The 72,089-nt window shown below is 44.0% G+C and overlaps 1 protein-coding gene across 1 annotated transcript; it reads right to left on the bottom strand.

Annotated features, from left to right (window-relative positions):
* Positions 1-27,971: 27,971 nt before the first annotated feature.
* LOC144683312 (T-box transcription factor TBX22-like) lies at positions 27,972-55,895 on the bottom strand. Its single transcript, XM_078546251.1, has 8 exons — positions 55,831-55,895; positions 54,991-55,147; positions 54,100-54,201; positions 52,649-52,823; positions 43,307-43,471; positions 29,368-29,432; positions 28,961-29,055; positions 27,972-28,748 (listed from the first exon to the last, which is right to left on the bottom strand). Coding segments are annotated over exons 1-8 (1,419 nt in total). The 5' UTR covers positions 55,832-55,895; the 3' UTR covers positions 27,972-28,089.
* Between the last annotated feature and the right edge of the window lie 16,194 nt (positions 55,896-72,089).

The following is a 72,089-nucleotide window of genomic DNA, read 5'->3' as shown; positions in this document are numbered from 1 at the left end:
TGGATGAAACCTAACATGGATAATGTATATACTTGCTAATATCCAAAGAATGGTCTCCTTGCACAAGTTAATGCCCTCAGGAGGGAAAGGGGGGAAAACTAGTCAACAAAGATTGGATCTGTACCCCTTCTAAAAACCTGCCCTGTATAATCAGCAGCCGATGTTAATAAAGCACTTTCAATGGGATAGAAGGAAGCAGAGCACCTCCCTGTGCAGTGACTAGTAATGTTGGCAGCTGGTGACTGACATAAGGTTTGATATCAAGAGGTTTTCTGAAAAATGAAGAACTCTGTGGAGAGCAGGAAGTGCTTTGTGACCCTGTTAGAATATATTGTAGGCCAGATGCAGCATTGAACACCCAAGGAGCAGCTAAATTCTGACTCCGGATATGAACTTAATCCAAGTATAATTAGCTAATTGCTTCTATATCATAACCTGTTATCTCTGTTTTCCAGATGAAGCATTACTTTGTAATTCATGAGAAGATTTAGTACGTTATTTATAACAATGGCTTTGACCACTGCTAAAAGAATTTCTTAAGCACGTGGAAAATGTAAGGTTTACTTTTAAACATTTTACTTTCCAATTGTTTAATAGCGAAGAGATTAATGCATATTGCTCTTAAAATGCAGAGGGAAGATCACATTCCAAGGTCTTTGCAGGTGGCCCTGTACTACAACCAGATGAACTAATTTAATAAAACATAAACAAAGCAAAATGAAAGCATACACACCGCTATTCTTTTGGATGGGGAATAAGGCCCAGATGTGGCCTTAACACCTCCCTGAAATATACAGGAAGTTTCTCTATACTACTAATATAGCCAGTCCCCTAGCACAAATTACACCTGGTTTTAACAGCATAATTTGAAATCCTAACTTTGGCCAACAGAATTATACCATACCTACCTACATGCAATCCAGTTGAGATGATGTTAAATGCAATGTATAGATTAATGGATGGCTTCGAACAGGTCACATTGTGAACCAAAGGAGGATATGAAATGATATCGGGCAGCATGGGAGCAATGCTGAAGTAATTTACAACCTACTATGCAATCTGGGATTTGCACATCCTTCAATGCACCCACTGCTATCTGTTACCTTATGTAATGCATATGAACCATTGACAATTTTAATTTACAACTTCCAGTCTGTGTTTCTTATTGTTTTGGAGAGGTTCAATCTGTTTTCTTAGGCTTTTAGTATTCTCAAAGAGGTGCTAAGCTCTATTTTAAGAACTTTATTTCAGTATCTGCTGAATTATTTGAAAGGATTACAGGAATATCCTTTATTTCTTCAGCACTATTACTTATATTGAAACCTGGAATAGAGAGATAGCAGGCTTCAATGCGTTGTTTTTCACCTGAAGTCTGGTGTGCATTGAAATTTGGTGAACTGAGTTTCATGGTTCATAATTAGACCAGATTTGAACTCAGCCTTCTCAAGTTCAAAGGTACCATACAGCCCCTCATTTACTTAACCTTGTATGCTCAATCTCATGACCTTGCACTTTTTTAAATCAAGAAATTGCTTCGATTTTCCTCAAAACATCTTCAAAGCCCAGAGCCTGAGCACAATTGGCCAGAGGGTGTTCATTTAACTTATGTTAAAGTCACTGAAACAATTAATTCTAATGACTGTTTGGATCAAATCCAGACCAACTGAAACCTAACATTTATTCTGTGGGTCATGCAGCAAATCCGTTATAGGCTAAAAAACTAGAATTTCATGTGCATTAAAAAGCAGGAAAGTAAGTTGTTAACACAAAATGAAATGCAGTGCTTAACAGTTTTCAGATGTTCGTGAGCAACAATACAGGCACCTTCCATTTACTGAAGAGAAACTTTGGGAAAAGTACGGATACTGATCGGAAAGTGCGAACACAATGCTGCTGACAGATGGTAGCTACCCCTGAGGTAACAGCATTAAAATGGTCAATTCAATTCTGCCAAATTTGGCTCCGTACTTTCCTGAATAAATGTATGCATGGTCACTCCAGTCTGATTTGTAAGACTGTGTACAGCCATAATTACAGCGGTGATGTATTTGCACCGTGAAGCCAGAACCTGTATTAAGCACAACTGTGATCTTTCAGGTCCTTGGAAAATGATTTGCACAAGATTGGATACAACTCACGACATATTTGGGTTTAGTTTCTTCGGTTACATAGAGGTAGACCATTCAGTCCCTCAGGCCTGTTACATCATTCAATTATATCATGGCTGATCTTAATTCGGAAAACATCTAAAATTGTTAAAAGTAAGTGAAGCCACAGCTGCCAACCTATCATTATGGAGGGGGCATCTAAATGAGTCATCGATGGCACCTCCCTCCCTCCCCCGCCACCACACCCCCCCCGCCCACCCCCCCCACCGACCCAACCACACAAACCTCCCAGTTTGCTACTGAGAGACCGCCTCCAGATAGCTGGTGGACTCCGCACACAGGATGGAGGGGAGGGAGGCATGCTCCAAAGGTGGGATGGTCCAATCCTCATCCCCATTGGAAGGTGGTCCCTAATTGGCATATTTGGGCCCTTAAGTGGCATAAATGGTTGCCTTCCCTGTTGGAGCAAGCTCATTCCCCACCTACCCCAAGGAAGTTCTCCCGGAGGTACAAATATATTGGAAGCCCAAAGTGGCTTCCCCCTAATTTCCTGGCACTCCTGCCTCCATGCCCGTCGCAGCGAAGGAGGATATTCAGCCTAATGTTTTAGGCCGATGACCTTTCAGCAGAATTGGTTAGTTGGACAGTCCCTCCATAGGAAGATGGGCAAATTGAAGGATTCCAGATGAACCATGTGAAATTGCAAAGAGAGAGGTTGACAATGGCAAATGGGTGCCATGAGAGTTAATTGATTGAAGGCATAGTCCTGATGGTTATTGCTCCTATAGTCCTATCTCTTCTCAAGCACTGGAATCATTTCCAAATCTTAAATACCAGTCCCAGCTGTGCGGGTTTTGTGCATAGCACCTGACATGGAAAGATACTTGTATAGGAATGGGTAAGATGGTCACCAACAGAAGGCGACCTTGGATGGGTGGTGGGTTTGGTCCACTCCCTAAGCAGAAGCATCTTACCAGTGCACCCCACCATCTGTCACTTGGCTAGCGTGCTGGCTTTTCACATGAAATAAACAGCAACTTGAAGAGAAGGTTTATCGTGTGCAATGCACGAAAGTCTCTCAAACCCTGAGTGAAAACACCAAAAAGGACACTCAAAACCAGAAATGGTGCAACTGAATTCAGGATCGCTTGTTGTAATATTCCAAAAAGTTCATGAAACCAAGTTCAGTGCAGTCCTTTTAAGCGCGCCTGGGAACTGAGTGATATATTGGTGCCAGATTGTGTGATGTTTGTTCGAGGACTGGTTAGTTTCACGTTGGTTCTACAGTGAGCTAATGATACAGTGCAGGAATTCATTTCTCGATGTGTTCTACCTTGCATTCACTAAACTTGGTCAAATGTTCAATGATTAGGGTGTTGGTGACACTAAATTTTTGCCTGTATCCAAAAACTCTCCCCACAGCTGCTGCCAGAACTGCTGAATATTTCCAGTTCAGTTCTGACCTAACAGGAAGGATGTCATTGCACTAGAGGGGTTACAGAGGAAATTATGAGGATGTTGTTGATGGAGAATCTTAGCAAAGATTAGATAGACTGGGATTGTTTTCTTTAGATCAGAGGAGGCTGAGGGGAGATTTAATTGAGGTGTGTAAAATTAAGAAGGGCCAAAATAGAGTGGATAGGAAGGACCTATTTCTGAACAGAGAGGCCAAACCAGTGGGTTTAAAATAATTGGTAGATGGATTAGAGGAGAGCTGAGGAACAACCTTTTGACCCAGAGGATGGTGGGATCTGGAATTCAATGCCTGAATAGATGGTAGAGGTAGAAATTCTCATTGCATTTAAAAAAATCTCACATGTGCAGTTGAGATGCCATATCCTACAGAGGAATTAAATTCAGTCTACATGATATCAAGAAATGGCAGAGCAGTCTGGACACAGCAAAGACTGTGAGCCCTGACAACGCCCCAGCTATAGTGCTGTGCCTTTTTCATTGTGTGGTCAGGGTCTAGATTAGGATTTTGAGGGTTGTCTACTCTCCCAAAGTATTCTGCTCGAGACTGTGGTTTCTTAAAACCATTACTCTTTATTTACAGCAAGTATTTACACATTTGGGCCTGTACACAAGATTGGAGCTTCTCCTCCTTTCAGATCTCTCTTACTTCTCAGTCATGTGATCTGACATCACTATTACATCAGCATCATGTATGCTTCCGATGTTAACCCTTTACAGTGCCTCTAGCCAAGTTGTTCCAGTGCAGCGACATTACTGGCATCTATTGCCCAACAATGCGAAATTTTGCCCAGGTATGTCCTGCCCACAAAAACCAAGAATGATCCAACCCAGCCTGTTGCTGCCCCATCAGTCGATTCTCAGGCATCATAAAAGTGATGGTAGGAGTCATCAAAAGTGCTATCAACTGACACTTACCGCTAATATGTTCACAATGTGCAGTTCAGGTTCTGCCAGGATAACACAGCTCACAGCCTTGCTCCAAATATGGGCAAAGCTGAAGTTCAGAGGTGAGTTCAGCATGAACTGAAGGACATTAGAAACAGAAGTTGGTCATTCTGCCACTCGGGCCTGCTCCACCATTCAATAAGATCACAGCTGAACTCAACCATTTACCCATCATAGCTCCCTTACTTAACAAAAATCTGTTCAACTGTGAGGCAAAGCCAGTGCTTTATTGTATCTTTTACTTCTGAAATCTGAAATTAGAAATTCAAATGATGAACTCGGCGATAACCCGGCTGAATAAAAACACTTACTTCTAACAGTGAGCCATTTTCAGCTATTAACATCTACTGAAAGACACACCTATATTAACAGATTTCAGACATCATAACCATATTGTAATTTGTAACAATAATGTTCCAGACACTGAATTGGTGACAAAGCATTTTACCTCCGAAACTCCAATTAGTATAAACTGGGCACAAGAACCTTCTGTCTATTACAGTTTATATAGTTTGCATAGTTTATTTTATGATATAGGGAGCATCATAGATTCATAACAACAACAAATAATTAAACTGTCATATTGATGAGCTGATTACCATAACCAGCAAAGGGAATCCGGTGTAACCAGCAGAATTTCTGCTCCCAAAAATTGGAGCTCTGATGTTACATAGGCAAATTATTATTAGATCACATTGTCTCTATGATTCTCTATTGAGAGGTACTTCTCCTCAATATCCATTTTGATCTCTTCAGCTGCAAAACCTCTCTGCTGCCCCTGATCCCTCAGAGTTGCAATCAGGCTGGATTGCAAGTGCAAAGACTGTAAAAGAGCCTTGTTGGGCCAGTTTTCCTAGCATGGTGCAGGTGACCTGTTGAGTATTTTTATGATGTCAATTGAGATCATATGTGCCAGCTGTGGTAGTTCATGGAGGACTGCCTCCTCACTTTGCCCCCTGCTTGATGTGGAGTAGTGTCCCTCAAGCTAAATAACCAATTGTCTCTTTCTCTAATGGACAGAGATGCCTGTGGTCCTATGTGGACTATGCCTAATTACCCACTGAACCATGTGAAGTACACAACAGCATAAAACCAGTGGTGTAATAAAAGATACATTTCCAGACTAATAAAACCCTGGCACTTTTCATGTCAAAGACACCATTTAAATGCAAATTGCTGTTCTGTGCTAAAGGAAAAAGATTACCTCCTAGAAAATAATCTCACAATACTTGGGCTTTGCAGCAGGCAACTAACAATATTATACCTCTACTTGCCTTTGTATTTAACACAAAACTGTTGCATCTCTACTTTCTTCAGTTTTGATTGTTTGAAAATTTGACCTGAAACAGTAACTGTTAGTGGGAGTTTAATTCCCACCTTAAGTGAACGGACCTTTTGCACGTCCGTCAAATTTTCCATCCCACCTGCGACGATTCCTGTGGCGGGCGGGACCAGAAAATTTAGGCCTGTGTTTCTTTCTCCACAGTTGGGCCTGTTGAGTGTTTCCAACATTTTCTATTGTTTTTTTTTATTGCAGTATTATTATAGTATATGGGCTTCCTTGGAAGCCTTGAAAAGCCCATGCTCCCATTGGCTCCTTCCTAATGAATATTAGCCAATCAGCCAGTCAGCAGTGTCACTGGGTGGGACTCGCATCAGCTGTACATTGCACTGTACAGGTTACTGTATTTGGCTTTTACCCTCAGACAGGAAGGATTCACAAGTTGATGAACAGTCTAATGTGAATTCTCCTTCCAAGGCCTTAACCATCTTTACACCAGTAAATAGGGTAGCAGGGTTTTAAGGACTCCCACAACCCTTAAGAAGTGGGAGATACCCATACCCATCAGACATGAGTATTCTTCTGGATATTGAGGAAAGCTTTGGTCTCCATTCACCAGGTCTTTCTAGAGCAGGGTTTGAACACTGCACTTTCTGGCTTAGACATGGCAATTCTACTACAAAGTCCATAGCTCATTTTTACTCCACAGGCAACGGTGTCAGACTGTCAAGATAATAACGGATTGCCAACCTTCCAGGATTGGCCTGGAGTCTTCAGGAGTTGAATGTCAATCTCCAGGACACTGCTGTGTGTAACCGTGGAGAAAAATCATCAGAGCGAAAAGATTTTAAAAAATTTTTCTTTGAACATTTCTCACAAAAATATTGAAAAGGAGGGGTATGGGGTAAAAAAGGCTGTTTGGCTAACAGTCAACCATCATCCAATTGGATAATGAGACTTTTTGCTTTCCAATTGGCACAGGAAGGCAGTGTGTCACAAGGATGGACGTGCTGGCTGGAGCACAGGGTCAAGTCACGAGATTAAACCTCCAGAAATACATTTAATCACAGTTGGCAACCCCAAAAATAACAGCACTCTTATTTGGTTGTATATGTTTGCATGTTGGGGATATATCAATGCGGCAAAAGTATTTCACCCTGAAGATCAGTGTCAATAAGTGCACAAGACTCTTTAATGGTACCATGCTGGATCTTGTTTGCATTTCAAAAGTGAAGGGTCTTTCCCTGACAGATTCTTTATGCATCACTTCCATATGGGAAAGAAACAAACAAAAACTGAAACTAGACACCCAACAAACCATTGACCTTGGGAGACTGGGTGAGCTGCAACATCTTAGAACACAGAATTCCATTTGTTGTGGATTTTTTTTTTTTTGCCTTTTGTGACATGGTCTGACAGACAAAATTAACTTCCTCAATTTAGATGCCATTTCAATGTAATGCTGCATATTTTTCATTTGTATAAACACGCACCTCAGCACAGTCTCGTGTGTGTGATGTTAGTAAACTCAGAGGTGATGCAAAGCATGATTGCAGACTTAAAGCAAGAGTTGCTCCCCAGGCCACCCATCATGTTAACTTGCAGCTAATGTTTATAGAAAGTAAATCGAAGCAGAGACGTCTTGTATCAACAAACATGTTATCACAGCTTGAGGACAGAATAGTCAGGTTCTAGCAGTTCCCAAATTGGCCAACTGCATTGTAGACATGAGCAGGGATTGAAGTTTATTGAGTACAGTAGAAAGCCTAACATTTTTTGTTTCAGTACAATTTATTTCCTCATTAATAATGACCCTAATGGGAGACAATGAAACAACATTGTACTGTGGTTCACCATTATTGCCTCAAAATATGCAAAAATCCAGCTTAGCCCCTGTTCCAAACACAGATTTAATAATAATCATCACTTGGCCTTAACAATGGCTCCACAGTTATACTTTCGCACCTTCCTAAATTTTGAAAAATGCGGCTGAGACCAAATAACCTGATTTTCTACAAGATGGAGAAAGAATAGGTACAAGGACAGGAGTAGGTTATTCAGCACTTCAGGCCTGTTCTACATTCAATTCGATCAATCTATGCCTGAACTCTGCCTGCTCTAGATTATTATCCTTTGATATCCTTACCAGCAAAAAATTACCAATCCCAGTTTTGAAAGCAATATTTATGCTGCACCACTGTCTTCAGCTACCTGTAGAACAGCTGCTTTTCTCTTGAACTGTGGTGAAGTTTCCAGTCAATGAAAGCTTTGCGCCTATGCTTGATTAGGTCCTGTATCTTTTGGTCATTTTCTTCAAATTGGTCATGATGTTCTCTGATAGAGACCCAGGACTTCTCCAGAGGTGCTTGTTATGGTCGACTTTAGGGTAAAGCAGGCACTATGGGCATACTGTAGCTCCTAATGCCTGGAGGTTGAGAGGTTGGCAGTGGGGCATTGACTGAGAAGAGTGTGATCTTTGAGGCTGTTGATGTTAATTTTCTTGCTCATTGCTTCTGTTGTCTCTACTGTTTGGGAGCTAGGCTGATGGTGATAGTAGATTGGATAAGGTGGTGGTCAGTCCAGCAGTCATAAATATCTGCCATGGTGCCTCCAATATGCCAGCTCAGCCTTCAGCCGACTATGGAAAAGAGTATTTGAGGATCAGGATCTCAAACTTGAGACTAAAGTCATGGTTTACTGGGCAACAGTGATCCCCATGCTTCAGAGACTTGGACAACCTACAGCAGGCGCCTCAAAGCACTGGAGAAGTATCACCAGTGGTGTCTTCACAAGATCTTCCAAATCCAGTGGCAAGAAAGGCGGTCCAATAGCAGCATCCTCACCCAAACCAACTTGCCCAGCATTGAGACTCTAATCACTAATCCACCCTGGATGGGACATGTCGTTCATATGCCTGACACCGGACTCCTGAAGCCTCAGCTCTACTCGGAACTCGGTCATAGCAGGAGGCTCCCAGGAGGACAGAGGAAATGGGATGTCTTCAAAGCATCCCTGAAGAGGTTAAACAACCCTGCTGAGTCCCAGGCTTGCGACCAACCAAAGTGGAGAAGGCTCATCCGGGAAGGCGTCAAACACATTGAGAGACTTTGTCAAGGAAGTGCAGAGGTGAAGTGGAGGCATCGGAGGGAGCGCACAAACCTGCAAACAACCTATCTACCCAAACCTTCGAGCACAACCTGCCCCACATGTGGCAGAGTCTGCACTGGGCTTATCTGCCATCCCCGAGCCCATGGAACCAGAGTAGATTCTGAGAGACTGCCTAAGAAGAAGGGAAGCAATTGCATCATTATTTACCAGTGCAATCTGAGCAAAATCTTGTAGCCTGTGCTGACACAAAACTCCCATACATCATAAATGTGAGTCATATTCATCTGTTCTGCTTAATTGGCACACTGACTACTGGGCATTGCCCATGAGATTCCATTTCAGTGGCATCTAATCTTCTGCTCTTCCAATGCAATAATTGGTCAGACTGCCTGTCAATGGTCTGGATTTTGCTCTCAGTTGTGAAGGAATGGCACTCGTCAGTCACTTCCCTGATAGTTGCGCACTGCGTTTTTGTGGCTTTATTAATGGAAATGTCCTATAATCCAGTGAAGCACCCTCTCCAGGGGATCTGTGGTTTGTGTGAGCGGGGCAAACAGCAAGGCTTTTCAAACAATCAGATTGAAGAATCCTCTCTGAAATACGCAAAGTTGATTCATCCTGCCTTCATTTTTAAAGGTGAGGTGTGATTATTTCCAGGCCCACAACCTGGAGGTGAGTCGAGTTCCAGTTCAATGTTCTGAAAGGCATCCAATAATGAGGTTGATGAGGGTGAATCGAAGCAGTTATTTTAACGGTGACCAACAGCCTACACTGTGTCTGCAGTGTCTGCTGAAGAGACAGGCACAAAAGGTGGTGCAGAAAAATGAAAGTGACATGGGACTGGCTGCATGATGCTCCACAGTCACTATGTTGGACATGGTGAGGACATGGAGGCATGTTCTGTTTACGGGCATGGTTCAAGGTCATGCAGGAGGTCAGCAGCTGGAGTGTGATCAGAGGATGACCAACACTCAAATGCCAGCCATGAATTTGTCACATCCTCCACAGTCCTCTGCAAGGAGCAGCTGAAAGTCACTCTATTTGCAGCAACACAGAGGAATGTGTGCCCAGGTCCCTTCCTCATCTGCCAGAAGTGCTCACATCACTGTTGTTCATAGAAGAGAGCACACAAAACCCAGAAGAAGAGTCACACAAAGGGATGCAGCCCCCTTGCTGGCAAGTTTGATGCCAACGAAGGAGCTAGGCCTAGAGGTTGTCAAGATGGCAGCAGGCCAGGTGTGAAAATGGATGTTATCTTATTTAACATTTTTGGGGAATATTGTGTAAAGAAAGGTGTGTGCGTGTGTGTGTGTGCGTGATTTAATTAAGCTGGGCAGAGATTAATAGGAGTCAAGTTACCTAGGGGGTGGGGTGTGGTGGCGTTGAAACATGAAAAGGATAGAGGTGCTAAGTTTGAGGCACAAGTAAATAGGTTAGATCTAACATTTGCATTTTTAGATAAGTTGAGAGTTTGTTTGAACATAAAGGAAAGTTAGAAATATGTTTGCATCTTGCAGGAGTTGCACAGGTAAATAGTACTGGGGATATTATCTTTTATTGACCCAAAATCAAAGACAAGATAGAGACATAATAGATCTTATATTTGGAAGGATTTGAGTTTCAAAGAGGTGTGAGTAAAATGGAACTGAGATGAAAGGTAAAAGGTATTTTAGAGTTACTGTGGAGAGCTTAGCTAGAGAAAGCTGAGCTGGGTGCTATTAGTTCTGGGCTGGGAGGAGGTGCAGTTTGAATCAATCATTCAGTCAAGCCAGCAAAGCCTTGGGCTGCAAAAAGCAGTTTTATTCTGCAGTGGATTCTACTGCAGAGCAGATGAGGGTGGAAGTCATGTAGTATGCCTTTGTTGAAGCTACAGCAGTTTGCCCTGTGCAATATTACTGAATTTCTTTTATAGTTAACATCTATAAGGGATTGTTGACTGGAGGTGTTTACTTGTGAGTCTGATCAAGTGGTGAGTCTCTTTTGGGGGATATTTTGTAAGACTAACTTTAATTGTGTAACTGTAATCTTGTGTGCCTAAGTTTTCTTTTATTCTTGTTAATAAAACTTTTACTTTTAATTTTTTTAATCCCCAAGTATTACTGAACCTCTTACTGCTGAGATTAGTACATTGTCTTCTCAGTTTCAGAATATTTAAAAAAGGGCAAGTTTTCCTCTGGGTTTCGGTTTGCACAGCAATTAACATTGGCTGTGATCATGTCAAATTTGGGGACTCTTTGCGGGATTGTTAAAATTCCTTGATTGGGTTGGAGTTGTGAATCCAAGGGATATGAGTACAAGAAGAACATTGAACTCAGGAGTTTTGTGTTGAAGGGTTTTAAAGTGGTTAGACTGCAAAATGGCATTGTTAATTGCTATGACTTTTCTGGGAGTGAAACATGTAACTGTGGAGTATTTGAAATATCTGACTAAAACTCAGTCGAAAGAACGAGCAGAGAAAGGGCAGGTGGAAATGAAAGTGGAATTTTGTAAGGCTGGTATGGTTAAAGTATTAACCCAGCATTTAAAGTTGGAGGAAGGGATACCTGAAACTAATGTCAACACTGGAGGTAGTGAGAGTTCAGTTGCAAATGAAGCAGCTTAATATAGAAAGAGATAGAGAAAGACAAAAGCTTGAACTGGAAGAAAGAGAAAAAGAAAGAGAAATTAAAAATCTTGAATTAGAAAGAAAATAGAAGGGAAAAAAAGGACAGGTTAAAAGAACTAAAAGTAAAAAATCTTCCATGGGAAAAGGAGGAGCAGGAAAAGGAGAAGAAAAGATTACAAGACATAGAAATGCAAAAGTTTGAACTTGAACTTCAGAAAGAGAAGTTAGCAATTGAAGAAAGAGAGAGGGAAAGAGAGAGCTTCAGAGGGAGAAGGAAGCCAGGCAGTGTGAATTGTTTAAAGTGAAACTTAGAATTAAGGAAGAAAGGAGAGATAATGATTCAGATGGTGACTTTGATTCCTTCAAGGAATTTGATTTAACTAAAAATCTTCAGTTAGTGCCTAAATTTACAGAGGATGGAGTTGAAAGATATGTTATCTCATTTGAAAAGATAGCGATGAAATTGAATTGGACAAGAACTGCTTGGACTATCATGTTACATAATGTTTTGTCAGGTACAGCAATGAGTGTGTATGCAAGCTTACCAGAGGAACAGTCTGCAGATTGAGATAGTAAAGAAGGCAATATTAAATTCAGTACCTTGCTCGTCCTGCTTTCTACCCTTAATTAGCACATTAATTAGAAAATATCACCACCTTCAACACCTCTTTGTCCTTTTGTCTGTGACATCTTTTGGTTATCTCTACCTATCACTGGCCCTCTATCCAGCTCTTCTTGTCCCACCCCTCCCCTTAAACCAGCTTATATTTCACCTCTTTTCTATTTTTCCTTAGTTCTGTTGAAGGGTCATGTGGACTCGAAATGTTAACTGTGCTCCTCTCCACAGATGCTGCCAGACCTGCTGAGTTTTTCCAGGTATTTTTGTTTTTGTTATGGATTTCCAGCATCCGCAGTTTTTTGCTTTTATCTTAATATTAAATTCTTATAAGTTTGTCCATGAAGCTTATCAGTTGAAGTTTAGAACTCTAAGGAAAGACTTAGTCAGAAATTTGTGGAGTTTGCAAGAGAAAAAGAAATAATCTGAGATCAGTGGTTCAGGGAATTAAAATTTGACAAGACTTTTGAAAATGTAAGAGAGGTTATGATCATGGAAGAATTTAGAAATAGCATTCCAGTAAACATTAAGACATATTTAGATGAAAGACAAAGCAAAAAGATCAGGGGAGCTGTGATTTTAGCCGATACATATGATATTTCACACAAACAGTCAAGTGTAGGGAAAGGGTCATATAAAAATCGGCAAGTAAGTTGGAGATATAGAAAACCTAGCGATCGTAAAAATGTTAGTAATAATGATCAAGCTGAAGGAGCCAGTCCATTAAAGATGGGAAGGTGGAAAGCAGAGTTGAAGGAAGGAAGCTGATATGTAACCATTGTAATAAGGCTGGACACATGAGATCAGGTTGTTGGGGGTTAAACAGGAAACCGTTTGCTGTGATTGGGACTCAGAAAAGTTCTGTAGGAGTACTCTGGACTTTGAGACACAGAGGCCAGGTAAACCCCCAGTGGTTTTGTACAGGTGGAGCAGGAAGAATCAGCGGTAGCTGAGAAGTGGGAATGTGTTCACAACTTACCGAAGGGAGTTCTGAAGGGCAGGTTGCAGAAATGTTTAAGGATGTTCTTTGTGAAGGGCGAGTATATCCATGTGTACAGGGAAGTGTAGGAAAGGATGTCAAAATTTTAAGGGATGCTGGGGCTAGCCAGCCCTTAATGTTATGGGATAGTGCTATCTGTTGTCCAGAAGAGTTATTGCATGACAAATTATTAATTAAGGGAATCCATGGCGAAGTCAAATCTATTTCATTGTGTAAGGTAAATTTAAAAAGTAATTTGGAAATAGGAGAGTTGATTGTTGGGGTAGTAGAGAAATTGCCCATTGTAGGGGTTCAATTCATTCTAGGGAATGAGATAGCTGGATCACAGATATTGACTATGCCTATTGTAGTAGAGCAGCCTGTTGAGACACGATTAACAGAAGTGTTACTGAAAGAGCATCCTGGGTTGCTTCCAGATTGTGTGGTGATGAGATCACAAACGCACAAATTTAAACAGGAAGAAGAGGAATCTAAAAGACAAGGGGAGGATGCTGAAATTCATTTGGCTGGGTCAATCTTTGAAAAGATTACTCAGGAGGAGAAGATTAAAGAGGATGAGGTTGAGGTGTTTAGTTCAATGAAGTTAGTGGAGTTGCAGCAGAAGGAACCAGGTTTGAAGCAATTATATCAGATAGCTTATTCTGAAACAGAAGCAGAATACACTCCAAAGCGTTATTACATTAAGAACAATGTGTTAATGAGGAAATGAAGACCGCCTTATGTTCTGGCAAATGAAAAGTGGGCGATAGTGAACCAAGTTGCGATACCATCTGGGTACCGGAATGAGATTTTGAGGCTGGATCATGAATTTTCAATGGCCGGTCATTTGGGAATTAGGAAAACTCAGGTTAAGATACAAAAACGTTTCTATTGGCCTGGAATACATAAAGATGTAGTCAAATTCTGTCAAACATGTCGCACATGTCAGGTGATAGGAAAACCTCAAGCAGTGATTAAGCCTGCACCTTTAACTCCAATTCCAACATTTGAAGAACCTTTTAACAGGGTCCTGATTGATTGTGTAGGACCTCTCCCTAAGACTAAAAGTGGAAATCAGTACTTACTGTCAATCATAGATGTGTCCACAAGATTTCCAGAAGCAATGCCTTTAAGGAAAATTACAGCAAAGGTGACTGTAGAGGAGTTAACCAAATTCTTTACAAGATATGGATTACCAAAAGAAACACGGTCAGATCAGGGATCAAATTTCATATCACGACTGTTTAAAGTAGTAATGAACAGCCTAGGAATAAAGCAATTTAGATCATCAGCCTATCACCCTGAATCACAAAGTGTCTCAAAAAGGTGGCACCAGACTTTAAAGACTATCATTAGAGCATATAGTCAAGGCTACCCACATGATTGAGATTGATGGATTCCACTCTTGTTGTTTGCTATTCAGGACACCCCTAATGAATCAACAGGGTTCAGTCCTTTTGAGTTTATTTATGGTCATGAAGTAAGGGGACTACTCACACGGATTCAGGAGAAATTAGAGAATCAAAGTTCTGAAACTACTCTCCTGGATTGTGTGATGAAATTCAGAGAGAGATTGAGAAAGCCACCTGAACTAATTAGAAAACATTTTAAAAATCTCAAAAAGTGATGGAGGCAAAGGCAGACAAAAGGGCAATCACTTGTAGTCTTGTGACTGGGGAAAAAGTGTTAGTATTGTTGCCAGAGTCAGGCGAACTATTAAAGGCAGGGTTTAGTGGACCTTAGCAGAGTGAAAAGAGACTAAGGTAAACTATGTAGTAAATACCCCAGATAGAAGGAAGAATCAATGAGAGTGCCATGTAAATATGCTCAAAAGATACTTCAACGGGGAGGATAAACAGGTGGAGGTACTGGTAGCTGCAAGTTAGGAAATGGGGGCAGAAATTAAGGATTCTGAAATTGATCTTCCTCTGATTAAACTGAACAATGAGGAAGTGCTTAAGAATCTAAATGTTATTGGATTACCTTCCAGAAAAGTGTCGGAGTGATTTAAACAAGCTTTTGCGGTCACACAAAGCAATTTGTGGAAATAAACTGGGGGAAACAGATTAGCTCTACATGATGTTGATGTGGGGAATTCAGGTTCAATAAGGCAACACCCATACATATTAAATCCAGTAAAATTAGCTCAAATGTGGAAAGAAATTGAATTTATGCTTCAAAATGACATCATAGAGCCCAGTCACAGTAATTGGAGCTCACCTTTTGTAATGGTGCTGAAACCAAATGGATCAAAAAGACTATGTATTGATTACCAAAAAGTGAAAGCAGTAATAAAAGCAGATTCATATCCTATTCCACAATTGGGGGATTGTATCGAGAAAGTGGGACAGTCAACGTTTATCACAAAAATTGACTTGCTGCGAGGATATTGGCAAGTAACTTTATCGGAAAGGTCAAAAGAGATATCAGCTTTTGTGACACCGGATGGTCTATATCAAGGCAAAGTAATGAAAAACGCACCAGCAACATTTCAGAGACTAACAAGCAGTGACTGAGGGACTGAGCAATTGTGCTGTGTATATTGATGACTTAGTAGCATTCAGTCAAACATGGGAGAAACATTTACAACATTTAAAGGAACTATTTGATTGAACTGCAAGAAGTCAATTTGGTTGTAAATTTGGCTAAAAGTGAATTTTCAAAAACGCAAAATACATATTTAGGCCATACTGTTGGACATGATCACGTGGCCCCACAAGATGCAAAAGTAAAAGCTATTGTGAAATTTCCAGTGCCTACAGTGAAACAGGAAAATTTGAGATTTCTAGGCAAAAGTGGATTTTATCAAAAATTCATGCCAAACTTCAGCAGCGTAGTTGCCCCACTGACCAGATGTTGAAAAAGAACAGAAAATTCCAATGGACACAGAAGTGTCAGACTGCATTTGACAGCTTAAAAGCTGAACTCACAACTACAACTGTTCTATCAGCACCTGATTATACAAAGCAGTTTAAGTTGGCTATTGATGCCAGTGGTGTGGGTGTTGGTGCTGTATTGCTACAGGAAGATGAACTGGGAATTGAGAAGCCAGTAGGATGTTTCTCACGGAAATTGAATGTACACCAGAAGAAAGACTCAACTACAGAGAAAGAGACTTTAAGTTTGGTGTTAGCTTTGCAGCATTTTGAAGTGTATGTTGCAAACAATTCTTCAGGGAAAATTATATATACTGACCACAATCCTTCAAGTTTCTGGAAAAATTTTGGGACAGAAACATAAGGCAGTTTCAGTGGAGTTTATTATTGCAACCGTTCAATTTACAAATTGTACATGTGGCTGGACAAGAAAATTTGATTGCAGGTGCATTGTCAAGAGCTTAAAATTTGAAAGAACTTGGATATTGGCAAATAGAGAATGGACTGGAATGAACTCTATTTTTAGAAAAGACTTGTGTATATATATTCATGGTTAATGCATGTACACTATAGTGTAATAGTTTTCTTTGTATAGTTAAAAGTAGTAAAGAATAAGAAATTGGTTGAAAAATGAAACCATCTGTTTGGAATTATAATGGTTCATTTTTTGCTTGAGAGGGAAATGTGAGAATAGATGTTACTTTGTTTAATATTTTGGGGGAATATTGTGTTATTCTATAAAAAAGGCTGGGTGTCTGTGTGTGTGTGTCTGTGTGTGTGTGATTTACTTAAGCTGGACAGAGATTAATAGGAGTCAGTTTGTCTGGGCGGTTTGAGACATGAAAAGGATAGAGGTGCTAATTTGCAAGTAAATAGGTTAGATCTAACATTTGCATTTTAAATAAGTTGAAAGTTTGTTTGAATATCAAAGGGAAGTCCGAGGTGGAAAGAAACATATCTTGTATCTTGCAGGAGCTCCACAGATAAATAGTATTGGAGATAATATATTTTATTGACCCGAAAGCAAAGACAAGATAGAGACATAAAAGATTTTTATATTTGGAAGGATTTGAGTTTCAAAAAGGTGTGAGAACAATGGAACCAAGATAAAAGGGAAAAAAGTATTTGAGTTACTGTGAAGAATTTAGCTAAAGATAGTTGGAGCTGAGCTGGGAGCTGTTATTGCTGGGCTGGGAGGAGGTGCAGATTGAGTCAATCATCCAGTCAAGCCAGAAAAGTACAGGATTGCAAGAAGTAGTTTTATTCTGAAGTGCATTCCACCACACAATGGGTGAGAGTAGAGGTCATGTGGAATGCCTTTACTGAAGCTACAGCAGTTTGCCTTGGCACAAGGTACAAGTTTGCCTTGGCACGACAAAGCACAAGTCAGGAGTGTGATGGAATACTCCCCACTTGTCTGGATGAGTGAAGCTCCCATGACACTCGAGAAGCTTGACGCCATCCAAGACAAAACAATCCACTTTATTGGTAACACATCCACAAACATTCACTCCCTCCACCACAATAGCAGCAGTGTGTAGCGTCTACAAGATACACTGCAGGAATTCACCAAGGCTGCTTGGACAGCACCTTCCAAACCCATTCCTACCACCATTTAGAAGGACAAGGGCAGCAGATACATGGGAGCACCACCACCTTGAAGTTCCCATCCAAGTCATCACCATCCTGACTTGGAAATATATTACTATTCCTTCACTATCGCTGGGTCAAAATCCTGGAATTCCCTTCCTAACAGCACTGTGGGTGTACCTACATCACATGGACTGCAGCGATTCAAGAAGGCAGCACGCCACCACCTTCTCAAGGGCAACTAGGGATGGGCAATAAATGCTGGCCCAGCCAGCGAAGCCCACTTCCCGTAAATGAATTTTTAAAAATTGCTGGATTTCTTTTATAGCTAACATCATAAGGGAATGTTGCCTGGAGGTGTTTACTTGTGAGTCTGACCAAGTAGAGAGTCTTCTTTGGGGAATATTTTATAAGATTAACCTTAATTGTGTAACTTTAACCATATGTGCTTAAGTTTTCTTTTATTCCTGTGAAATAGAATTTTTACTTTTAATTTTTAAAATTCCAAAAGTGTTACTGGACCTCTTACTGCTGAGATCATCTTCTTGTTTCCAGAATACAAAAACAAAGGTTGTGGCCCATAAGCCAAGTTTCCCTCTGGGATTTGGTTTGTGTAGCAATTATCACTGGCTCTGGTCATAACACCAGGCCTTTGCCAATGGTGAAATGGGGGTGCAGAGGAGGGTGGATGAAATCCTCATGCATTATCCATGCAATCACGTTGGATCAACTCCTCCATTTGTGCTGTGCTATCCATATGTTCATGGTTGAATATCAACAAAGGTGTCAGAAGATGCAACCATTGAGAGCTGCCAGCTTCACTATCTGAGGCCTTCTCATTTCCACAGAGGCAATGCTCCATGAGGGGGAAGCACAGACCTCAGAGGAAGATCAGCACTCTGGGGATGCATCATCATGAGTCATATACACCCTCCACCAATGCAGCTACTGGCACATCGCTGAGACCTTAGTCATCGATAGAATGGATGGCACAATTGGGGAGCCTGTCCCAAGTGAGCAGGAGCATGTGGTGGAGGCAGTAAGAGCTGGGAGCAGTGCCACTGGAGGACCAACACAGCTCCAGCCATGCTCAGCTCGACTCAGCTGAGCCTTAGGGGGTCATAGTGTCATAGTGAGTGTTTGTGGAGCACAAAGGGAGATGTGCCCCTCTGTCAGAATTTCCTGACGTGGTGTACCTTTGGGTAGAAGATGGAAGAGTCCATCCATGTCAAGGGTGCTGCCATGTCTCAGGAATATGAGCGCATGCCCTCCTCCATTGAAAGAGTGGCCACACTCAGGGAAAATCATATGCAGCAGGCCAATGAGTGGATGCAGGACCAGTAAAGTGGCCTCCACACTGTCTGCAGCCTTCAGCAGCATTGATCATTCGGTCGCTGTGATGGTTCCGAAGTGCATGGAAACACAACCAGGCGCTCTCTCTCTCTTGGTGAGCAGGTGGGCCCTGAAAGAGCAGAGGGAAACAGGGATCATGGCAATGGGGGCTCTCCTGAAGGTGCCCCCAGATTGCAGCTGCTGCCTCAAACCGTCTGGCAGAGACGTAAATGCTGTGTCCTGCCTCTGTTACTGAGGCTGCCCCTGTACAGATGCAAGCACACCAGTTTGTGTCAGGCCTCCAAAGGCACCAAGTTTGCAGAAGAGAATGTAGAAGCAGTTTTAGCAGCATGATGATTCACTTGGATGCCTTATTTATGCCACTGTCAACTTGATTTGATTTACTGAGATGAACCCATTTGTGTTAGTTAAGTGGTAAGTCTCATGTAACTCTTAATAGCCTGTTTCACCATCACCAAAAGGAGCACCCTGGATGTGATGATAACAGTGAGTGTCAAGGCCAGTGAATGTATGGTCTCACTCCTGGAGTGACCGCCACAACCTTCAGAGTCACTGCAGCTCTGAAAGCTGCAGGAAGCTGACCCTTTATCTGTAGACCCTGTGCAGAGGGTAGCACCTTTTTCTATCTCCTGGCCCTCGACCATCCCCTCTGTACCATTCAGCTGCATGTTTGTGAGGCTCACTAGTGAGCCTATCAGCAGCAAATGCGGGAAAGGAACGGCCTGTGATTGGAGAAGCAGTCCCTTGCAGAATCTCCAACTTCACTTATCTGTCTTACTGGCATTTTGAACAGTGGCTCCAGGGGCCACACAGAATGGCTTCGGAGGCCACATTCAGGCTTGTGGGCTGCGTGTTGGACAAGCCTGGGTTAGATGAAGGGAGGTAGGAAGAGTTTCACCATAAACATTGGCATAGACCAAATGGGCTGAATGGTGTATTTCCGTGCTGTAAATTGGACATAATTCTATGAAATACTAACAAACCAACTAGCCCGTGAATGTGTCTGGTTCTATACCAGGCTATAAATTAGCCTGAAATTATACTGTAGTTATTTGGCATTCAGACATAGCCCGCACAATCAGTGCTATCAACATCCATCTTATTGACTGATCTATCCCTAGCATTCACTGGAATGACATTTTGAGCTCAAGTCTCCACCCAATTGAACTATTCCTTCAAACATGTGTTGTATTATTGTAAGAGGCAATATATTAATTTTAAAAAATAATCATCACCCATGTTGTTATTGAAAAATTGAATTTGATTGGAAATTATTTATTCTTTTATGGAATGTGGGCATTGCTGGCAAGACCAGCATTTGTTGCCCATCCCTAACTAACCTTGAACTGAATGGCTAAGAGGCTTTCAGAGGGTAGTCAACAGTCAACCACATTGCTGTGGGTCTAGAATCACATGTAAGTCAGACCAGGTAAAGGTGACATACTTCCTTCCCTAAAGGATGTTAGTGAACCAGATGAAGTTTTGTGGTTCCCATTTCTTTCTAATTTGAGATTTTTTTTATTATTTGAACTTAAACCCCACTAACTACAGTGATAGGATTTGAACACAGGTCCCCCGAGCATTAGCCTGGACCTCCAGATTACTAGTCTAGTGACGTTACCACTACATCACTGTCTCCTTCAATGGCTAGCCTAAGCATTCCAGTGATGATTTTAGGGAATAAAATAAGCAACCATAGGGCAAAACTGTCAATGGGTGGCTTTGGTATTATTCTGAGACTTAAGTACGCTGTAAGAGTCACAGGGTCGAGTGCAGAAAATTCTCAAATCTATTTACACCAACTAGAGTTGCCAACTGTGATCAAACGTATTCCTGGAGGCTGCATCACATGACTTGCCTCCACACTCCAGCTATTAGTTGACCAATACATCCATCCTTGTGATGCATGCCTTCCTATGCCCGTTGGAAAACAAAATGACTCATTACCCAATAAGGTGATGCTTAACTGTCAGCCAAACAGCCCTTCCCCCACTCTCCAAATTTTCAAGATTTCTATATCTGGTAAACAGAAATGGTCAAAGAAAATGACAAAAAAAATCAATCTTTTTTAATCTCCCTATGATTTTTCTGCAGGATTGCACACAGCAGTGTCCTGGAGATCGATCTTCAATTCTTGGAGACTGCAGGCCAATCCTGCAGGGTTGGCAACCCTAGCAGCGATTACTCCAGAACCCTTCTGTACAGGCCAGGAAGCAGTTTTCTTTCAATAATGATGAAGCAATGAGTGCAAAGCTCCATCTGCCCAGGGAAGGGCTGTGCCATCCCTGAATTGATGAGTTACGGGGCCATTCTTCAGCCAAAAATGCCACCTTCTTGCCAGTCAACCTCAAGGCAGATGTCAACTTATATGCCAGTAGGAACACCCAGCTCCAAAAGGGTGCCACACAAGGTGAGGTGCAATTTAATCTACAAAGCCAGTAAACAAGAGCCCATCTGCAGAGTGACACAAAGCTTCAACTCAGTTCTCAAAAGCAGCAGAGCCTTTATCAAGTGTAGCACCCACAGATGGTATCCTTGTTTTCTTCCCTTAATGGTGAGCAATTCCCAAAATTGTGCATATCCGTATCCATAATGTTGATCTTTATTCTGAAATTGAAATACTAAACTTGGATGAAGGGATTGAAGGGACGGTTGCCAAATTTGCTGACACAAAGATAGGTAGGAAAGTAAGTTGTAAAGAGGATAAAAGGAGGCTACAAGCAGATATAGATGGGTTAAGTGAGTGGGCAAAAATCTGGCAGATGGGAGTTTAATGTGGGAAAATGTGAAATTGTCCATTTTGGCAGGAAGGATAAAAGAGAAGCATATTATCTAAATGGTGAGAGATTGCAGAGCTCTGAGGTGCAGAGGGATCTGGGTGCCCTAGTGCATGAATCACAAAAGGCTAGTATGCAAGCACAGCAAGTAATTAGGAAAGCTAATAGAATGTTATTAATTATTGTGAGGGGAATTGAATACATAAGTAGGGGGATTATGCTTCAGTTGTACAGGGGACTAGTGAGACCACATTTGGAGTACTGTATGCAGCTTTGGTCACCTTATTTAAAGAAGCATTGGAAGCAGTTCAGAGAAGGTTCACCAGGCTAATACGTGGAATGGGTGGATTGTCTTACAAGGAAAGGTTGGACAGACTGGACTTGTATCTGCTGGAGTTTAGAAGAGTAGGATGTGACTTGACTGAAACATATAAGATCCTGAGGGGTCTTGACAGGGTGGATGTGAAGAGAATGTTTCCTCTTGTGGGAGAATCTAGAACTAGCGGTCACTGTTTAAAAATAAGGGTTCACCCATTTAAAACAGAGATGAGGCAGAATTGTTTCACTTAGAGGGTCATGAGCCTTTGGAATTCTGCCTCCACCGCCTTTTCAGGAAGAGTCTGAATATTTTTAAGGTAGAGGTGGATAGCTTCTTGGTAAGCAAGGGGGTGATAGTTTATCGGTCGTAGGTGGGATGCAGATTTCAGGCTACTAGCAGATCAGCCATCATCTTATTAAATGGCAGAGCAGGCTCGAGGGGCCGAATGGCTCCTTGTTTGTATGTTTGTAAAATGAAAAATTAATACTTGAGTTGTACAGAGATTTGGCCAGCCATACTGCTATCAGGTCTGGGCATTGAACCTCAAAAGCACCATGGAATAGATTCAGCAGAATGATAACAGGGCTCAAAGGGTTAAATGACGAGGACAAATTGCACTATTTGGATTGCGCTCTCTTGAGTTTTGAAAGGATTTTCAGGAGTGACCTAACTGAGATATTTAAAATGATTTTGGGATTTGATAGGGCTGACACCGAGGAACTATTTCCTCTTCTGGGGTTATTTAGAACAAAGGGGGCACAGTCTTAAAATTTGAGCGAGGCCATGTAGGAGTAAAATCAGGAAGCACATTTTTACACAAAGGATAGTGAAAATTTGGAACTTTCCCCCCAAAGGCTGTGGATACTGAGTTAATTGAAATGAATTGTTAGTCAATGATATCAAGTAAGACAGAGCAATGGTGGGTAAATAGGATTCAGGTACAGATTAGCTGTGATTTAATCAAATGATGGAACAAGCTCTAATGGCCAAATGGCCTACCGCTGTTCCTCTGTCATTCTTACATTCTCTACCAATCCAATCTTACCAAGTTTTGATGACTGGCTGCTGGGAAATATGAAAACACTCCAACCCTGAAATAAAAGCACAAATACTGCAGATGCCGGAGAATCTGAAATAAAAACAGAAAGTGCTAGAAAAACTCAGCAGGTCTGACAGCATCTGAATTAACGTTTCGAGTGCAATACGACTCTTCTTCGAAACTCCAACGCTGGCTTATGGCAGCTGCACATTACCTACATACCAGGGCAGAGATGCAGTACAAAGTGTTGCAGCAGCAAGCTGTGGTGTTGAGTGGGCAGGCCTTACTCCCTAATGAGTGGACAGTTCCAACTGTTGTCTCATTAGTACACCCAACAGAAGTGATCACTGTAATTCTGCTGTGCCATTTACAGAGACATTGGCACCAATAAGCAGCAGGCACCAGTACAGAAAGATGTACAGTGCAACAATATAAGCTCTCTGAGGGAGATAGAGTACTGGCAGCATGGCTTTCACTCCCAAAGGTGCTACACTGGAACATTTTCCCAGTGTCGGCTGCTTTGTTGCCCACCCTACCTGTTTGACCAATGTTGAACTGCATTTTACCAGTAACTCAGCAACATCAATGTTGGAATCTTTTGCTGCTTCCAGATTAGACATATGCAGTGTGATGTTTTAACTAATGACAACATTTAATTAACTGCAGTGCACTTTAGTGTACAGATACATGTGCATCAACAACTTGCATTTATATAGTAACTTTAACATAGAAATCACTCCCAAGACACATCATGCCCTGAACAATATACAAATACACACTGGATCCCTGTATAATTATTACATTGTATTCTTATGTGCCAGTACTTTTCATCTTTATGGCTAAGAAAATAATGATTAAAAACTGTTGCACATAACAGTGACTAGTCTTTGAAAGTATTTTACTGGCTGTAACGAACTTTGAGACATCCTGAGGTGATGAAAGGCATAATAGAAATGCAAGTCTTTCTTTATAGTCTGCATTGTACAGCTCTGCAAACTCCGTTGTATGTTTTAATGTACTCAAATGTTAAACTGCATTGATCTGATGTGTAATTTTCAAATTCAAATATGAAATTTGTACTATAGTACTAATTAGTACTATGATGTGGACATACATTTTTTCAATGCAAGAGTTATGTTATTTCGTATTTAGTTGGCAAGGCGCAGGAGTGGCAGCGATGACTTGTGTAGTTAATCATTTTAAGGATTATCGAAGTCAGTTTAAAAGATTACATTTCAAAATATTGTTATTTTTCTGCCTTTAAGATTTAAAAATAAGAAAAAACGGACCCCCCCCCCCCCCAAAAAAGTCACATAAAATTGCAAAAAGTCAATAAAGTTTTTTTCAATGTTGCTAAGACTCATGGTAACAAGCAATCACTTATTTTTTTTCAAAGAGTACACCCTAACCACTGGTTTACATGATTCATGAACACCACCTTCATGGGCCTCACCGACAGAATCTTAATCGACCTCTACCCAGATTTAAAATGTAACTTGAAGAATTTGTTGTGTCCCGGCCTTTATAACGGACAACAAATAACAATTGGTGGCAAACTGATGGAAACAGTAGTAAATAGTTATTTCCGCCGATAAATTCCTGGATTGTTTTGAATTAGTGAATTAGTAAACGCACAAAAGAGAAATCACTTCAAAGTAAGGCAAAGAAGCCCTTTGAGAAATTGGAGATGTGATGGTCATAATATAAATGCAAGTTCCTTCTGATCACTCTTACAGTTTGTAGTCAGTTCTGTGTTGAAGGAGTACATCAATAAAGTATGGCCTATCAATCTAATAAACCCAGGCTTTGGTTTAATGAAACAAAAACAAAAATAGCTGGAAAAACTCAGCAGGTCTGACAGCATCTGCGGAGAGGAATACAGTTAACATTTCAAGTCCATATGACTCTTCATCAGAACTAAGGAAATATAGAAATGAGGTGAAATATAAGCTGGTTGAGGGGGGTGGGACAGGTAGAGCTGGATAGAGGGCCAGTGATAGGTGGAGGCAAAGAAGAGATTGCCAAAGATGTCATAGACAAAAGGACAAAGGGGTGTTGACAGTGGTGACATTAGCTAAGGAATGTGCTAATGGTGACATTAAGGGTAGAAATGTTAAGGGTAGGCTTTAATGACCTTGGGGGACTATCAGTATGGTCACTGTGTCAGTCTACTGCTGTGCCTTGTCACGTGTCTAACTCCGAATGAAAGACTTACACTTTCTACAAAGTATATATTCTTCATAGCTTTACTTCAACAAGACCCAGATAAGCTTTTCCATCCTTTTTTAAAATTCAAAACTTATCTGTTTTCCTGCTAAAAATTAGGTGCAGAAATGTAGGGACATCCGACCTGCGATACGAGCATGACGTGCCAAGGTGAAAGCAAAATACTACGGATGCTGGAAATCTGAATCAAAAACAAAAATTGCTGGAAAACTCAGCAGGTCTGACAGCATCTGTGGAGAGAAAGACAGTTAACATTTCGAGTCCGTATGACTCTTCTTCAGACTGATTCAAGGTGTGCTGAGATCGCACACCCAGTGATCACGTCTCTAGATCCAAGATTGAAAGGATGGAAAGTTTCAGGGGTTTCTCTCTCTCTCTCAGATACAGAAGGGTTTTGTTTATGTTTACTAATTCACCAACTCAAAAAGAGAAGCTCAAGGAATGTATCAGTGGAAATCATTAAAACATGATTTTAAGGCGCCCCAGCCACTCGATATCCTTGTAGTCCTGTATTAAAATCAGCCAAAGGGTGTTCCCCACTGGACAACCCATTTCATGCATACTTTCCCCCGATGGAAGTCCCACATTGTCCCAAAGCGAAGCTTTGTGCACATCTCTTATCTGGAGCCTTTTTTGTATTTTGTGTGACAGACTGTGTGGTGTGAAATCCACTGAAATCTATTCCATTGGTTGGCATGCTTCTTTGTCTCCCACTGAGCAACAGCGAAGGGTCATGTTGGACTCGAAACGTCAACTCTTTTCTTCTCCACCGATGCTGCCAGACCTGCTGAGTTTTTCCAGGTAATTCTGTTTTTGTAGCGCCATTAATTACTTTGAAATGCAATGCCTGCTGCTATATGGGTGAACGGAGTTGCTATTTCGGGTGGAACGAACTCCTACATGAACTTGATTGTTTTATCATTTGTCAGGCCGTTTCGAAGAAACCCATCAACGACTTTTAAATATACTCCAGTTTAAATTACAACCGAAACATCTTGTTAGTTCAGAACAGTATAGCGCAAGCGCAGAAAATCCCTTCCAGCTCCTGTCTGGTGTTCGCTGTGTACCGAATCTTTACAAAGCGCACACCCTTCAATCAACAGACAACTTGCAAGAGATGTAAAGGACTGCATTAGAAACGCTGAGAGCTTTACAATCATTGGCATTCAGAACCAATACTTTTATTTCTTTTCACGTACACGTTAATTGGACGCAATAATAGGTCAGCAATAAAAAGAACAAGCAAATTCCCTATCTCAATAATTAAAAGCAAACACTTTGTACATGAGAAGATTATTCTATCAATTATTCATATTTCCATTGTAAGTGGCCCATCACTAGTTGGTACTTGGAACTCCTCTGCGGGTTCTCCTGATAGCTTCCAAAGGAAATCTTAAGGATTTCAGGAAGGGTGTGGGGGAGAGGATGTATGTTAATGTACGGGATGCCTCAGTTGTGTGGGACAGGCTGGACCTTTTGCTGTCTGATAATACAGGCTTTGCAATGGCGAGAGTTATACCACCTGGCATCCAATGATATACTGCTGCTGCAAATCTGCAATTTCCCTCATCACGGTTAGAGTCACACAATCTAATTGTGAGTAATTCAGTTAAAAGTAACCTGCAGTTGGTGAAAGAGTTTGCACATCGACAGGGTCTTTATAAAATGGCATGAAATGCCTTATGTTTTTTTAAATACACTTTTGGCACTCTGAAGTGTGATATCTGAGAGATGACGAGTTCCAGTGGGAGTGAGCCACCTCTTGTACAGCCGGATGGGTGCTCGGCCCCTAGGCTTTTCTTTCTTGAAGGTGGCTGTACATATAAATATAAATTAATTTACTACTCTTCAAGATACTGCCGTGTGGACTGCCAAACGCTGCGATGATGTTTAACCGCTGCTGGACTTGGATAAGCATCGATTACCAGAAACAAAAAAGGTTTGAGACTGGGACATTACCGCCAACACTGCTGCTGCCTCTGGCCTTGCTGGAACTCGATGCGAGGACCTCCTTAGTTTTAAAGAGTGCGCCGCTCAAATGCGCATAATGTACACCGTTAAAATATGACCATAAAATGTTCAAAGCTCAGATATAGAATGATCATAAAATACACGAAGATCGAGATACTCATAAAGCATGCTTTAAAGATTATTGCAGTGGATAGTGATCCCTCACAAGAGGTGTGAGCCGGATTCAAGGAGTACTCGCATTGCTGATTAACTGTTCTTGTGAAGAGCCGAACGGACAACTAATCCCATCGCAAATGTATATTAACTATGTGGACTCTGCTAAGACAGGTCCAATCTTTCCGAAGAGCAATATTGGGAATAGTTTGCCTTATCGAATCAAGGGTAAGGATTCCTGTGAACTTTTGAGAATCCAACCAAGTGCGTGTTAATGGAAACTAGCCTTTGCTCTTTCTCTAGACTACTTTCTTTCTAAGCCAACATTATAGTCTCCAGCATCTGCTTTTTGCTTATTTTTCAAAGGGAACCCCGCTTAACGAATTTAGACCCAGACATGGTTATTTACAATGAATTTCCACGGTGATTCCCGATTCGGCTCGGGTGTGTCAGGTTATAACCGCTCTGATCGCGCGTTTAGTTGACTTGAAAGCCACAAAGCATGGTCCCTCCCGTTCTCAAATCACTCTCCGTGTTTTTTCCCTGCAATGCTTTCGCGGTCTTCCCCTGTCAAGCTTCACAGCTCTCTAGCCGGTGCCCAGAGTCACAACTCGCATTGTACTCTCCATTCGGATTCAGATCTCTGTTAAACCCATGTTGAACCGATCAGATACAGTGGTTGACTGTCTGTGGCCACTGCCTAACCTTCCCATCTCTGAAACTCTTCTCGGCCGCCAGGCTGCTGGCACTGGGAGAGGGTGAAGTGTCCTGGGCCACCAGTTTAAATGGGCTGGCTGTCAGTCTGGAAGGTGCAGACAAATGATACCCATAAAAAGTGTATGGGCGCCGCGCAGGCATGTTGTACAAGTCTTGGTGCATTTGAGCCTCCTGAGACACGGTGCACCCTGGATGAATCATTTGAAGGGGTGAGAGTGTCCCCCTAGCTGTGAGCTGCAAGTCGTGGCCGCCGCAGTTTGCACTCTTCCCGTTGTTTACAGTCAGCGCGTTGAGTGAGGACAGAGAGGGGAACCGGAAGAGTAGCGGCGGCGATCTCTGAGGCACCAAAATCTCCGGCGGCGAGCTGTCGACTCTCAGCCTGTCGCAGAGGGGCACAGCGAAACGCTGAGGCGCCGGGCTTCGAGCCGGGCCCACCTTGTAGCACACCGGGCCGTCCACACCGCAGAGGGGAGAGTCTCGGCAGCCCATCCCCAGGGACGCTGAAGACACATGGAACAAGGGCGGAGAGCAGGATGGAGAGAGCACCGAGCCCAAAGGAGTGGGAGTCCCGGTGCAGGAGCTTCCCAGAGGAGAGGCAGAGCACCCAACTGGGAGGGGAAAAAAAAACAGAAATGCACAGTATTAAACTGTCTGCGGACACAGCTCACACTTTATAAATAGTTCTTACAATGAGGAGTGGCTCTTCCACACAATAAACGAGGAGATGTAGGGAGAGGCGGATATTTATTTTAATTCATGTATTGAATGATCTTACTTAGATCACACAGTTGCTTGCATAGATTCCGGGAAATGCACATACCTGGCTTTTGAATGTTAAAGTTTTGGAAGTCTAGGGATGGTCTACAGTCAACAGGTCTCCAGGGATAACTGTCCATCACTCGTTCCAGGCTAACCCTAAATGCAACATGGCATGTTACAGCTTTAATAGCTCTTTGATCTGAAGCATCACAGATATCTTCACAGTTCTCGGATTGTCTTAAATATATTAACAAAAATAGCGACACCTAAAAGTCTTGAACAATCACTGCAGCCACTAAATAGACACCAGTTACAAGACAACTCATAACTTCCCCCAGCAAAAACCTGAGCTGGTTTTATTGGTTAATGGTTAATATCGGGATCTGTGAATCTAGACATCGCCTGTGATATCTCCACGCCCAGTTGAAATGATGCATTACGGCTTGAGGTTAGGGGGTTTTAGTGTACCTGTTTCTCCCGGGATCCCTGAAACCTTTGGCGAAAGGATTTCGGTCAATTTTCAACCTTGTAATCTACAAAAGTACGAAAACGCGAAGTTACAAGTAAGAACAGGTCGATGAGCATGATAAATATCACGGGTCAATTCTCACTTTAAACTGTTTGGGAAGCGGGGAGTTCAAGTTAAAGGGAGAGAAATAAGCCGGGCAGAAAGAGAATGGATTGAATTTGGGATCCAAGTTTATAGGTACAGATATTTCCTTTTAAGAACAACAAATATTCAGATAGAAATTTGCGCTTGAAATTGACAGAATTGATGAGAAGCTGTGGAGTTATATAGCTACAATGGAAACCGACATAAAGACCCACTGAGAGATATCGAGCAATGAATAATAATTGTACATCGATTAAAAATACAGAGAATATGGTTTATATATACATAAATAATATATAAAAAATATACAATGTGCATTGTAAAGTAAGTAATAATGCACATCTATTGACGTATAGCTATAATTGCTATGTATCTGGAAGTCAGCCTCTACTTGGCAGATACTAGTCACTCCAAGGAGGCCGGGTCCCTCTCGCCTGTGTGTCTGTTGCGCTCTCTCTCTCTCCTGTCTGTCAGTCCCCCTCTCTCTCCTATATGACAGCCTCTCTCTCTCCCCTCCCTGGCAGTTTTTCTTTCTCCCTCTCTCTAACCTGCCTGTAAATCTCTCTCCTATGTCAGTGTTCCTCTCTCTTCTAACTGTCAGCCCCCCTTTCTCTACTTTATTTCAATCTCTCTCTCTCTCCCCCTCCCCCCCCCCCCCCCCACCCGAAGTCCCTTTCTTTCTCTCTCTCTCTCCTACACTCACTCCCTCCACCACCGACACACAGTGGCAGTAGTGTGTACCATCTACAAGATGCGCCGCAAAAACTCACCAACCCTCCTTAGACAGCACCTTCCAAACCCGCAAATGCTACCATCTAGAAAGACAAGAGCAGCAGATAGATGGGAATGCCACCACCTGCAAGTTCCCCTCCAAGCCACTCACCATCCTGACTTAGAACTATATAACCATTCCTTCAATGTCACTGGGTCAAAATCCTGGAACACCCTTCGTAACAGCACTGTGGGTGTACCTACACCACATGGACTGCAGAAGTTCAAGAAGGTGGCTTATCACCACCTTTTGAAGGGCAGTTAGGGATGGGCAATAAATGCTGGCCTAGCCAGCAATGCCCACATCCTGTGAAAGAATAAAAAATGATAGTGTCTCTCACTTTTCTAACTGTCAATCTTTCTCTCTCTCTCCCCAACCTGTCCATGTCTTTCTCTCTCCCCCCTACCTGTCCATATCTCTCTCTCCCCTACCTGTCCATATCTCTCTCTCTCTCCCCTACCTACCCATATCTCTCTCGGTGTCTCTCTCCCCTACCTGTCCATATATCTCTCTCTCTCCCCTACCTGTCCATATCTCCCTCTCTCCCCTGCCTGTCCATAACTCTCTCGCTCTCCCTCCTACCTGTCAGTCTCCCCCTCTCTCCTTCAGTCCCTGTCCCTCTTGCCAGTCTCTCTCTTTCTCCTACCTGTCCATCTCTCTCTTCTATCTGTCAGCATGTCTCTCTGTCTCTCCTATCTATATGTCTCTCTCCTGCCTCTCAGTCTTTTTCTCTCTCTGTTTAACCTGTCAGTCTCTATCTCCCTTTCTCTCTCCCTCTCTAGTACCTGATAGTTTCTCTTACTATTCTACCAGTCAGTGTCTCTCTCTCTCTAGTACCTAATAGCGTCCCTCACTTTTCTACCAGTCAGTCCCATACCTGTCAATATATGTTTCTTTCTTTCCCTTCTCATTCCAATATCCTCTCTCTCTCTTACCTGTCAGTTTCTCCCTCCACCTATTTCTTTCCTGGCATTGTCCCTGTATTTCTGTCTGACCTGTCAGTATCTCTCTCTCTCTCTCTTTCCAATCTATCAGTCTTTCTCTCTCTCCCTCTCTCTATAACCTATCAGTGTCTCTCTCTTTCTCTACAACCTGTCAGTGTTTCTGTCTGACTCTCTCTCCAACCTGTCCGTGTCTCTCTCTCTCTCTGACCTGTCAGAATCTCTCTGTCTCTTCCTCTGACCTGTCAATGTCTCACTCGCTCCCACTCTCCAGCTTGTCTGTTTCTCACTCTCCCTTTCTCCGACCCGTCAGCCTCTCTCCAACCTGTCAGTCTCTCTCTCTCTCTTTCTGATCTGTCAATGTCTCTCTCTCTCTCTCTCTCTGACCTGCCAGTCTCTCTCTCGTTCTCTCTGACCTGACAATGTCCCTCTCTCTCTCTCTCACTCTGATCTGGCAATGTCTCTCTCTCTCTCTCTCTCTCTGACCTGCCAGTCTCTCTCTCTCTCTCTGACCTGTCAATGCCTCCCTCTCTCTCGCTCTCTGTCTTTCCGACCTGTCGGTGCCTTCCTGTCTCTCTCTAACCTGTCAGTATCTCCCTGTCTCTCTCTGACCTGCCAGTGTCTCTCTCTGACCTGTCAGTGTCTTTCACTCTCTCCCGCTCTCCAACTTGTCTGCTTCTCACTCCCCCTTTCTCTGACCCGTCAGTGTCTCTCTCCGACCTGTCAGTCTCTCTCTCTGACCTGTCAATGCCTCTCTCTCTCTGACCTGTCAGTGTTTCTCTCTCCGATCTGTCAGTGTCTCTGCCTCTCTCTCTCTTTCTGACATGTCAATGTTCCCCTCTCTCTCTCTCTTTCCTGTCTGTCTGTCTCTCTCTCTCTCTAACCAGTCAGTCTCTCTCTCTCTCTGAGCTGTCAGTCTCTGTCTCTCTCCCTCTGTCTGACCTGTCAGTCAATCACTGTCTCTCTCTCTGTCTCCAACCTGCCAGTGTTTCTCTCCCTTCTTTCTTTCTCTCTCTCTCTGTCCTGTCAGTGTCTCTCTCTCTCACACTGACCCGTCAGTCACTGTTGCTCTCCCTCTCTCCGACCTGTTAGTGTCCCCCTCTCTCTCCCCCTCTCTCTCTCTCTCTCTGTGCCCTGTCAGTGTCTCTCTCTCTCACTCTGACCAGTCAGTCTCTCTCTCCGAACTGTCAGTCACACTGTCTCTCTCTCCCTCTCTCTCTCTGACCTGTCAGTGTCTCTCTCTCTCTCTGATCTGCCAGCATGTCTCTCTCTCTCTGACTCTCTCTCTCTCTCTCTCTGACCTGTCAGTCTCTCTCTCTCTCTCTCTCTCCGACCTGACAGTCACTGTCTTTCTCTCTCTCTCTCCCTCTCTCTAACCTGTCAGTGTCTCTCTCTCTCTCTGACCTGCCAGTGCCTCTCTCTCTCTCCCTCTGACCTGTCAGTCTCTCTCTTTCTCTCTCTCCAACCTGTCAGTGTTTTTCTCTCTCTCTGTCATCTGTCAGTGTCTCTCTCTGTCTCTCCGATCTGTCAGCATGTCTCTCTCTCTCTGTCTCTCTCTAGTCGCTCTCTCTCTGATCTGTCAGCATTTCTATCTGTCTCTCTCATTCTGACCTGTCAGTGTCTCTCTCTATCTCTCTGACCTGTCAGTATCTCTCACTCTCTCCCGTTCTCCAGCTTGTCTGTTTCTCACTCTCCCTTTCTCCGACCCATCAGTCTCTCTCCCACCTGTCAGTCTCTCTCTCTCTCTCTCTCTGATCTGTCAATGTCTCTCTCTCTCTCTAACCTGCCAGTCTCACTCTCTTGCTCTCTCTGACCTGTCAATGTCCTTCTCGCTGTCTCTCTCTCTCTCTCTCTTTGACCTGTCAGTGTTTCTCTCTCCGATCTGTCAGTGTCTCTGCCTCTCTCTCTCTTTCTGACATGTCAGTGTCCCCCTCTCTCTCTCACTCTGATCTGGCAGTGTCTCTCTCTCTCTCTCTGATCTGTCAATACCTCCCTCTCTCTCTCCAATCTGTCAGTCTCTCTCTCTCTCTCTCTCTCTCTGACCTGTCAATGTCTCTCTCTCTCTCTCTCTCCGACCTGTCGGTGTCTGCCTCTCTCTCTCTAACCTGTCAGTGTCTCTCTCTGACCTGCCTGTGTCTCTCTCTCTGTCCTGTCAGTGTCTCTCACTCTCTCCTGCTCTCCAACTCATCTGTTTCTCACTCTCCCTTTCTACGACCCGTCAGTGTCTCTCTCCGACTTGTCAGTCTCTCGCTCTCTCTGACCTGTCAGTGTTTCTCCCTCTGTCTCTCTCATTATGACCTGTTGTTGTCTCTCACTCTCCCTCTCTCTGACCTGCCAGTGTCTCTTTCTCTCCTTCTGACCTGTCAGTCTCTCTTTTTCTCTCTCTCCAACCTGTCAGTGTCTCTCTCTCATCTGTCAGTGTCTCTCTCTGTCTCTCTCTCTCTAACCTGTCAGTCTCACTCTTGCTTTCTGATTTTTCAGTGTGTCTCTCTCTCTCTCCAAGCTGTTAGTGTCTCCCTCTGTCTCTCTCTCCCCGATCTGTCAGTGTTTCTCTCTCCGATCTGTCTGTGTGTGTCTCTCTCTGTCTCTCACTCTCTCTATCTCTGTCCGACCTGTCAGCATCTCTCTCTGTCTCTTTCTCCTTCTCCCTCTCTTTCCGACCTACCAGTGTCTCTCTATCTCTGACCTGTCAGTCTGTCAGTATCTCTCTCTGTCTCTCTCGCCGATCTGTCAGAGTTTCTCTCTCTCTCTTTGACATGTCAGTGTCTCTCACTCTCTCTTCAACCTGTCAGTGTTTCGCTCTTTCACTGACTTGACAGCATCTCTCTCTCTCTCCCTCTCTCTCTTTCTCACCTGTCAGTGTCTCTTGTCTCTTTCCCTCTCTGATCTGTCAGCATGTCTCTCTCTCTCTCCAATCTGTTAGTGTCTCCCTCTGTCTCTCTGATCCATCAGAGTCTCTCTCTCTGACCTGTCAGTCTCTCTCTCTCTCTCTCTGACCTGTTAGTGTCTTTCTCTCTCCTATCCCTTCCGTCAGACACTCTATCTCTCCAATCTGTCAGTGTCTCTCATGCATCCAATCTGTCACCGTTCCTCTCTCTTTCTCTCTCTCTCCTGCTGTCATCTCCCTCTCTCTCCCATATTTCAGAGTCCCTCTCTCTCCTATCTGTCAGTCTTTCTCTCTCTGACCTGTCAGTGTGTGTCTCTCTCTCTCTCTCTCTCTCTATGGCCTGTAAATGTCTCTCACTCTCTATCCCTCTCCAAACTGTCAGTGTCTCTCTCTCTCTCTCTCTCTCTCTCTCTGACCTGTCAGTGTGTGTCTCTCTCTCTCTCTCTCTCTCTCTGACCTGTCAGAGCCTCTCTCTTTCTTTATGATCTGTCAGTGTCTCCCTCTCTCTCTGGGCTGTCAGGGTCTGTCTCTCTCTCTGATCTGTCAGTGTGTGTCTCTCTCTGTCTCTCTCTCTCTATCTCTCTCTCTGATCTGTCAGTCACTCTCTCTCCCTCTTTCTCTCTGACCTGTCAGTGTTTTTCTCTCTCTCTGTCTCTCTCATTCTGATCTGTCAGTGTCTCTCTCTGTCTCTCTGATCTGTCAGCATGTCTCGCTCTCTGACTCTCTCCATCTGTCTCTGACCTGTCGGTCACTCTCTCTCCCTCTGTCCCGCTCTCTGTCTGACCTGTCAGTGTCTCTCTCTCTCCCACTCTGACCTGTCAGTCTCTCTCTCTCTGTCTGACCTGCCAGTGTCCCTCTCTCTCTCTCTCCCCAACCTGTCAGTCAATCACTGTCTCTCTCTCTCCCCCTCTCTCCCTCTAACCTGTCAGTATCTCTCTCTCTCTCTGACCTGTCAGTCTCTCTCTCTCTGACCTGACAATGTGTGTGTCTCTCTCTCTCTCTCTCTGACCTGTCAATGTCTCTCTCTCTGACCTGTCAGTGTCTAACTCCCTCTCTCTCCAACCTATCAGTCTCTCTATCTCTCTCTGATCTGTCAATGTGTCCCCCTCTCCAACCTGTCAGTCTCTCTCTCTCTCTTTCCTGTCAGTGTCTCTCTCTCACAGTGACCTGTCAGTCACTCTTGCTCTCCCTCTCTCTCTCTCTGACCTTTCAGTGTCTCTCTCTGTCTGATCTGTCAGTGTGTCTCTCTCTCTGTCTCTCACTCTATATCTGTCTCTGTCCTGTTAGTCTTGCTCTCTTTCCGACCTGCCACTCTCTCTTTCTCTCTCTCTCTCCAACCTGTCAGTGTCTCTCTCCCTCTGACCTGTTAGTGTCTCTCTCTGATATGTCAGTGTTTCTCTCTCTCTCTCTCTGTCTCTCTTTCTCTTTCTGGCCTTTCAGTGCCTCTCTCTCTCATTCTGATCTGTCAGTGTCTCTCTCTCTCTCTCTCTGACCTGTCAGTCTCTCTCTCATTCTCTGATCTGTCAGTATGTGTCTCTCTCCCTCTCCAAGCTGTTAGTGTCGCCCTCTGTCTCTCTTTCTCCGATCTGTCAGTGTCTCTGTCTTACTCTGATATGTCAGTGCCTCGCTCTCTCTCTCCGACCTGTCAGTGCCTCTCTCTCTCCTTCTGACCTGTCAGTCTCTCTCCTCTCTCTCCAACCTGTCAGTGTCCCTCTCTCTCCCTCTCTCTCATTTGTCAGTGTCTCTCTCCATCTCTCTGATCTGTCTCTCTCTCTCTGTCTCTCTCTCTCTTTATCTCCCTCTCTGACCTGTCAGCCACTCTCTCTCCCTCTCTCCCTTTCTCTCTCTGACCTGTCAGTGTCTCTCTCTGTCTCCTTGATCTGTCAGTGTCTCACTCTGTCTCTCTGATCTGTCAGCATGTCTCTCTCTCTCTGTCTCTCTCTCTCTATCTCTGTCTCTGACCTGTCAGTCACTCTCTCTCCCTCTCTCTCCTTGACCTGTCAGTGTCCCTCTCTCTCTGACCTGCCAATGCCTTTCTCTCTCTGACCTGTCAGTGCCTCTCTCTCTCTCTGTCTCTCTCTCTCTTTCTGACCTGCCAGTGACTCTCTCTGTCTCTCTCTCTCTGATCTGTCAGTCTCTCTCTCCCTCTGACCTGTCAGTGTCTCTCCCTGTCTCTCTGATCTGTCAGCATGTCTCTCTCTGTCCCTCTCTCTCTCTCTATCTCTCTCTGTCCTGTCAATCTCACTCTGTTTCTGACTTGTCTCTCTCTCTGACCTTTCAGCATCTCTCTCTCTCTTTCCGACCTGTTAGTCTCTCTCTATCTCTGACCTGTCGATGTCTCTCTCTGTCTCTCTGATCTGTCAGCATATCTCTCTCTGTCTCATTCACTCTCTCTGACCTGTCATTCTCTCTCTCTCCCTCCCTGATCTGTCAGTGTGTGTGTCTCTCTCTCTCTCACTCCAATCTGTTAGTGTCTCCCTCTGTCTCTCCAATCTGTCAGTGTATCTCTCTGTCTCTCTCTCCGATCAGTCTGTGTGTCTCTCTCTCTATCTCTCACTCTCTCCATCTCTCTCCGACCTGTCAGTATATCTCTCTCTCTCTTTCTCCTTCCCCCCTCTTTCCGACCTGCCAGTGTCTCTCTCTCTCTGACATGTCAGTGTCTCTCGCTCTCTCCAACCTGTCAGTGTTTCGCTCTCTCGCTGACTTGACAGTGTCTCTCTCTCCTTCTCTCGTTCTGAACTGTTAGTCTCTCCTCTCCCTCTTTCTGACCAGTCAGTGCCGCTAGGGTAAAACTCCAAGAAGTATGACTAATGGGAAACAAAGCAGCAGGTTAGCCTGTGGGAGGGTGGATTCAACTTCATGGAAAATTATGAAAAAACTAAAAAGAAAGGAGAGGTTATTAAATTCTCCAGAACACAAAATAGGACAGAGTGTTTGGAAAAGGCTAGGAATCTAACTTCAAGCACATCAGATAAAGGGACGACAATGAGAAAGGGGATGGGAAATACAGGACTGAAGGTGTTGTATCTGAATGCACGCAGTATACGAAATAAGGTAAATGAGCTTGTGGCGCAGATTGAAATTGGCAGGTATGATGTGGTGGGCATCACGGAGACATGACTGTGAGGGGATCAGGAATGGGAGCTAAATATCCAAGGATATACATCCTATCGAAAAGATAGGCAGGTTGGCAGAGGGGGTGGGGTTGCTTTGTTAGTAAGAAATGAAATTAAATCGATAGCAAGAAATGACGTAGGGTCAGATGATGTAGAATCTGTGTGGGTAGAGTTGAGGAACCGCAAAGTTTAAAAAACCATAATGGGAGTTATGTACAGGCCTCCGAACAGTAGTCAGGATGTGGGGCACAAGATACACCAGGAGATAGAAAAGGCTTGTAAGAAAGGCAAGGTTACAGTGATCATGGGGGATTTCAATATGCAGGTAGACTGGGAAAATCAGGTTGGTAGTGGATCCCAAGAAAAGGAATTTGTGGAATGTCTACGAGATGGCTTTTTGGAGCAGCTTGTAGTGGAGCCCACTAGGGAACAGGCAATTCTAGATTTAGTGATGTGTAATGAGGCAGATTTGATAAGGGAGCTTAAGGTGAAGGAACCCTTGGGAGGAAGTGACCATAATATGATAGAATTTACCCTGCAATTTGAGAGGAAAAAGCTGGAATCAGATGTAACGGTATTGCAGTTGAATAAAGGCAACTACAGAGGCATGAGGGAGGAGCTGGCCAGAATTGACTGGGAGATGAGCCTAGCAGAAAAGACAATGGAATCGCAATGGCAGGTGTTTCTGGGAGTAATTTGGGAGACACAGCAAAAATTCATCCCTAGGAAGAAGGAGCATACTAAAGGGAGGACAAGGCAACCATGGCTGACAAGGGAAGTCAGGGACAGCATAAAAGCTAAAGAGAAAGCATACAATGCGGCGAAGAGCAGTGGGAAACCAGGGGATTGGGAAGCCTACAAAGACCAACAGAGGACAACTAAAAAAGAAATAAGGAGGGAGAAGATTAAATATGAGGGTAAACCAGCCAGTAATATAAAAGAAGATTGCAAGAGTTTTTTTAGATATATAAATGGTAAGAGAGAGGCAAAAGTGGACATTGGGCTGCTGGAAAATGATGCTGGAGAAGTAGTAGTGGGGAATAAAGAAATGGCGGAGGAACTGAATAGGTACTTTGCGTCAGTCTTCACAGTGGAAGACACGAGTAACATCCCCAAAGTTCAAGAGAGTCGGGGGGCAGAGGTGAGTATGGTGGCCATTACCAAGGAGAAGGTGCTAGGAAAACTGAAAGGCCTGAAGGTGGATAAATCGCCTGGACCAGATGGATTACACCCCAGAGTTCTGAAGGAGATAGCTGAAGAGATAGTGGAGGCGTTAGTGGTGATCTTTCAGGAATCACTGGAGTCAGGGAGGGTCCCAGAGGACTGGAAAATCGCTAATGTAACCCCCCCCTGTTTAAGAAGGGAGTGAGGCAAAAGACGGGAAATTACAGGCCGATTAGCCTGACCTCAGCCGTTGGTAAGATTTTAGAGTCCATTATTAAGGATGAGGTTTCAGAATACTTGGAAGTGCATGATAAAATAGGGCAAAGTCAGCATGGTTTCATCAAGGGGAGGTCATGCCTGACAAATCTGTTAGAATTCTTTGAGGAGGTAATGAGTAGGTTAGACAAAGGAGAGCCAATGCATGTTATCTACTTGGACTTCCAGAAGGCCTTTGACAAGGTGCTGCACAGAAGGCTGCTCAGTAAGATAAGAGCCCATGGTGTTATAGGCAAGGTACTAGCATGGATAGAAGATTGGCTGTCTGGCAGGAGGCAGAGAGTGGGGATAAGGGGGTCCTTCTCAGGCGGCTGGTGACTAGTGGAGTTCCGCAGGGGTCAGTGTTGGGACCACAACTTTTCACTTTATACATTAATTATCTAGCTGAAGGAACTGAGGGCATCCTGGCTAAGTTTGCAGATGATACAAAGACAGGTGGAGGGACAGGTAGTATTGAGGATGTGGGGAGGCTGCAGAAGGATTTGGACAGGTTAGGAGAATGGGCAAAGAAGTGGCAGATGGAATACAATGTGGGGAAGTGTGAGGTAGGAAGAATAGAGGCATAGACTATTTTCTAAATGGGGAGAGAATTCAGAAATCTAGAGTGCAAAGGGACTTGGGAGTCCTAGTCCAGGATTCTCTTAAGGTTAACTTGCAGGTCGAGTCGGTAGTTAGGAAGGCAAATGCCATGTTGGCATTTATTTCGAGAGGACTAGAATATAAAAGCAGGGATGTGCTGCTGAGGCTTTATAAGGCTCTGGTCAGACCACATTTAGAATATTGTGAGCAATTTTGGGCCCCGTATTTCAGGAAGGATGTTCTAGCCCTGGAGAGGGTCCAGAGGAGGTTCACGAGAACGATCCTAGGAATGAAAGGCTTAACATATGAGGAACGTTTGAGGACTCTGGGTCTATACTCGATGGAGTTTAGAAGGATGAGGGGGGATCTGATTGAAACTTACAGAATACTGAAAGGCCAGTATAGAGTGGACGTGGGGAAGATGCTTCCATTAGTAGGAGAGACTAGGACCCAAGGGCACAGCCTCAGAGTAAAGGGAAGTCCTTTTAGAACAGAGATGAGGAGAAACTTCTTTAGCCAGAGAGTGGTGAATCTATGGAATTCATTGCCACAGAAGGCTGTGGAGGCCAGGTCATTGAGTGTATTTAAGACCGAGATAGATAGGTTCTTGATTAGTAAGGGGATCAAAGGTTATGGTGAGAAGGCGAGAGAATGGGATTGAGAAACTTATCAGCCATGATTGAATGGCGGAGCAGACTCGATGGGCTGAATGGCCTAATTTCTGCTCCTATGTCTTATGGTCTTATGGTCTCTCTCTTTCTGACCTGTCAGTGTCTCTCTCTCTCTCTCTCTCTCTGACTTGTCAGTGTCTCTCTCTATCTCTCTGACCTGTCAGTGTCTCTCTCTCTCTCTCTGACTTGTCAGTGTCTCTCTCTATCTCTCTGACCTGTCAGTGTCTCTCACTCTCTCCCGCTCTCCAACTTGTCTGCTTCTCACTCCCCCTTTCTCCGACCCGTCAATGTCTCTCTCTGACCTGTCAGTCTCTCTCTCTCTCTCTGACCTGTCAGTGTCTCCCTCTCTCTTTCTCTCTCTGACCTGACAATGTGTGTCTCTCTCGCTGACCTGTCAATGTCTCTCTCTCTCTGACCTGTCTAACTCCCTCTCTCTCCAACCTATCAGTCTATCTCTCTCTGATCTGTCAATGTGTCCCCCTCTCTCTCCAACCTGTCAGTCTCTCTCTCTCTTTCCTGTCAGTGTCTCTCTCTCACAGTGACCTGTCAGTCACTCTTGCTCTCCCTCTCTCTCTCTGACCTTGCAGTGTTTCTCTCTGTCTCTGATCTGTCAGTGTGTCTCTTTCTCTGTCTCTCACTCTCTATCTGTCTCTGTCCTGTTTGTCTTGCTCTCTTTCCGACCTGCCACTCTCTCTTTCTCTCTCTCTCCGACCTGTCAGTCTCTCTCTCTCCAACCTGTCAGTGTCTCTCTCCCTCTGACCTGTTAGTGTGCCCCCCTCTCTCTCTCTGTCCTGTCAGTCTCTCTCTCTCACTCTCTGACCTGTCAGTCTCTCTCTCTCTCCGACCTGTCAGTTTCTCTCTCTGGCCTGTAAATGTCTCTCATTCTCTATCTCTCTCCAAATTGTCAGTGTCTCTCTTTCCCTCTCTCTCTCTCTCTCTCTCTCTGACCTGTCAGTGTCTCTCTCTCTCTCCAACCTGTCAGTCTCTCTCTCGCTCTCTCTCTGTGGTCTAGCAATGTCTCTCACTCTCCATCTCTCTCCAAATTGTTAGTCTCTCTCTCACTCTCTCTCTCTCCCTCTCCCCCTCTCTCTCCCTGACCAGTCAGTGTCTCTCTCTTTCTTTCTGACCTGTCAGTGTCTCTCCCTCTCTCTCTCTCTCTCTCTCTCTCTGCTATAACTTCCATCAGAAACTCTCTCTCTGACCTATCAGTGTCTCTCTCTGTTTCTGATCTGTCAGTGTGTCTCTCTCTCTGTCTCTCACTCTCTATCTGTCTCTGTCCTGTTAGTCTTGCTCTCTTTCCGGCCTGCCACTCTCTCTTTCTCTCTCTCTCCGACCTGTCAGTGTCTCTCTCTCTCTGACCTGTTAGTGTCCCCCCCCTCTCTCTCTCTGTCCTGTCAGTCTCTCTCTCTCAGTCTCTGACCTGTCAGTCTCTCTCTCTCTCTGACCTGTCAGTCACTCACCGTCTCTCTCTCTCTGACCTGTTAGTGTCTTTCTCTCTCCTATCCCTTCTGTCAGACACTCTATCTCTCCGATCTGTCAGTGTCTCTCAATGTATCCAGTCTGTCAGTGTTCCTCTCTCGCTCTCCTGCTGTCATCTCCCTCTCTCTCCCATATTTCAGAGTCCCTCTCTCTCCTACCTGTCTGTCTCTCTCTCTCTCTCTCTCTCCTACCTGTCAGTCTCTCTCTCACTCTCTGACCTGTAAATGTCTCTCCAAATTGTCAGTGTCTCTCTTTCTCTCCCTCTCTCTCCGACCTGTCAGTGTCTCTCTCTCTGTCTCTCTCTCCCTCTCTCTCTCTCTCCGACCTGTCAGTGTCTCTCTCCCTCTCCAGCCTGTCAGTCTCTCTCTCGCTCTCTCTCTGTGACCTGGCAATATTTCTCAATCTCTATCTCTCTCCAAACTGTCAGTCTCTCTCTCTCTTGCTGTCATCTCTCTCTCTCCCACATTTCAGAGTCAATCTCTCTCCTAGTTGTCAGTCTCTCTCTCTGACCTATCAGTCTCTCTCTCTCTCTTTCTCTGACCTGTTATTGTCCCTCTCTTTCTTTCCCTCTCTTTCTGCCCTGTCAGTGTCTCTCTCTCTCCCTCTCTCTCTCTCTGACCTGTAAATGTCTCTCATTCTCTATCTCCAAATTGTCAGTGTCTCTCTTTCTCTCCCTCTCCCTCTCTCTCTCTGACCTGTCAATGTCACTCTTTCTCTGTCTATCTATCTCTCTCTCCGACCTGTCAGTGTCTCTCTCTCTCTTTCCCTCTCCCTCTGCCCAGTCAGTGTCTCTCTCTCTCTCTCTCTGACCTGTCAGTGTCTCTCCCTCTCTCTCTCTGACCTGTCAGTGTCTCTCCCTCTCTCTCTCTGACCTGTCAGTGTCTCTCTCTCCTAACTGTCACTCATTCTCCTACTTGTCAGCATCTCTTTCTATTTTCCTGCCTCCTGTTAGTGTCTCTCTCCATCCTTTCAGAGGCTCTCTTTCTCTCATATCTGTCAGTCTCTCACTCTACTACCTCTCTCTTTCTACCCCTCCCCAACTCCAAATGTCCTTCTCTCCCATCTGTAATTGTCCTTCTGTCCTACCTGACAGTCTCTCTCCCTCTACTATCCGTTTCCCTTTTTCTCTCCCCTGTCCATCTCTCTCTCTCCCATACCTGCAAGTCTCTCTCTCCCAACCATCAGTTTTTACTCTCCCCTATCTGCCAGTCTCTGCCTGCCTCTCTCTCTCTCTCTCTCTTTCTCTCTCCTATTTGCCAGTCTCTCTCTCTCTCCCCACAACTGCCAGTATCTCTCTCTCTCTCTTTCTCCAGCCCGCCAGTCTCTCTCTCTCTCACTCTCTCTTTAATATCTAATAGTGTCTCGCACTTTTCTACCATTCAGTGTCTCTCTCTCTCCTACCTGTCTCTCTGTCTCACTCTCCCTTATATCTGGCAGTATCTCTCTCCTGTACCAGATAGTGTCTCACTTTTCTACCTGTCTGTGTGTTTGTCTCTCTCTGACCTGTCAGCGCCTCTCTCGCTCTCTCTCTCTCCTATCCCTTCTGTCAGACACTCTATCTCTCCTATCTGTCAATGTCTCTCACTGCATCCAACCTGTCAGTGAACCTCTCTGTTTCTTTCTCTCCTGCTGTCATCTTCCTCTCTCTCTCCCACATTTCAGAGTCTCTCTCTCTCCTACCTGTCAGTGTCTAACTCTCTCTCTCTCCTCTCTCCATATGACCTCTCTCTCCTACCCAACAGTCCCCCTCTCTCTCTCGCCTGTCAGTCTCTCTTTTTCTCCCCAACCTGTCAGTCTCCCTTTCTCTCTCTCTCTCCTACCTGTCAGTCTATCTCCGTCTCTCTCCTTCCTGTCTCTGCCCGTCTCCTTCTCTCTCTCCTGCCTACTGCTGTCTCTCACCCACACCTACCTGCTGGTTCTGGTAAGCTGTGACAGTTGTGAATTCAGTCTCTGGGAAAGTGAATGTGTGGACTCCATTAGCTGGGAGGCTCTGATTCACAGAGATGTGTTCATCCACCTCTTTCACTATCACATGAATTCGTGGTCGGTACTTGTGCATGGATTGGAGGATAATCTGGAAATAGTGAGAGAAATACTTTAAAGACATTCTATTTAAGGTAAAATTTATCAAAATCTATTGTGTGTGTTGAACAGTTCTCTGATCTCTCATCTCCTTCCAGTTTTAAGTTATGTTTTTGCATGCATTTGAAATAAACCTGTGGTTATTAAAGCTAATGATAAATCACAGTCTGAGCTGTCTGAGTTTATTCACAATTGTTGTGATTAGCAATGGGGCAGAGGCTGTGTGTATCTGCAGGATCATTGCAAGAATGCAATTTCTGTCTGGCATAGGCAAACCTCTCCCACTGCTGAGAAAATGTGTCTCATGCAGTTCACTTTAAACTAGGTGCCAGAACTATTGAATTATACAGCATGGGACAAGTCCATTCGGCCCATCATACCCATACAACTTTTAAAATGAGCTGCCCAATGACTCCTATTCTCCTGCTCAATCCTCCTAGTCCTTTAAATTCCACATGTTCAAGCATTTATTCAGTCTCTGTTTGAAAGTAACTAATGAATCTGCTTGCACTGTCCTTTCAGCTGTGCATTCCAGATCATCACATAAATACCTGAGTATTATACACTTTCACATAGTTTCCCGCACACATAAACTGTGACAAGCAAACACTGTCACAAGCAAATACACTGTCACATACACACATAAACTGTCACAAACACATACACACTGTCACACACACTGTCACACACTCAAACACACTGTCACAAGCACATATTGTCGCAAACACAGACTCTGTCGCACACACAAACTGCCACAAATGTACAAACACTGTCACACACAAACTGCAAACACACACACTGTCACATACACACACACTCACATACACACATTGTCATAGACACTCACTGCTACATATACATTGTTTCATATACACACTGTCACATACACACACTGACACAAACACACATTGTCACATACAAACACTGTCACATACACACACACTGTCACAGACACACACTGTTACATACACACACTGTCCCAGACACACACACTGCTACATACACACACTGTCACATACATACACACTGTCACATGCAAACACACTGTTACAAATACATACTATCACATACACACACTGTCACATTTAAACACACTGTCATAAACACACAGTCACAAACAGATACACATTGTCACACCCACACACATTGTCGCAAACACACAGATGGTCACATACACACACACACGCACACTGTCACATGTACACAATGTCACATACCCATACAGTATTACATGCACACACTGTGACATGTACCTGTTTCATATACACACTGCCACATACACACACACACAGTCACATACACACACTGTTACATACATGCACACTGTCACATACACACACTGTCACATACATACATACTGTCACATACACACACACTGTCAGAAACACACACATAGGCCTGAATTTTACTCTTGGCAGGTGCGTACAATCGACGGGCCCGGGACCGGTCGGGAAACAGGTCCTGACTGTGATCGGACAACAACTGCGATTTCATGCTGGAGGATCAATTAAGGCCTGTCCAGCATGAAATGCGTCTACCCAATGCTTGGGAAGGGTCAGGCGGGGGCAGGGGTGGGGGGCGGGGATGTATCGGGCACTGGGTCCAATGGCGACCCAGTAGGTGGTTTGAAAATGGCACAGGCAGCTCCTTTTAGGCTGCCGGGGAAGAACATACCTTCTGTGTGCTGGAGAGTGAAGCTATGGCCTCAACAGTGACTGGAGATGCCAAGAGGGAGGGCAGGTTGGGTGGGCACTTGCCCCCCCCCCCCCACCCCCCGGTTTTCGGGTGAGTGCCTCATGGTGCTATTGAAGGAGTTGGCTGCATCAGAGGGCTGAGGTGGGACACCCTCGTCCCCAGAGATGGAAGGAGGCAGCCACTGCACTTGACAAAAAGAGCTTGAGAGGAGGTGGCAGCTGAGGTCAGCTGCCATGGCGTTGTGCGGTGCACATGGGTGCAGCAAAAGGTACCATGACCTGCTCGCTTGGGAAGGGTGAGTGCCGTGTTGGCATGGATTAGTGTGATAAAGTGTTAAGGTGTGGCTGTCCCCCTGTGGAGCTCAGGGGTGGCAGAGTTTGAGTGCCAACTGTAAATCACACTGGAGCTGGCCAAGGGGGTGAGCCCTTGCGGCTCGAGGGCCACGACTCAGATGTGCCTGTAAGGTGTTCCTCAGGTGGGGTTGGCCAGGCTGCAATGACGCTGCAGGTAGAGAGTGGACTAATCAATGCTTCTCTGTCCTTTCAGGAGAAGATATCCCATAACAATATTGAGAGATTGTGGACAGATGGAGGCCCCCCAAACATCCTAATCCTGACCAGATACAAGCAGGACACCTTAGAGCTGGAGAGGCGCATGCGCCTCAGTCAACCAGTCGTGGACAGGCTGGGGTGTCAGATGAAGGTAAGAGCACAGTGCACAGAGATAAGAATTTTGGACTGTTCAACCATTCTAGTGCAGTCTCTTCATTGATGGGAGCCTCAAACCTGGAGTCCCCACTGATCATTGAAAGATGATGGCACCATGATGCAGATCTCCATTGTCTCACCTGGGTGCCTGGCATGCACAGTGACAGTGTGATGACTTAAACTAATGACATGTTGTTGCTCTTTCTTAGATTCACCAGCACGCACCCAACCACAGGACCCCAAGGAGCACCCCTGATGCCAGAGGACCACCAGGCTTCACATGCACCTGCATCATACCCGCTCCCTGAACCAGGCACCAATGCAGATACCAGCACCTCGGTGGGTGTTAGATCTTCAGCTAGAATGTCGGACCACAGCGGTGAGGGTATTTCACACTCACTTGAGGAGCAGGCGGAGGCAGGTGGTCAGTGCCAGTGTGGGAGTTGGATGAGGCACCCAGTATCCCAGCTAGGTGCCTGTCCATCAATGACGATAAGGGAGATCCAGAGCAACCCCAACACGTTGGCGCACAAGCTGCTTGTCATCTCTGCGGGCTCCTCTCAGGGCGCTCTGGATGACGGCAGCAGCTCCTCCGCCCCCCTGTCAGCGACCGTGGCATCTGATGAGGCTGCGATGATTGGGGAGATGCCAACCGTGGCACTGGCCACTCCCTCCCAGGCACAGGCTAACTGGCCAGAGGACGACCGCCAAGGTCATCAAGGCCAACAGGACAGCAGAGTCAGCAAGCTGTCCCCAATGCCGGTGCCAGCGAGGGGGGAGGGGGGCACTCAGAAACATAGGTTTAAGGCGCCATGAGCACAAGAGGGACTAGTCACGGGTGATCTTCTGTTCTGTAATGTTTTCTTTATGTTTATGTGTGGAACTGAACACCAGGGGTGGTCATGTTAATTTGTTTTAACTGTGAAAATTACATAAATTTTGTTTTTGTCGTAATGGTCTGAGTATGCTTCACCTTTTATTTTTGGGGCAGGGTACGCCAGTATGTAATGCTGGACATGAGTGGCTCTAAATTTTACTGGACAGGCATTGAGTGGACTTTGGATTCAAATGAGAGGGTCCTTTCAGACATCTGGGATGGAGGCGGGAGCCCTGGCATGAAGCGGAAGCAGATCTTTGGCAGCCTAGCTGACGGAGTGTTGGATCACGGCATCTTGAATGGATGATCCTGCCTCCCTGGAGGTTACAGAGGTCTGCCTCCATGCCCTCAGTGTTCTCCTCACTATGCTCCTCTTCTGACTCACTACTGGATTCATCATCTGTGGCCTGTGGAGCTGCCTCAAGATCCTCTTCATCCTATGGGTCCCCCCCTTGCCAGTGCCAGATTGTGGAGAGCGCAGCATGCAACCACGATCAGTGACACCCGCTCTGAGAGGGTATAGTAGTGCTCCCCCTGAACGGTCCAGGCGTCGGAAGCCATCTTCAGAAGACCAATGGTCCTCTCTGTCACTGCCCTTGAGGAGACATGACTCCTACTATAACGCTGCTCTGCCTCTGTTCTTGGGTAGTGGAGAGGCGTCGTAAGCCACCTTGTCAATGGATAGCCCAGCCATCCATCCAGTTGGGTTGGAGCACTGAAGAGCTTTGGCACCTGGGAGTGTCTCAGGATGTAAGCATCATGGGAGCTACCAGGGTACCTTGCACAGACTTACAGAATCTGCATCCTGTGATCACACAGTATCTGCACATTCATGGAGTGGAAGCCCTTCCTGTTGACGAAGGCACTCGACTGCCCCATTGGAGCCTTGATGGTCACAAGTGTGCAGTCCATTGCATCCTGGATGCGGGGGAACCCAGCAATCGCTGCAAAGCCTCTGGCTCGCTCCGCCTGGCTGGCCTCATCCATATGGAAATGAATAAATGTCAATACCCACCTGAGCAGAACATCTGTCACCAGCTTGACACATCTATGGACAGCTGATTGGGACATTGCACAAAGATCCCCCACTGACCCCTGGAAAGAGCCGGAGGCATAGAAGTTGAGGGCCACTGTGACCTTCAGAGCCACTGGCATGGGGTGTCTGCCCACATAATCAGAGGTGATCTCAGGCCCGATCCTCTGACAGTGGAGGTCACTGTCTCCCTTGAGAGATGGAGCCTCTTTCAGCAATGCACCTCAGGCATATTGAGGTAGCTGCATCGCCACCTGTAAACCCTGGCAATAGCATAGTGACTTCTTCTGCAGCCCCTTCCGCCTTGGACTACCTGCTGGCCCTGCGCCCCTTCTGCCTGCGCCTCTCCTCCCACAGGTCCCTCCCCTGGAAGCTGCATTAGGACACCCGATCTCCTCTCCTTCTGCCCCTCACTTCCTCCTCAGAGGAGATGCCACCAGCGGAGACCACAATCCCCATTAGCATGCTTACAGAAAGCTGGCTCAGAAGGGGCGGGTGGGGGTAGTTGGGAAGCCGACTGCCGCCCACAGTTGGGGCCGGACCGCGATTTCACACTGGGGGGCCAATTAAGGCCTGCCCAGCATGGAATGCGAGTGGCAGCGCTCAGTGAGGGCGAGCAGGGAACTTTGCGCATGCGTGCAAGTGAGCGCTTGAAAGAATTTTAAAAGAGCACATGAAGAATTTTTAAAATTACAAATAAAGATTTTTAAAATGTTATAAACATGGCCCCTCATGTTATAAATGGGACATGTTATAAATGAAATTTTTAAAATTTTATTTTATTTTTATTTGTTTTTGGAAACCTCATCCAGCCTGTCAATCGTAAGGTTAATTTTCTTTTTAATGGCCTTACTAGGTCTTTTAATTGTCGGCGGATGTGCTGCCATTTCCCGCACGCGCCCACAGACCGAAATACCATGCGACTGCGCATTGACATCGGGATGCTGCTCGCCTGACATCAACACATGTCATTTTACACTTGAGTGGGTCGTGCGCGCGCCCGCCTGCCGAGGTAAAAATTCTGCCCGCTGTCACAAACATACACTGTTACAAAGACACACCATCACATACATAATCACATACACTGTCACATACAGAATCACAGAATTGTTATGGTGCAGAAGGAGGCCATTCGGCCGGTCATGTCGGCACCAGCTGTCTGAACATTTTAACAGTGCCAATCTCCTGCCTTTTCCCCATAAACCTGCATGTTGCTTCTATTTAAATAATTATCCAATGCCCTCTTGAATGCCTCAATTGTACCTACCTCCACCACACTTCCAGGTAGTGCATTCTGAACCCTAACTACTCACTGTGTGAAAAAGCTTTTTCTTACCTCGCATTTGCTTTTTTTGCAAAACACTTGAAAACTGTGCCCTCTGGTTCATGATCCGTTTATGAGCGGGAACAGTTTCTCCCTATCTACTCTGTCCAGACCCCTCATGGTTTTGAAAACTTCTGTCAAGTCTCATCATAACCTTCTCATCTCCAAGGAAAACAGTTCCAATTTTTCCAATCTTTCCTCATAACTGAAGTGTCTCATTCCTGGAACCACTCTCGTAAACCTCTTCTGCACTCTCTTCAATGCGTTCACATCCTTCCTATAGTGTGGCGGCCAGAACTGTACACATACTTCAACTGAGGTCTAACCAATGTCTTATATAAGTTCATCAAAACCTCCATGCTCTCGTACTCTATGCCCCTATTAATGAAGCCTAGAATACTGTATGCTTTAGAGACAACTCTCTATGCTTCAGAAACAACCTGTCCTGCCACTTTTAATGGCTTATGTACATATACACCCAGGTGTCTCTGCTCCTGCATATCCTTTAGAATAGTATCCTTTATTTTATGCTGTCTCTCCATGTTCTTTGTACCGAATTGTATCACCTCACACTTCTCCGCATTGAACTTCATCTGCCACTTATCTGCCCACTCCACCAATGTGTCAATGTCCTTTTGAAGTTCTGCACTGCCCTCCTCATATTACTCCTCCTTACAATTCTCCCAAGTTTTGTGTTGTCCGCAAACTTTATTGTCCCCTGCACACCAAGAGCTAGACCATTAATATATATCAGGAAAAGCAAGGGTCCCAATACCGACCCCTGGGGAACTCCACTACAAACCTTCTTCCAGCCCAAAAAATACTCATTAACCATTACTCTCTGTTTCCTATCCCTCGGCTAATTTTGTATCCACGTTGCTATTTCCCCTTTTATTCCATGACTTATAACTTTCCTCACAAGTCTGTTGCGTGACATTGTATCGAACGCCTTTTGGAAGTCCATGTACACCACATCAATGGCTTTACCCTCATCAACCATCTCTGTTGCCTCTTCAAAAAACTCCAACAAGTTAGTTAGACATGATTTTCCTTTAACAAATCCATGCTGACTCTTCCGAATCAATCCACATTTTTCCATGTGACTATTAATTCTATCCCGAGTAATTGTTTCTAGAAGTTTCCCCACCACCGGAGTTAAATTGACTGGTCTGTAATTGCAGGGCAGATCTTTACAACCTTTTTTGAACAAGGGCATAATGTTTGCAATTCTCCAGTCCTCCGGCACCTCCCCTGAATCCAGGGAACATGGAAAGTGCCTCCACAATTTCCACTCTCACCTCCTTCAATATTCTTGGATGCTTCTCATCTGGTCCTTATCAACTTAAAGTACCAACAGCTTATCCAGTACCTCCTCCTTATCAATTTTAAATCCTTCTAGTGACTGAGTTTCCTCCTCTGTTACCAAGGCCTGGTCGGTCAAGAAAGATGCAAAGTATTCATTTAACACCTCAGTCATGCCTCTTGCCTCTATGTGTAAATCCCTTTTGGTCCCTAATAGGCCCTAGTCCTCCTTTCACCACCTTTTTACTACTGATGTGCTTATAGAATATTTTGGGATTTCCTTTTATGTTAGCGGTCAGTCTTTTTTCATAATCCCTCTTTGCTTCTCATATTTGTTTTTTCACATCCCTTCTGAACCTTCTGCATTCAGCTTGGTTCTCAATTGTATTGGCTACCTGACACCTGTTGTAAGCACACTTTTTCTTCTTTAACTCAATTTCTATCTCCTTTGTCATTCAGGGAGCTCTGGATTTGTTTGTCCCACCCTTCCCTTTTGAGGGAACGTACCTTGACTGTGCCCAAACTATCTCCTCTTTGAAGTTAGCCCATTGTTCAGCTACTGTTTTTCCCACCAACCTTTGATTGCAATCTATCTGGCCCAGCTCCGTTCTTGCCCCATTGAAGTCCTCTCTCTGCCAGTTGATTATTCTTACCCTGGATTGACCAATGTTATTTTCCACTGTCATCCTAAACCTTATGATACAATGATCACTGTCTCCTAAATGTTCCCCCACTGTCACTTGATCTACTTGGCCCACCTCATTCTCAAGAACTAGGTCTAGCAGTGCCTCCTTTCTTGTTGGACTGGACACATAATGCTGTAGGAAATCCTCCTGAACACAATCTAGGAATGCATGTCCCTCACTGCTCCTTACACTACCACTATCCCAATCTATATACGGGTAATTATAACGACCGTATGATGTTTACACCTCTCTGTAATTTCCTTGCAGATTTGTTCCTCTATATCCTTCCCACTAGCTGGTGATCTATATATTACACCGAGCAATGTAATTGCACCCTTCCTATTCCTTAGCAGTAGCCAAATCGATTCTGTCCTTGAATCCTTTTCCCTTTCCTATCTTTTCTGAACACTTTGTAACCAGGAATATTTAGCATCCAGATCTGTCCTTCCTTAAGCCAGATCTCCATTATCGCCACAACATCATAACCCCACAAGGCAATCTGTGCCTGTAACTCCCCAATTTTATTAACTATACTCCATGCAGTCACATACATGCAGTGTAACCCTGATTTAGACTTCATTACTTGCTCCCTTACTCCAACGCCATCTATTTACTTACTATTCTCTATTTTAGTGCTAGCTGTCTCTCCCAATATTCCGTGCACCCTGGTATTACTTTCTAACATTCTTTCCTGGTTCCCACACCCTTGCTGTGTTAGTTTAAACCCTCCCCAACAGCACTAGCAAAACGCCCCGCAAGGAACTCAATCCCAGTTCTGTTCAGATGCAACCCCCCGTCCAGTTTGTAAAGGTGCCATCTCCCCCAGAGCCAGTCCCAGTGCCCCAGGAACCTAAAGCCCTCACTCCTGCACCATCTTTCCAGCCACACATTCATCTGTCTTATCTTCATATTTCTGTACTCACTTACACGTGGGAGTAATCTGGAAATTACTACTCTAGAGGTCTTGCTTGCTAATTTTCTACCTAGCTCCCAAATTCCAATTGCAGGACCACATCCCCTTCCTACCTATGTCATTAGTGCTAATGTGGACCACGACCTCGGGCTGTTCGCCCTCCCCCACAAGAATATCCCGCAGCTGTTCTGTGACATCCTTGACCCTAGCACCAGGGAGGCAACAAGCCATCCTGGAGTCACGTTGACAGCCGCAGAAACGCCTGTCTGTTCACACACTGTCTCTCTCACACACACACACAGTCACAAACACACACACACACAGTCACAAACGCACACACTGTCATACACAGTCAGAAACACACACCATTGCGCGCGCACACAGTCACAAACACATACACTGTCACACACGCACAGTCACAAACACACACACAGTCACACACAGTCACAAACGCACACACTGTCACATACACAGTCAGAAACACACACACTATCGCACATACACCTACACACATTCGAGTTTGAAAATTATTGCATGCAACAATATTTGCCGGGTTTGTGGCCGTGTAAATATTACGGTTTACGGGGCTTGCATTGCTCAGATAAGGATAAAATTTGAGACTGAATGCTTACATGTCCCTTCTCGTCCATATCATTGTTGGTGAGTTTTACCCGGTCGAAGCTAACGACTTGCTTCATCCAGGACTCCCCTGAAGCTGGTGAGTCAGGGTGCACGTAGAGGCGGGGTGTTAGCGGAGACTGTTCGGTGTTTCCGGCCACCATCCACTGGGAGCTGTGATACACATACCTGTAAACAGCACACAACCAGTGAATGTCCGGGGAGGGTGAAGGGGGAGGGGTGACGGGGCGTGGGGGGTTGAATCTGGCCCTCAAGCTGCAAAAGTTAACGGGTGTAAGAATCATAGGATAATACAGCACAGAAGGCGGGGGGGGGGGGGGGGGGGGGCATTCGGCCCATCGTGCATGTGCCGGCTCTTTGAAACAGCTATCCAACTAATCTCAGTTCCCTGCTCACCACCCCCCACAGTGCTGTAACATTCCCTTTCAATTATTTCCTTTTGAAAGTCATTATTCAATCTGCTTCCAGCACTTTCCCGGCAGTGCAGCCGCGACAATAACAACTTGTGTAAAAAAAATCCTCCTCCCTTTACGAAACCCCCTGAAATCTGTGATTGGTGACCCTGCTGTGACTGGGAACACTTTCACCTTATTATTTACTTTGCTAACGGCCTTCATTTTGAACGTGATCACATCTCCCTCGATCATCTCGGCTCGGCTCGGAACGGAACACGGACAATATCCACGGTCACTCCATAACTGAAATCCCTTGGCCCCGGTGTCATGCCGCCAAATTTGCTTAGTCAGTCCCTGAGAGTTGGTATGTCGGGGAGCAGCATTGAAGCATGGTTATCATAATGATGGAGGCGGGAGGGGGGTACAATTAAATGTTAACAAGAGAGACAGCCCTCATTTTGAGCTGGGGTCGTGGTTCTTGTCGGGTTCACAACCGCCGTCAATTTGACTTTTGTGCCTCATGTTGTCCTGCTGTATAATCAGGTGCAATTCCGAGCCTTCCCCTCAATTCTACTGAACATTGACCCGAATTGTTTGGTTTGTAACTCCGCAGGTGCTGCCAGAGCTGCTGAATATTTACTGCTTTGATTTCGGATGTCCAGGACCCACAGTGTTTTGCTTTTATATCAGTTCTGGTTTTACTTACTTTTGAGGCGATGAGCGAAAAGTGTCAAGCAAAGCAACTCATTCTCAAGATGTGAAATCTAGTCAGTGAGGGCGGTCTAAAAATGACTTGGCTCACTAAGAAATCCACAGTAGCTAATAAAAAAAAATCCAATTGGAGTTTCAATCGCTTAATTCACGAATGTTATACGCTTTTAAACGGTTGTATATAAAAGCCAAGTCACAACATGACCCCTGTAACAATGAGGGACATTAGTGTTACATGTGTTAAGATTTAAAGGGCAGGTGAGCGAAATACATTGCGGGTCTCTCGGAGAGTTGGCAATATGCCCTCGCGGTGGACGGGCAGTTATAGGTTTCGGTACCTGTATCTCTTAGAATCCACGGGGATAATGTCCATGGCGATGTAATATTGCTTGGCCGGTTCCAGGCCTTTGATTTTCACCCGTACGGCGGGAAACATGCGCCTGCAAACAGATAAAGCACGGTCAGACCTCGCACTTGCCTTTCCCCTGATGAGACACCAGCTTCCTAACCAGCCCGCCGATCAGAACACATCGCATTTCAAATGTGATTATGTATTCTTTTCTCCGGTTTGAGAATCCGGATCCCTGATTTATAATCAAGCTTCTTGGCTGACTGTGACTGAATCAGACAAATCTATTATGTGGAGATTTTCTTTGATACTTGGAGCAGCAAATCCTAACATTTCCCTGTTTGTTTTACATGGAAACCATAAATCACAAACCTTGCTCAAAGTATGTGAGGAACCGAGCGAGTAACGCATCATTACATTTCTGATATGCAACTCCACAAAAGTAGAAATATTCCCAATATTTGAAAGGAACTGATTGTTTAACCGCCTGTTTCCATGCAGAGGCTATGTAATTTTGGTTATATATATGTCGGGCTAAATTCGAAGCAAATGGGGGTAGTCAAACAAACCGGACTTTCAAAATGTGTGGAAGACCGGAGCTCAGCTGCTCCCGGTTTATCTGAACGACTTTTGAGAAGTTAACCCTCGTTCAGGGCCAGGGGGATCTGATAAAAAGAAAACCTTGCGTTTCCATTCGGTGACGCTTTGCTTGTTTTAAAATTTGTCAAACGGGAAAACATCAACAGACTCCCTATTTCGTTATAAATTGAAGACAGAACAATCCAGAGTATATTCATAAAATGCAATGCACTGATGAGATCGGTGCTCTCTCTCTCTCTCTATCGGGCACGGACCTGGCCCCTCTCTCCCCCCTCCTCACCTGCCAGCTTTAGTGATGATCATCTCTGTTCCAATTTCATGGAACCTTTTCCAAAGCTCCGTTCCTTGTAGCTCAACCCGGAAACCTCCCGAGTCACCGCCGCGCGATATGGGGGACAGGCAGCGGCGGCTTTTGCTCCTATGGCCTCTCGCCTCCACTGCTCCATCAACATGCAAAATAATAAAAGCAAACAATCCTGAACAAAGCCACGTCCGATGCCGCCGCTTCGACACCCGGTTCCAGCAACCTCCACACACACCACCCCCCACCCACCTCCCCCAACCCCTCAAGACCTCCATCTGAATGTCATCACCTCGAACTTGCAACTTGGGGCAACTTTAAACAAAAAACAAATAAAGCCTCTTCAAAAGTTACACGAAACTTGCAACCTGGGTCTGGGATAAACAACCTTTTATTCCCACAACTGTTACTTGGTCGTGGGATAGAATTCATGAGGCTAGCTGATATCGTTTAAAATATTGATTATTACTGCTTCACATCTTTAAATGTTAACTCGTATTTCCAAAACAAGAGTGGGGAGGGGGCGGGGGGGATTGAAGCCTGGAACTAAATAATCTATTAAAAATTGATCCCGGTATCGACAAAAGCAGAATAAAAGCTATTGAAGTAAAAAGCAGAATCGAAAAAGGCAAGGACCGGCTTACAAACCGATATCCACCAAATAAGAAAAAAAATATTTCAAAGACTTCTAATTTGTAAACATAGTCCTTTTGCAGAATGAGAGCGTAGAAATATAAAGATCGCGGAGATTTTCCGCTATTGTGCGCTGAGAGTTAGTCTCTGCCCCGGCTCGATCATTATTAGACAAAGTTGACTGACTAGATTGTTCCTCTTCTCTCTGCTTGGAGCGCTCAGACTGTTTCAGCAGGTCGCCCGCCCCATCTCTCAGCTTCTCATCCTCGGTGTCTTCAAGTTTTCTCTTCAGGGAGTTCCCCACCAGAGATTCCACGGAGAAAGCATGAGCACGGGAACTCAGAGCCATCGGGCCGTTACCCTTAAATCCCGGCGACCAGGCGCCAGTCCCGGGGTCGAGAGGAATTGGAGAGATCGTCTTGAAACGGCGCGTCCAAGCCGTGCTGGGAGACTGAGGAGATTCACTCTGTGTCCCAGAATAAGTGCCATTCCAGTTTAGTAGGAGGCTTTGACTGGAAGCCGCGCTCTCTGCATCACGCCAGGGCAAAAGGAGCCTTTCATTTCCCCACAGTCTCCCCCCTGCAGTGCCAAGTGCGCTTCTGGAGGGCGAGAGCTCACCCCTCGTCAAAGTCAAGCCAATAGCAACACACCAGTGGAGCCAAGAGCGAGTGAAGCTCCACTAATTATACCCAAGGAAGTGCCCTTCCTTACACTGGCTGGACGTGGAGCTAATTATTAACAGGCAGGTCTGTCTGTCTGGCGATACAGTATGTAAATATGGGCATGTGCGGATCACTGACACGTTTTTATCAGTCCTGTGGCAAGTTAAGATCAACTTTGGCAAAGACTCATCTTCAAAGGCAAATGTTCCAAGAAGGAGCGAATCTCCAGTAACACCGCCTGCATATATCTATCTATATATATATATCTCTATAATGTGTGTGTACATATATATGCATATATATTTATGTATGGGTGTGTACATAAAAGTGTGCGGGTATATGTGTGTATTTATGTATCTTTAATATTTAAACGAGATCCACTTTTCTGAAGTTTCCATTGAACAGAAAGCTCCCACAAAGCTGCTCCTTTTAATGCACTGTTAGCCACTGTATGGAAATCACATTTATGCCACATTTGACGTGTTTGTGTAGTTCTATCCATGAACTGATGAACAGGACACTGAAATGACAAAAGGGGACTTATATCTCGACCCTGGAGATGTGCTCCCATGCTGAGGTTACAAGATAAAAGTAAAATCACAAACGCTGTGCGCTGGAACTCTCAAACAAAACCAGAAACCAGGCACTGTTGGGAAATGTACAATCGGCACCAGGGAAGGAGAAAGCGGTTATTTCTTTGCGGTGTGGCTTCTAGCAGGGAGGGTCTGCGCCCCCATTACCAAACCATCATCTCTCCTTTCAGACGCGGGGGGAGGGGGGGAGCTTGCTGTGTATGGCGAGTGACCCTCCGTTCCAGGGGGCGGAGATAGCGAGGTGGGTGCAGGGGAGCGGTCAGAAAATGAGGGCAGTTAGCATTTGACACCAGTGCTGTTTGCATCTTCAGCAGCATGGGACTGTCAGCAGACCCTCATTCAGAACACGGCGTGTTTCTGCCCTTTGCTGTACATTTGGCTCAGTGCTGACAGCGGAACACGGTGGGGTCAGTGGGTTTACTTCACAATCCAGCTCCACTGGAGACAGAGATACCTTAGGAGACAAACTGTCCCCTGTTCACACCTTTCCTGACCCTCTGGAACCATCCTGCCGGTCTTAGCCAGTGCGAGTTGATTTTCTAATTATTCAATCTAACTAATGAATAATCTCAGAAGATTCGAAAAGTCAATTTCAGGACATAGTTCTTCATTTCAATTTAATCCCCTCTATAGATTAAAGTAGCATTTAGGTATGTGTGTGTTTTTTTTTAAAAAAGCTTTAGACAAAATATCTCAACTATCTCAGTACCAGTAAGGTCCGCGAAAAACAGAGAGCCTAAATCACTCCACAAGTGTTGTTGGAGAGATCCTCAGTGTCTGCTGTTTGATATTAATGTTTGGGCGCTTTCGATATATCTAAATGCATAGAGCATCTTAACTCCAGTTTGACTATAATAATGTGCTAATAAATCAAGGCAGCGGGAGTTACAAACTGGTCAGGCCCAACATTCAGACTCACCATTCGATTTTCGTTCCCCGGTTCGCTACTGTTAAAAGTCACCTGAAAATTCAATTTCCAATAACCAAGTTTACACAGAACGAGTAACCATACATTTACCAAATGGCAGAGAACCCTATCGGATATTGAACCGTACAGACAGAATTCCGTCTGCAATGATTGTAAGCATTGAATGTGTTGCGTACATTAACTGTTAACATGCAGCCAACGCTTGTTCCTGAATCGTGAAAGTGAATTCGTTGCAAACACGAAAATCTTCCCAAACGTTTCAGCCCAAGAGTCTGAAATTTCAGGTGACACGTGTCAAACTAATCGATCGATCTATTTTTTTTACAAATACTAGAATAAATTAAGTATTGTCGAAAAAAGACATTTTGTCGAAGCTTTTCGACTTGCAGTCAACATAAATTATTCAAAAAAAAGATTTTCATGTTAAACTATTCATTATTGATATAATCAGTCCCAGCTTATGTAACGCGGTGAAATTATTTAATAATATAGTACAATCAATGGAGCAACTGAATGTGATTACTGAGGTATTTTTCAAATACAGTGTTCAAATATTCAAATACAAGTGAAATGAGCTCCCAGGATTCGTTTTGCCATGCTGCGAATATTAAAAGGTTTAAAATTCACCACTGATTCACCCCTTATCGATTACAATATTTCATTGTTTTTACAGTTTAAAAAACATTCTGCTTTGTGTTTTTGCTGGTGAATTTAACACACGTTGGCCAGAGAGGCAAAATAAAATGCAGAGCAGGAATAACATGGGGGTTGAACAACAGAAACACAGCTGACTGACATATAACTAGTTCCATATGTAAAAATATTTTCTTTCATGGGACTTGAATACATGTGGTCAAGCAAAGGCTTTTCAGAGGATGTGTAGAGCTTTGCGGTACATTCTCGGTTTCCTTTCTCCATTTCAATTGGATTATTTTAACAATTGTTTATACTTTTGGTTTATTGAAATTGACCTAATATTTCCAGAAATCTATACCTGTGACTGACAGCACTAAAGGAAACGCGAGCTGATGGGGACTGCACACTGCCTTTTTAAGCTTGAACATTTCAAATGTTTTAACTATAAATTAAATCAAGTTGAACATCCGCGTTTCGACACGGTTACTACAGCGTGCGGGGTTATGCTGACGGTAAAAGAAGCATGGATATGCATTACATTTTACTACTTCCACTTTCTACTGCTTTCTGCACGCGTCCTTAAGGAGCGGGCACCGTTTCCTTTCACATGGATGACTATCATTAACAAACATAATTTAAACCGAAACCTGACTGAGCGGTGATGATTTAAATTTAAATAGTTACAGGCTGCATGCAGGGCCAACCTTTAAATACTAACCTCAACAGTGTGCTAGATTTCTAATAATTAATCATTAATACATATTTCTACGTATGTGTGTGTGGGTTTTGTGTGTCTATGTGTGCATGTGTATGTGTGTTTCTGTGTTTGTGTGCGCGTGTGTTTGTGTCTGTATGTGCTTCTGTGTCTGTGTGCGTTTTTGTGTGTGCATGTGTGTATTTGTGTGTATATATATGTGTTTCTGTGTATCTGTGTTTGCGTGTGTCTGTGTATATATGTGTTTCTGTGTGTTTACGTGTGTGCCCGCGCATATTTGTGCGTCTGTGTCTGTTTTCTGTGAGACTGTGCGCGCCTCTCTGTGTTTCTATTTGTGTGTCTTTGTGTGTGTGCTTCTGTGTGTCTCTATTTGTGTGTGTCTGTGTGTGTGCATGTGTGTGTCTCTATTTGTGTGTGCTTGTGTGTGTCTCTATTTGTGTGTGTATTTCTGTGTGTCTGTGTGTGTGCTTGTGTGTGTCTCTATTTGTGTGTCTGTGTGTGTGCTTGTGTGTGTCTCTATTTGTGTGTCTGTGTGTGTGCTTGTGTGTGTCTCTATTTGTGTGTGCTTGTGTGTCTCTATTTGTGTGTGTCTGTGTGTGTGCTTGTGTGTGTCTCTATTTGTGTGTCTGTGTGTGTGCTTGTGTGTCTCTATTTGTGTGTGTCTGTGTGTGTGCTTGTGTGTGTCTCTATTTGTGTGTCTGTGTGTGTGCTTGTGTGTGTCTCTATTTGTGTGTGCTTGTGTGTGTCTCTATTTGTGTGTCTGTGTGTGTGCTTGTGTGTGTCTCTATTTGTGTGTGTCTGTGTGTGTGCTTCTGTGTGTCTCTATTTGTGTGTGCTTGTGTGTGTCTATATTTGTGTGTTTGTGTGTGTGCTTCTGTGTGTCTCTATTTGTGTGTGTCTGTGTGTGTGTGCTTCTGTGTGTCTCTATTTGTGTGTGTCTGTGTGTGTGCTTCTGTGTGTCTCTATTTGTGTGTCTGTGTGTGTGCTTCTATGTCTCTATGTGTGCTTGTGTGTGTCTCTATTTGTGTGTTTGTGTGTGTGCTTTGTGTGTCTCTATTTGTGCATGTCTGTGTGTGTGCTTGTGTGTGTCTCTATTTGTGTGTGTCTGTGTGTGTGCTTGTGTGTGTCTCTATTTGTGTGTGTCTGTGTGTGTGCTTGTGTGTGTCTCTATTTGTGTGTGTCTGTGTGTGTGCTTGTGTGTGTCTCTATTTGTGTGTGTCTGTGTGTGTGCTTGTGTGTGTCTCTATTTGTGTGTGTCTGTGTGTGTGCTTGTGTGTGTCTCTATTTGTGTGTGTCTGTGTGTGTGCTTCTGTGTGTCTCTATTTGTGTGTGTCTGTGTGTGTGTGCTTCTGTGTGTCTGTGTGTGTTTGTATGTTCCGGTGTGTGTGTGTGCGTGAATGTACATATATGTATGTAAGTGTATAAAGTAAGATTTTGTTATTATACGTAAGGTGAAAGTTATAATTTATTATTGAGGCCCGCCACCAAACGTCTTTTCCCCTTAAATACCGGCGCAAAATGATTAAATTTAAATTACAACGATCACATTTCAAACAGATTCGACAGGAATAAACTGTCCCATTTGTCTTATACGACAGCTATTCGGATTTTTTCTTTAGAAAACACTATTTCTCGGTAATTGTTAAAGAAAATGACCCCTTAATTACAGAAAAGTCCAATCGTTTCCAAAATAATAATTATGACATTTATGACATTTACTGTTAATTTAAGCAGACTTGGGGCGGAATCTGATTTATAACTGGCAGTGTACACTCATTTCAGATGTAGAAAAAACATATACTTGGGGAGCTTTCAGAAAGTGTCTCAAACAAACGAGCGGCTTGGACCTTTGTGAAAGGATTCGTTAAGTATGGATGTAGAAACCAGGCTCAGTGGGGCGAGTGTCACAAATATAGTCGGCGGTAACATCTCTCCTTTAAACGGTCGGCGAATCTCACGGCTGGAAACCATTCGTTCATTAATTAAATATTTTCACATATTGTCGGATTGCTGAATGTTTGTTAGGAATCTTTTTTCATCACAAAAGTTGCGGAAATCTTTTGCAATCCGCCAGAGCGCGGTTATTGTAGTGATGGTAAGCGAGGGCGGTAAGAGATGGGCACAATGTGGACCACTGATTTTTGAAAACGGAGCCAATAATATTAACACGAACATAGTCTGCGTGAAACAGGTTCACAAGATTGGTATTTTTGTAAGTGCATTTGAAACGACAGATTTCAGCCCAGAATAATGAAGATGTCTTGAAATAATAGTCAGGAACTCCACTTTCCGACTTCACTCTGAATTTGGAGCCTGAGAGTGTCACTGTACCTGTTATTGGGCTTTAACAAAATGTAACTGCTGAGTTTTTCCAGGTAATTCTGTTTTTGTTTTGTAACAACGGGGATTGGAAACCTGGGAAATAGGAGCGGGAATAGGCCATTCGGCCCCTCGACCCTGCTCCGCCATTCAACCAGATCATGGCCGATCTACCCAAATCCATCTTCCCACACTGGAAGCTTTAATATCTAGAAATCTATCGGACAAACTCAATGACAGCCTCCATAGCACACGGGCTGGAGAATTCCAAAGGCCTTTGAGGCGTATATATATATATAAAAAAAACCTCCGCAAATGTACATTTAACATTCTGCAATCGATTTACCATTTTAAAGAAAAAAAAGGGTATTTAAATATTATTGCAGTCACGTATTTACAGGTAGCTCGGTTCTAAATTAACCTGAATGGGCGGAAGTCGACTGAACTAAAGGTGCTGAGAGTGACAAGTGTTTGGGTTAGGGGAAGAGGGTTATCTAACAGCAGGTCTTGAGGTAATGGAGACCCCAGTACCCAGTGATTCTGCTAAAAGGTTAGAGTTTCCCCGGCGTGAATGTTTACGGCTATTATACCATTTCCGCAAATTAGGGAGAGTTACAATGTTGGCACTGAGCGACTTCACCCACACAGCCCAGTTCCTAGTTCAAACCTCGGGAAGAAATCAGTTTCCACTGCGGGTTTATCTGAAGCCGCTGTCCTCACTGCTGCTGATTTCAGTAAAAGCGGACAGGAAAGAAGTCTTCCCAATCGTAGTCGGATTAGTAACAGAACAAAACGCAAGAACTCCGTCCTCAGACCTGTTTCTCTCCGAAGCTGTAATAGTTTGCTTCTGCAGGTACAAATAATTAGAAACTTTTGATTTGACAGGAATTAAGTCACGCAGTGTTTTTTTAACGTGTTAGAAATTACACGTTTTATTTCCTTGCTGTAAACAACACAGGAAGCTGCCTTTGGACTAGCTGAAGGTAGAATTTAATTTACTGCAGCGTTTTATTAAATTTGAAAAGAGCTAACATCCACAGTATTTGTTTCACTTAATGTAAAAGGCAATATGCAGTAAAGGGTGTGTGTAAACAGCGACTTTAGCATGAAGCGGTTTTTCCTTCTCGGTGATGCTGAAGTTACAGCCAGTTTGATGGGGGTTGAGACCCAGCCGCTGACAGCGGCGCTGGAGGGAAGGCTCAGCCTGTTTAGTTCGACATCATAAGCAGTGCAGAAAGTGCTAAAGGAGCCTAGGGTGTGCAGGTCACTCTCTAAACCTACCTATAACGGACTTCAATGTGTAGAAGTTCCCACCCGCAATGTCAACACTTACATTTGAACTGCTTGGGAGAGGAGATCTTGGGCAAGATAGTGGTGGCTGGGAGGCCAGGCAGCCTACACGAATCACTAAAATAAAAGCAAAAAACTGCGGATGCTGGAAATCCAAAACAAAAACAAAAATAGCTGGAAAAACTCAGCAGGTCTGGCAGCATCTGCGGAGAGGAACACAGTTAACGTTTCGAGTCCGAATGACCCTTCAACAGAACTAAGAACTAAGAACTAACGTTAACTGTGCTCCTCTCCACAGATGCTGCCAGACCTGCTGAGCTTTTCCAGGTATTTTTGTTTTTGTTTTACACGAATCACTGCCTGACTGGAGTGGGGATTACCAGTTTAGATAGGATTTACCATTCGGCCCAGCCAGTTCAGGCCGGCGTTTATGTTCCACTGGAGCCCGTTTCCATCGTTTCTCATTTAAATCTACCATTGTAACCCTCTATTCCCTTCTCCCTCACATGCTTGCCTAGTTTCCCCTTAAATACATCCATATTATTCACTTCAACCACTTGTAGCGAGTTTAACATTCTTACCACTCTTTGGGTGAAGAAGATTCTTCTGAGTTCCCTATTAGATTTCTTAGTGACTATCTTATATCAATAGCCTCTAGTTATGCTCTACCTACAACATTCTCTCTGTATCCACTCCATCAAAACCTTTTATAATTTTATTAGGTTACCCATCATTAGGTGACCCCTCAGCTTTCTTTTTCAAGAGAAAAGGGACCCAGTCTGTCAACTCTTTCCTGGTATATATACCCACCTATGGCTAATATCATCCTTATAAATCCTCTCTGCATCCTCTGCAGTGCATCTATAACTTTTTTATAATATGGTGACCAGAACTGCACTCAGTACCCTAAGTGTGGTCTAAGCAAGGTTTGATGCCGATTTAGCATAACTTCCCTACTTATCAATTCTATCCCTCTGGAAATAAAACCTAGCGTTTGCTTTTTTTATAGCCTTGCTAACCTGTGGCACATCTTTTAGCGATTGATGTATTTGTACATCAAGATCCCTTTGTTCCCCTACCCCACCTAGACTCGTACCTTCTGAGTAATAAGTGACCTCCCCATTCTTCCTGCCAAAATGCACTACTTCGCATTTACCTGTGTTGAACTTCATCGGTCAATTTTTTTGCAGAGTCTGTGAGTTTATTGATGCCCTCCTGTAATTTGTTGCAGTCCTCCTCAGTATTGACTATTCCATCTTCCCCCTGTTTGGTGTCAGGCTGATAGGTGCACTTTAAAGCTACATTTCTTCCTCCTCTTGATGTCCTAAGAGGACATTGGTGACCATGGACCCCCATTGGTCCATGATTAGGCTTGACAAAGTGGTTTGCTGTTGCCTTCTGCAGTATAACTGACCAGGAATCTCTCCTGCTTTTAACACCTGTCATCAGGAATAATAGGAAGAATTTACAGGCTGATAAGCAACCTATCTGGTCACTTAAACCCAGAGCTTCTGGCTTAGAGGCAGGGACACAACCACCGTGCCACAAGACCTCCACACTACATTGCTTAGTACAGGTGAAAAGACAAATGAAAGTGAGTGATATTGTTACTGTCTCAAAGAGTGGTAGAACCAGAGTCAACAGGGAATTTCTAAAGGGGATTGGCTAAATATTTGAAAGGGGATAAAATTGACCTTCTGATGCACATGTCAGCTGGTTGCTCTTTGCATTCCCGAAAGGTGCTGAGTGCTTAGAGAAAGAAGCAACTGAACAGCCTGGTGCCTCCAGAAAAACCTGACCTGCAATTGTTCCACCCACTCTGTCATGGCATCTTGTTTACTCAAGCAACAGCTCAGATACACCCACTTAGGGAGATGGTATTACTGGCATAGAGCAAATATCACAGGGTAGATCCTAGGCATCCCAGGGCAGCATTGAGCAGGAGGAGCTGATTAGGCATCTTTCAGGAGACACCTGTCTTTCCCCAGAGGCGACATAAGCAAGAGACATTAAGTGAGGACTCTAAGACCAATATCTCAGGAGCCAAGGCTGTTAAAGGTCAACAATTCAGAAACATTGGTCTCACTATTTGGGACCAAAAAGGTAACCTATCTGTGGAGGCAGAGGGTGTGGATATGGTGCTTAATGAATACTTTATGCTTGTATTTACAAAAGAGGGTGGCAATGATGATGTCGTAATTAAGGAGGAAGTGTGCAAAAAATTGGATAGGATAAACATTGTAAGAGAGGAAGTATTAAAGGGTTTGACATCTTTGAAAGTGAATAAACCTCCAGGTCCAGATAAAATATATTCCAGGTTGTTGAAAAAGGGCAAAGGAGAAAATTGTAGAGGCCCTGACCATCATATTTCATTCCTGCCTGTCCACAGAGTGGTGCCAGAGGATTAGAGGACTGCCAATATTGCACCATTGTTTAAAAAGGGAAGAGGGTATAATCTGAGTAATTTTAGGCCAATTAGCTTTGATTTTGCAGTGGGAAAAATATTGGAATCAATTTTGAGGGGCAATATAAACTTTCATTTAGAAAAGCATAGATTCACCAAGGAAAGCCAGCATGGATTTGTTAAGGGAAGGTCATGTTTGGCTGACTGATTGAATTTTTGAGGAGGTGATCAGTTGGTTTGATGATGGCAGTATTGTGGATGTGGTCTACCTAGGTTTCATGTGGCTTTTGACAAGGCCCCACACAGCAGGCTGGTCAACAAAATAAAAGCTCTTGGGATCCAAGACAGAATGGCAAATTGAATCCAAAATTAGCTCAGTGGCAGGAAGCAAAGGGTAATGATTGATGATTGTTTTTGAGGCTGGAAAACTGTTACTAACATGGTTCTGCAGGGCTGAGTACTTGGTCCCTTGGTTTTTGTAGTTCACATTTGGACTCAAATGCAGGGGGCATAATAAAAATGTTTTCAGATGGTACAAAAATTGATCGTGTGGTTGACAATGAAGAGGAAAACTTCAGTCTACACGGAGATATAAATGGTCTGATCATTTTTTAAAATTCTTTCACAGGATGTGGATGTCGCTGGCTAGGCCAGCATTTTTATTGTCCATCCCTAATTCCCCTTGAGAAGATGGTGGTGAGCCACTTTCATGAACCGCTGTAGCCCATGTCATGTAGGTACACCCACAGTGCTGTTAGGGAGTTCAGTTGGGCAGAAACGTGGGAAATGGAGTTAAATTCAGAGAAGTGTGAGGTAATACATTTTTAGAGATGCAACAAGGCAAAGGAATACATAAATTGGAGGATACTGAGCAATGTGGAGGACCAGAAGGACCTTTAAGTGTATGTCCACAGCTCCTTAAACGTAGCAGGACAGGTCAATAAGGTGGTTAAGGTGGCATATGGCATGCTTTCCTTTATTAGCCAAGACATAGAATATAAGAGCAGTGATGTTATGCTCAAATACTAGATTTATACACCGCTTGAATATTGTGTAACATCCTGTTTACCACATTACAGGTAAGAAGTCCATCAGTTAAACATTGGTTGTGACCAAATAACTGGAATTTGTTATTAGGGTCAGTGTGGCTGAGCATTTGGATAAATGTAAGCTGATGAGAGAGAGAGCCCTCATGAATTACAAAGAGTAAATCATCTCTAATGAATTTAGTTTAATTTTTGAGTTTAAAAGCATGTGGGAGGTAAGGGAGTGCCTATGGATGTTATTTATAAGGACTGAAATTCAACAAGGCTAAGAGAGTTAACAAAAATAAGAGCGCATGGAATTGGAAACAGCATATTGGCTTGGATAGGAACTTGATGGGAAGGTAAGAGAAAGTGAGTAGGGAAAATAGGTATGCACTCATATTAACAGCATGTGACTAGTGGTGTCCTCCTAGTACTGGGGCCTCAGCTTCTCATTATATTTATAAATATTTTGGGTAACAGAATAGAGAGTAGTATATCTAAGTTTGCTGATGATACAATGTTAGGTGGCATAGTAAAAGCAAAGTTGAAAAGGAGATTGCTAGATTAGGTGAATGAGCAAAACTGTGGCAGGTGGATTTTAATACAGTTCAGTATCAGAAAGTGTGAAGCCGTCCACTTTGGACCTAGGAAGGATATAGTAGTCTATTTTCTAAATGGTGAGAAGGTAGGAAATGCGAATGAGAGAGCTTTAGGGGTCCAAGTACAGAAATCACTAAGAACTAGTGGAGAGGTACAAAAAGATAATTTTAAGTGCTAATGGGATGTTGGCCTTGCTCTCAAGAGGACTGGGATACAGAGGACTGTGAGGAACTAAGTACAGAGCTCTGGTTAAAGTGCATCAGGAGCACTGCATTTAGTTCTAGTCAGCTCACCTCAGGAAAGATATATTGGCCTTGGAGAGAATGCAGCACAGATTCACCTAAAGGATTTTGGAGTTAATGGGATTAAATTATGAGGACAGGCTACATAGACTTGAGTTCTCTTGATTATAAAGATCTAAGTAGTGGTCTAATTGAGCTGTTTAAGATGATTAAGGGATTTAATGGGTTAGATAGAAAGAAACCATTTCCTCTGGTGGGAGAGTCCAGAACAAGGGGACATCATTTTAAAATTAGAGCCAGGTCATTCAGGAATGATGTCAGGAAGCACTTTAGACAAAGGCTATTGGGAAATCTGGAAATTTCTCCCGCAAAAAGTTGAGGGGACTGAGATTAATTGATTTTTTTTTCCCCTAGGTAAGAGTAATTAAGAGGCAGGGACCAATATGAGTAAATGGAGTTAAGATACAGATCGGCCATTATCTAATTCAATGGTGGAACAGACTCGAAGGGCTGAATGGACTATTTCTGTTTCTAAGTAGCAGTGGTAGTCAAGTGGATCAATGTAGCTGCCAGCCAGACATTAGGAGAGGGGCATAGGAGATATAATCACTTCAGTAATGGCAGCAGGTACTACCCCTGTCAGCTTGAATTAAGCAATTCTCCCATCACAAGCAACGCCCCACCAATCACCTCTCCTTCCCCACCCTGCCTCCACCAACAACATCATTCATTTTCTTCTGGTGGGTGTGCTATCAGCAGGATGATCGGAGGGAAATCAAAGCAGAAATTGAGGTGTCCAGTTCTGGTTTGGAGGTTTGGTTGGTGTGCCCTGTCCCATTTCCCTTAGAAGAAAACCATAGAATCACAGTATGGTATGACATAGATATTTGTTCCAGCTGTGGCCAGCTCTTCGGTAGAACAATTCAATTAGTCTCACTCCCCTGTTCTTTCTCTATAACCCTGTAATGTTTTTCTCACCTTCAAATATTTATCCAGTTCCCTTTTCAAACTTGCTATTGAATCTTCACCCTTCAGGCAGTGCATTCTAGAATGTAACAACTCACTGCATAAAGTAATGGTTTCTCATGTCACCTCTTCTGCCAATTACCTTAAATTTGAGTCTTCTGGTTACTGACCCTCCGGCCACTGAAAACATTTTTTTCTTAACTCTATTTTTATTCTACTGATTCTAATACCTTCCAGGTCATTGTATCAGGCTGTAGCAGATTGTACACAACCTTGGTATCCTATTTGATCCTGAGCTGAACTTTGACTCCATATCCTCTCCTTCACGAAGATCACCTACTTCCACAACACTGCCTGACTCTGCTCCTGCCACAACCCACCTAATTGAAAGCCTCATCCCTGCCTTTGCTCCAGACTAGGGCTGGCCTCCCATCTTTCACTCTCAATAGACTTGCGTTCACCCAAAACTCTGCTGTATATTTCCTAACTCACAGCAAATCCCATTCACCCATCAACTCTGGCTTCCAGTCCACCAACACCTTGATTTTCAAATTCTCATCCTGCTTAGATTCCTCCATGGCTTCACCCATCCCTTTATGAAATTGGTAGTGTTAATGTTGTGAATTCTCTAAATTCAATTGCCAGGATTTTTAGGATGGCAAGGTTTCTCTTTCTGCCATCCAAGGAGCCAGCAGTGAATGAGTCCTTGCTGATACTTGCTGCCCCAAAGCCATCTAGTGCTCCAACGAGAGTTAATTGGCTGGAGATGGGATTTCTGCCCCTCTCTCGGTAGGATGTCCCTCCTTAGAGAGCTGCCAGCCAATCTGATTGTCCAGCAGCTTTCTATTCCCAGTAGTGCTAGAGGATGCAGTGTACAGGACTGGGTCTGCAAACAGTCCCCAGAGTCTAAGTCCCAGGAATCCAGGACCAGGTAAGTGTGGGGGTCTTAGGGTGAACAAGGGTGGTTAGGGCTGGTAGAGGCTGGACAGGCTGGGGTATGGGGGAAGGAGCACCCGCAGTGGCCAATGCTTATGGGGAATGGAAGTGGGGTGTTGTCCAAAGGAGGCTGTTGATGGAATCACCCCACCACCCCCATTCCCACCTGACGCCTGAGCAGGGTCCTCCTACCAGCCTGAAAATGGAGGTCCTGGGCTTTGCCTGTCCCACCATAAAATTGCAGAGGTCAAGGAGGAGGGAGTCTGGTGGGAAGCCATCCAATGAATTTTATGGGCTCCCCAACTGCAAACCTGCCAGCAGGCGAATGTAAAATTCTGCACAATGGTGTCAGCACAGCACATTCTCTGAAATCAGAAATACCAGTGCTGTCTGCTGTCTGAAATAAGTATTGTTAGCATTGTGATAAAAGCAAAAAACTGCAGATGCTGGAAATCCAAAACAAAAACAGAAACAGAAATACCTGGAAAAACTCAGCAGGTCTGGCAGCATCGGCGGAGAAGAAAAGAGTTGACGTTTTGAGTCCTCATGACCCTTCAACAGAACTAAGTAAAAATAGGAAAGGGGTGAAATATAAGCTGGTTTAAGGGGGAGGGGGTGGGGCGGGGTGGGGGGTGGGGGGGTTGTTGGGACAAGCAGCCAGTAATAGGTGGAGATAACCACAGCTTTTGGTTATCTCCACCTATTACTGGCTGCTTGTCCCAACAACACCCCACCCCCCCTTAAACTAGCTTATATTTCACTCCTTTCCTATTTTTACTTAGTTCTGTTGAAGGGTCATGAGGACTCAAAACGTCAACTGTGCTCTCCGCCGATATTGTTAGCATTGTGCCTTATCTGCACACTATAGCCTGCTTGACAATGACTGGATCAAATTACACATCGCAATGAATTTCAATCACTATACAGGAGACCAAATCAAATTACACATTCCACAAAGTATACTGTCCTCCCACATACCGGTGGGAATAAAGTGTCTGTTGTTTCTGACACAGTGGTGAAAATAGTTAAAGCCTAGGGTAGTGAGACTAATTAGATAGATCTTTCAAAGAGGTGGCACAGGCAAGATGGGCTTAATGGCCTCCTTTTGTCCTGTAAGATTCTATGATTCAACGATTCTACTGAAGACAGTTTCTTGGCATCCCTAAGCCAACTGCAACCGAATATAAGTGATGGGTGAAGGCAATTTAATGATAACTTTAGGTGTATGCACTGAATGATTACATTGGTGCAAAGTGGTTTCCGCAACATAAATGGCAAGTGTAGATCCAGAATTGTAATCTAACTTGATTCTGGAGTGGGGCTCATTACATACAATAGTTTGGCAGCTTGAAAGGAAAGCAAAATGCTGAAGATGCTTTAAATCTTTAAAAAAATATTTTAAAAACAGGAAAAAAATGCTGGGAATAGTTGATAGGTCAGGCAGCATGTAGAGACAGCAGGAGGTCAATGTTTTTTTAAATTTTTTCATGGGATGTGAACATCACTGGCCAGGTCAGCATTTTTGCTCATCCTTAATTGCCCCCGAGAAGGTGGTGGTGAACTTATGGAATGAAGTGTAAATCCAGCCCAGTGTTCAAATAGATTTAGTGGAAATTCAGGGTTTCTATTGAACCCTTTGGGCACATTTTAAACATAGCTAGCATTAGTTAAATATTGAGAGAAGGGGAATTCTTTCCTTCAGCTCTCACCAAACACTAACATTTCTAACTGTGAGGAGGGAGGGCCGAGTCCATTCCGGCAGATATAGATCTGGGAAAGACAGTCAGAGTTCCAGCCAGAAGGTGCCAAGCAGCGTAACTTTTTAAAATAATTTTTAAATAATTGGCTTTGCCTAGCTAGGTTCTTGATCCTGGATTTGCAGCTATTAGCCTCAGATTAAGAGCTGCAATTCATCCCAAAGTCCATATCAATCATTTGGTTCCGTATAATATTTCTTACCATTTTAACTATTTTGCAATATTATTTTGTTATTTGTTGATTTTTGATATGTCTCAGATTAACTCACATCAAGGAGAAGGACATATTCAGGGTAAGAAAGAACTTAATAGAACACAAAAAGCTTTGAGTGCGAGAAGGCCATTTTTAGACTTTTTCCAACAGCGTGCACTATTTACCTTCTCATGGAATTAATTTGTTTAATTTCCTCAGGAAATGCTCTACCTAAATGTTCTCTGATCCACAAGGGCCCAAACCTCCACTATTTAAGTGCAGTCTCCTGTTGTCCATCTGGTATTCCTCAATGGCATCACAGCTACACTCCAGCAGCACGGGAACCACTGTGTCTCATGAAGTGGATGATCATCCGAGTCCAAGTCCATGCTCATAATCTCTCCATTACTTCTCATTCCCAATCTCTCATGAGAATTATTAATACTGAGCATATATTCCTCACTTCTGTACTCACCGTCAAAGTCAAATAATATGTTTTCACCTACATTATGGAGCAATTGAAAGGCCTAAGTCACGTTCCCCTCAATTCTTTTCTCCACTAAAATCAGGATAGCCAAGGTGAGTCTCTCTTCACATAGAACCCAGAGTTCTATAATCAATGATGTGGTTTTTTTGTGAACTCTTTCCAATGCATTGATGCATTTTTAAAAACAAGGAGTCCAAAAGTACAGTAACAATTCCATCTGTAGTTGGTGATTTCTACTGATTCATGCCAGCATGTTTTATTCTGTAACTAAATCCTTTAAATATGTATCCCAACATTTCATTGGTTCTTAACACTGACATCATAAATTTAAACTCCTAAAGTTCTCCTAATGTAATAAACATTCCCAAAGTGCTTCAAAGGTTCTGTGACCAATGGTGGAGCAGAGACAGGGATGTTCAATGGTAGCCAGAATAGGAAGAGTAGAGGATATTTATTTGTGCTTCGCCTTGACAAGAACCTTTCCGCAAGTTATTAAGGACCTTTTCCTTTATCCAGCCTTGCTGGTGGAGATCTTGCCATTGTGTTTATACAATTTGGGATGTCCCATCCCACCCTGCACTCTTAGCACCATTTTGGGTGGCACCTTGTGACCCTAAAGCGCCCATCTAAAACAGAACTCTTGTGATGTTGTTCCCGCAGGCTTCCTTTGAATAAGAACCCAACATTAT

Source organism: Cetorhinus maximus, chromosome 8 (genome assembly GCF_964194155.1).
Source record: "Cetorhinus maximus chromosome 8, sCetMax3.hap1.1, whole genome shotgun sequence".
Taxonomy (NCBI): domain Eukaryota; kingdom Metazoa; phylum Chordata; class Chondrichthyes; order Lamniformes; family Cetorhinidae; genus Cetorhinus; species Cetorhinus maximus.
Note: the sequence above shows the minus strand (reverse complement) of the source record. Positions and strands in the feature narration are given on the sequence as shown.

What these genes read in the sequence shown, in the direction of transcription:
- LOC144683312 (XM_078546251.1), bottom strand. An exon ending in ATCATCACTAAAGCTGGCAG is followed by an intron (nt 54,202 to 54,990) that starts GTGAGGAGGGGG and finishes ATCTGTTTGCAG; the next exon opens with GCGCATGTTTCCCGCCGTAC. An exon ending in CAGCTTACCAGAACCAGCAG is followed by an intron (nt 29,433 to 43,306) that starts GTAGGTGTGGGT and finishes GTACTTTTGTAG; the next exon opens with ATTACAAGGTTGAAAATTGA.